Source organism: Haliotis rubra, unplaced genomic scaffold (genome assembly GCF_003918875.1).
Source record: "Haliotis rubra isolate DU_JTF1 unplaced genomic scaffold, ASM391887v1 Scf238, whole genome shotgun sequence".
Classification (NCBI taxonomy): domain Eukaryota; kingdom Metazoa; phylum Mollusca; class Gastropoda; order Lepetellida; family Haliotidae; genus Haliotis; species Haliotis rubra.
The window spans coordinates 361203-431060 of record NW_025766425.1 but is presented as its reverse complement, the minus strand read 5'-3'; the positions used below and the strand labels follow the sequence as shown (position 1 = coordinate 431060).

Here is a 69858-nt window from a genome sequence, read left to right as displayed (position 1 = left end):
TTGAATTTGATATTGATTACGAAAATATGGTTAATCTCAACTATATAAATAAATTAGAAAACATTGAAAAAGAAATGAAACATTAGACAAAGAGAACCAATGGGTAGAAATATTGTGTTAAAATCAGTATTACTACCTAAACTAAACCATTTATTCAGCAGTATACCAAGCCCACCTAAAAATATAATAGAATCTTTTCAAATGAAATGTTTTCAATTTGTTTGGAAATTTAAACCAGATAAAGTCAAGAGAGATACAATGTCATTACAGCCTAAGTATGGTGGCATAAGTGTAGCCATATTAGAAAAAGTAATTGCAGCTCAGAAACTTTGTTGGATCAAAAGACCATCTGTTATTAAGTCCGAATGGGCATGTTTCTTTTATGATCATTTAGTTGAGGTAAAAATAATAGATTTGGCTGATGCTTTCTACATAGAAAACAATGTTGTCCAAAATATCCACAACCAGTTTTGGAAAGAAACTCTGTCATTAGATGCACCATATTTAAACTGTTGTGAAAATATTGAACTATCTGTTACGGATGTAATGAATAAGTCAATTTGGTACAATAATAGCATAACAATTGATAATAAGCCAGTATATTTTTCCCATTGGTATGAAAAAGGTATAACATACATTAACAATTTCTTCAACGATACCGGAAATTGGTTTAATTTCCATGAATTTATTCAAAAATATACTTTGAATAAAGATTTGTTAACATTTCAGTGGTTGAAACAATCTATCGCCCAATGCTTACAAAGAATTAACTTTAGTCAAATGCAAGAGATCTGTCAAAAACCAATATTACCTTATAATATTTCTAAAATCACCAGTACTTCAGGTAGTAGATTATTTTATGAAATTTTGCAAAATTCCAAATTTACAAAACTTAAAAGCTATAGCAAATGGGAGCTTTATTTTAATAAACACATTACTGAAACAGAATGAATAAATTATAGTGTGATGGCAAAAAGATGTACACAAAGCAGTGAATGAAGATGGTTTCAGTTTAAGATTTTACATAATATTCTTAGCACTAATTGTTATTTATATAAGATTGGCTATGTCAAGTCACCAGCATGTTCATTGTGTAACGATCCAGCTGAAACTATAGCACATGTGCTTTGTAATTGTCAATATGCAATAGATATTTGGACAAAATTTACTGAATGGATTGAAGGATACATGGAAAGTAAAATTCATTTAAGTGAAGAACATTTGTTATGTGGATTTAAAGGTAAACATAATAATCCTCTTAATGTGGTGATAATAATAATCAAATATATGTTGTATAAATGTATTAAGAAATCAGTGAAACCCAATTTTATATGGTTTCAACAAGAAGTATTAAAATATTATGAAATTTCTTAATTTATTGCGTTGTCTAACTATAACTATGCAAGTTTTCATTCTTTCTGGTCATCCTTCCATTTACTTTTTCGAAATGCTATAACTGACTGACTGTATATGTACTTTGTATGTATGTGTACTATATATAAGAGGCAATGTATACACTGCCAGGCCGTAGCGCTGATGGTTAGTGATACACTGTTGGGGAGGGCCGTCCCTCTATTATATGGTCTCTGGTCCAGGGTATACATTCCCATAGCGGAGATTTATCGGAACGTATACCCTGGACAGATGGAGTAGGTTCAACAACAATTGAATTTGAAGATAATTTTATGTATTTACATCAACACTATTCACTGTACACTTAAAATACTTTCAATTGGAGAACATAAAGTTGCTGTGATGGAAATTGTAACATAAAAATGGGAAAAAAATAAAAATAAAAAATAAAATAATTTAGAATTCAGAAAAATAGTAAACGGTGTTCATGAAAATCATTCGATGAAAGATGATAGCTTATTTGTATTTTTTATGAAACATCATCCCAATCATTATTGTTATTATTATTATCGTGAATCTGTATTTATGGTTATTATTATTACTATTATCGGTATATTATCATTTCTATATGTTAAAGGGGCGGTGGGGTAGCCTAATGGTTAAAGCGTTGGCTCGTCACGCTGAAGACCCGGGTTCGAATCCCCACATGGGTACAATGTGTGAAGCCCATTTCTGGTGTCCCCCGCCGTGATGTTGCTGGAATATTGCTAAAAGCGGCGTAAAACCAAACTCAGTCAGTCAGTAAGTCAGTCTATATGTTAAATATTTGATGTAGGGTTGCCGGTGGTTGCTTAAAAAAAGTTAAAAGCATTAGCTCAACACACCGAGGATCCGGTTTGATTTCACACCTATAACAGTTTGGTTCGGTTTGTAGTTTTACGCCGCACTCAGCAATATTCCAGCTATATAACGGCAGTCTGTAAATAATCAAGTCGGGACATGACAACCCAGTGATCAACAGCATGAACATCCATTTACGTAATTGGGATACGATGACATGTGGCATATACATCAACGTGTCTGACCACCCGATACCGTTAGTCGCCTCTTACGACAAGCATGGGTTGCTCAAGGCCAATTCTAACCCGGTTCTTCACGGGTCACATCTAAAATAAGATATTGCTAAAAACTACAGGCATACCAAACGTGAATATGTACTAAATATTCATGCATGTCCTTAGAGCTGAGACCGCCTCTGTGGTGTAGTGGTTAGAGCGTCCGGAGAGCGGAAGGTCGCGGATTCGATCCCCGACCTCGTCATACCAAAAACGTTAAAATACGGTACTTGTTGGTCCCCGCCTGGCGCTCGGCATTAATGGGTACATCAAGGACTGGTCGGCTCAGAGTCAGTATAATGTGTCTGAGTGGGGTATTCATGCTTCACTGAGGCATGGTATCTCAGTGAGCTAGCACTATAAAACCAGCTTCAGTCTGGGCTAGTACAAGTAGCCGCACATACACATACGCATGCATGCACGTCGTCTTAAGAGCGAAATATTCTCAAGCACGACGTTAAACCCAATTTCACCTCACCTCACCTCACCTCACCTCACCTCACCTCATCTCACCTCACCTTAGAGTTGACTACAAAGATAATGTTTACAGTAAGTATGCACAATGTAGTTGACCCTACTCCGTAGACTGATGCTCCTACCATCAACCATTGGGTTGCCAACCATTGCCAAGAGCCCGTTATATTAAACTGTGCACCAATATACCATTACTACACAAAATAACAAAACAATATTTCCTTTAAAGAATATCCTTGCTCAACGATACATTCTGTATAGTATGGAATCCCAGAAAAACATGGTGGCGTTGTCGCCCTTACAAATACAAGGAAAAGTGTCAAAATTGACCAACGTGCGACAATGCGACATTCTGGCCATTTGTCGCTATGTCGCATTGTCGCCCTTTGGTTGAATAAAAAAATAATATTATTTAAAGCGAGACAATGCGACATAGCGACAATGTCCCATCTATGATTCCATGGAGACGATTATTCACCGAAACAGTGAATGAGTGAATGAATTTAGTTTTACGCCGCTCTTATCAATTTTCCAAGCATATCAATATGGGGAATCGAACCCGGGTGTTCGTCGTGACGAGCGAACGCATTAACCACTAGGCTACCCTAGCGCTCCCTATTTAAATAGATTCCACTGAGTGCAAGATGCAAAATAGCAGTGACTGAAGGTTTATGCCCGGAGTGGCCCTTCCCACAATGGCTCTGCTGAATGATAATACCGCTATGTTTTTCTTAGGTAAAATGTGTTTTAAAATGTTTAATCGTGTTATTTTACCGCTCATAGATTATGTATATTTTATCCCAAATATTTGATCTATTCTATGCTGTACAGTGTATTTATCTATTCTTTTTATATTTATATATCATTTATGCCATATATCCATCTGAGTAAGTGAGTGAGTTTAGTTTTACGCCGCACTCAGCAATATTCCAGCTATATGGCGGCGGTCTGTAAATAATCGAGTCTGGACCAGACAATTCAGTGATCAACAGCATGAGCATCGATCTGAGCAATTGGGAACCGATGACATGTGTCAACCAAGTCAGCGAACCTGACCACCCGATCCCGTTAGTCGCCTTTTACGACAAGCATAGTCGCCTTTTATGACAAGAATGGGTTGCTGAAGACCTATTCTACCCCGGATCTTCACGGGTCTATATCCATCTGTGTCAATGTAAATGTTATAATGTGTTAATATGATGATATGTTTGCTTGTAAATGAATGTGTTTATATGGCTATGTATTTCTTATTACCTTATATATCTTCATCTCTATCATTTAATGTATACTTTGTTTTATCGTCTCTCATAACCCACTCGGGGTGGCGTTTGTACAGCGTCTTTGACATATTTGTTGTTATTCTTACTGTGTACAAATGGTGGGACGCAAATAAAATATTTTGTATTGTATTGCATTGTAGTTTTCACGCCTTTTTAACAACCCATCCCAGAGTGGCCCCTGAACACTAAAGTGTTCCCGCTCTGGCCTCTCTTAATCCAATCAGCTTAATTACCAACAGTGTTGGACTAATTACGGAGGCGTGATGCTTCGAAAGAGCTCTGAGTACCATGATGAAAAAGAAACACACCAAAGTTAACCAAAGAGTGTTTTACGATACATTTATATTATTCATGTCCATGGCTTTACATATATATATCAATACATCCTCACTTTGAGAGGGGAGCAATACACATTTTCTCACATGAAGATCAGCGTTGACACCAAATGTTCGTGAAACTGTAAGCATGTCGTGTGCAATAATCAACCACATTTGGTGAGTAGTCAGTTGATACTGTCACAGTTTTAAGTCGTTTTCAAAGCAGACTTAGAAAGTGTGCAGATACACTTTCTTGTGCCTGACTGACTGAGTTTGGTTTTACGCCGCTTTTAGCAATATTCCAGCAACATTAAAGCGGGGGACACCAGAAATGGGCTTCACACATTGTGCCCATGTGGGGATTCGAACCCGGGTCTTCGGCGTGACGAGCCAACGCTTTAACCACCAGGCTACCCCACCGCCCCCCACTTTCTTGTGGTTGTGGTCCTGAAGGAGGAAACAATAATTTATGTTGCATTTTCAAGTTTTATCTAATTGTTTGAAATGCATCGAGGTGAAAGCTTAGTCCTCAACAACTTAATGTAAACGAGACGGTTTGAGCACGGTAAGGTAGTTTAGATAAAATCTTACTGATTATAACCTCTGTAAAATCACGTGTAGCTGTAAAGGTGAATTCTGTACTAACAAAGCTACAGGAGATCGACCCTTCCGTTAAATCAGATGTACTGGCATAGTTGGAAGGGGGTTGACCCTTTTGTTAAATCAGATGTATTGGCACAGTTGCAAGGGGGTCTACCCTTCTGTTAAATCAGATGTACTGACACAGTTCCAAGAGGGTCGACCCTTCTGTTAAATCAGATGTACTGGCAAATGGGTCGATTCTTCTGTTAAATCAGATGTGCTGGCATAGTTCCAAGGGGGTCGACCCTTCTGTTAAATCAGATGTATTGGCATAGTTGCAAGGGGTCGACCCTTCTGTTAAATCAGATGACTGGCATAGTTGCAAGGGGGTCGACCCTTCTGTTAAATCAGATGTACTGGCATAGTTGCAAGGGGGTCGACCCTTCTGTTAAATCAGATGTACTGGCATAGTTGTTGAAAAGGGGTCGACCCTTCTGTTAAATCAGATGTACTGGCATAGTTGAAAAGGGGTCGACCCTTCTGTTAAATCAGATGTACTGGCATAGTTGCAAGGGGGTCGACCCTTCTGTTAAATCAGATGTACTGGCATAGTTGAAAAGGGGTCGACCCTTCTGTTAAATCAGATGTACTGACATAGTTGAAAAGGGGTCGACCCTTCTGTTAAATCAGATGTACTGGCATAGTTGCAAGGGGGTCGACCCTTCTGTTAAATCAGATGTACTGGCATAAAAGGGGTCGACCCTTCTGTTAAATCAGATGTACTGACACATAGTTGAAAGGGGTCGACCCTTCTGTTAAATCAGATGTACTGGCATAGTTGAAAAGGGGTCGACCCTTCTGTTAAATCAGATGTACTGGCATAGTTGAAAAGGGTCGACCCTTCTGTTAAATCAGATGTACTGGCATAGTTGAAAAGGGGTCGACCCTTCTGTTAAATCAGATGTACTGACATAGTTGCAAGGGGGTCGACCCTTCTGTTAAATCAGATTTACTGGCATAGTTGCAAGGGGGTCGACCCTTCTGTTAAATCAGGTGTACTGGCATAGTTGCAAGGGGTCGACCATTCTGTTAAATCAGATGACTGGCATAGTTGCAAGGGGTCGACCCTTCTGTTAAATCAGATGACTGGCATAGTTGCAAAGGGTTCGACCCTTCTGTTAAATCAGGTGTACTGGCATAAAAGGGGTCGACCCTTCTGTTAAATCAGATGTACTGGCATAGTTGCAAGGGGTCGACCCTTCTGTTAAATCAGATGACTGGCATAGTTGCAAGGGGGTCGACCCTTCTGTTAAATCAGGTGTACTGACATAGTTGAAAAGGGGTCGACCCTTCTGTTAAATCAGATGTACAGGCATAGTTGCAAGGGGGTCGACCCTTCTGTTTAATCAGGTGTATTGGCACAGTTCCAAGGGGGATCGACCCTTCTGTTAAATCAGATGTACTGACATAGTTCCAAGGGGGTCGACCCTTCTATTTAATCAGATGTATTGGCACAGTTGCAGGGGGTTGGACCCTTCTGTTAAATCAGATGACTGGCATAGTTCCAAAGGGGTCGACCCTTCTGTTAAATCAGATGTACTGGCATAGCTGAAAAGGGGTCGACCCTTCTGTTAAATCAGGTGTACTGGCATAGTTGCAAGGGGGTCGACCATTCTGTTAAATCAGATGACTGGCATAGTTGCAAGGGGGTCGACCCTTCTGTTAAATCAGATGACTGGCATAGTTGCAAGGGGTTCGACCCTTCTGTTAAATCAGGTGTACTGGCATAGTTGCAAGGGGTCGACCCTTCTGTTAAATCAGATGTACTGGCATAGTTGCAAGGGGGTCGACCCTTCTGTTAAATCAGATGACTGGCATAGTTGCAAGGGGGTCGACCCTTCTGTTAAATCAGGTGTACTGACATAGTTGAAAAGGGGTCGACCCTTCTGTTAAATCAGATGTACAGGCATAGTTGCAAGGGGGTCGACCCTTCTGTTTAATCAGGTGTATTGGCACAGTTCCAAGGGGGATCGACCCTTCTGTTAAATCAGATGTACTGACATAGTTCCAAGGGGGTCGACCCTTCTATTTAATCAGATGTATTGGCACAGTTGCAGGGGGTTGGACCCTTCTGTTAAATCAGATGACTGGCATAGTTCCAAGGGGGTCGACCCTTCTGTTAAATCAGATGTACTGGCATAGCTGAAAAGGGGTCGACCCTTCTGTTAAATCAGGTGTATTGGCACAGTTGCAAGGGGGTCGACCCTTCTGTCAAATCAGGTGTACTGGCATAGTTGCAACGATCATTCTGTTAAATCAGGTGTACTGGCATAGTTCAAATTGCAAGGGGGTCGGCCCTTCTGTTAACGTGTAGCTGTAAAGATGAATTAATCTAGTATTTCAAAAAGAAACGAGTTGTAGGTATGTACTTCTCCAGAAATAAACAACAATGCTCCACAAAACAATCCCGGTACTGTGTGTGTTCTAATTCCTACAGATTACAGATTAATCAGCTTCGATTCCCCACATGGGTACAATGTGTGAAGCCCATTTGTGGTGTCACCTTCCGTGATATTGCGGGAATATTGCTGAAAGCGGCGTTAAACTGAACTCTCACTTTGCGGGAAACCAATATACAAGAGGGCCCACTAACAAATCTAGATCCCAATAATTACGACGCCTAAATTATTTACCATCTAAATCCAGCATGGATGTATGTAGTATTGTTTACCCCAAAGTTGGCGAAGATTGCCACAGAGAATAGGAGACAAGGAGAATAGTACCAACCCATAGCTGATATCCACAGTGCTTTTTGTAAACAGGGATTATCATGTCCGTTGATGTAAGTTTAACAAACACGGTAAGATCACCACCGGTTATTGATAACAATAGGATTTGTTCCTGCCAATATTTGATATTAAAGATGTAACTAGCATACAGGAATTATCAATCACCTGTATCTACGTTTCAAACATGCAGTATGACAAAATACGATTACTTCAGGGTTTGGTCGACAAGAAGATTCGTACCTTTTCAAATTAAAGATTGTATACAATGATTTATCAGTTCAAACATACAGTATGACAAGATAAGATTACCACAGGTTTTGATGCACAAGAATTCCGTACCTTCTAACGTCTGATGTCAAAGATGTTACTAGTGTACAAAGATTACCACCTGTATGTACATTTCAAAGAAACAGTATGACAAGTTAAGATTACCACAGGGTTTGGTGGACAAGAAGATTCGTACCTTTTCAAATTAAAGATGTCACTTGTATACAATGATTTATCAGTTCAAACATACAGTATGACAAAGCAAGATCATGACAGGCATTGGTGGACAAGAGGATTCGTACCTTCCAACATCTGATATTAAAGATGTTACTTGTATACAAAGATTATCAATCACCTGTATGTACGTTTCCAACATACAGTATGACAAGGTAAGATTGCCATAGGTTATTGATTACAAGACTGTTCGTACCTTCCAACATCTGATATTAAAGGTGTTACTTTTTATACAAAGATTAGCAGTCACCTGTATGAACGTTTCCGACATACAGTATGACAAGGTTAAGATTACAAGTTATTGCGGACCAGAGGATTCGTACCTTCCAACATCTGATAACAAAGATTATCAATCATATGTTTCCACGTTTCAAACATAGAGTATGACAAGATAAGATCACCACATGTTATTAAGGACAAGACGATTCGTACCTTCCAACATCTGATATTAAATGTGTCACTTGTATACAAAGATGATTTGTCACTGTGTGAACGTTTCCAACATACAGCACGACAAGGTGAGATCACCACGGGTTTTGGTGAACAAGGGGATTCGAACCTTCAAATATCTGACATTAAAGATGTTACTTGCATACAAGAAATATCAATGACCTGTATGTACGTTTCAAACATACAGTATGACAAAGTACGATTAGCACAGGTTTTGGTGGACAAGAATATTCGTACCTTCCAACATCTGATATTAAAGGTGTTACAAAAAAGTAACACAAAGATTATCAATCACCTGTTTGTACGTTTCAAACATATAGTATAAAGGTACAATTACCACACCTTTTTATGGACAAGAGGATTCGTACCTTTCCACATACGTTTCAAACATACAGTATGACAAGGTAAGATTGCCATAGGTTATTGATTACAAGACTGTTCGTACCTTCCAACATCTGATATCAAAGATGTTACTTGTATACAGAGATTATCAATCACCTGAATGTACGTTTCCAACATACAGTATGACAAGGTAAGATTGTCATAGGTTATTGATTACAAGACTGTTCGTACCTTCCAACATCTGATATCAAAGATGTTACTTGTATACAGAGATTATCAATCACCTGAATGTACGTTTCCAACATACAGTATGACAAGGTAAGATTGTCATAGGCTATTGATTAGAAGACTGTTCGTACCTTCCAACGTCTGATATTAAAGGTGTTACTTTTTATACAAAGATTTTCAGTCACCTGTATGAGCGTTTCCAACATACAGTATGACAAGGTAAGATTGTCATAGGTTATTGATTACAGGACTGTTCGTACCTTCCAACATCTGATATCAAAGATGTTACTTGTATACAGAGATTATCAATCACCTGAATGTACGTTTCCAACATACAGTATGACAAGGTAAGATTGTCATAGGTTATTGATTACAAGACTGTTCGTACCTTCCAACATCTGATATCAAAGATGTTACTTGTATACAGAGATTATCAATCACCTGAATGTACGTTTCAACATACAGTATGACAAGGTAAGATTGTCATAGGCTATTGATTAGAAGACTGTTCGTACCTTCCAACGTCTGATATTAAAGGTGTTACTTTTATACAAAGATTTTCAGTCACCTGTATGAGCGTTTCCAACATACAGTATGACAAGGTAAGATTGTCATAGGTTATTGATTACAGGACTGTTCGTACCTTCCAACATCTGATATCAAAGATGTTACTTGTATACAGAGATTATCAATCACCTGAATGTATGTTTCCAACATACAGTATGACAAGGTAAGATTGTCATAGGCTATTGATTAGAAGACTGTTCGTACCTTCCAACGTCTGATATTAAAGGTGTTACTTTTTATACAAAGATTTTCAGTCACCTGTATGAGCGTTTCCAACATACAGTATGACAAGGTAAGATTGTCATAGGCTATTGATTAGAAGACTGTTCGTACCTTCCAACGTCTGATATTAAAGGTGTTACTTTTTATACAAAGATTTTCAGTCACCTGTATGAGCGTTTCAAACATACAACTTGGCAAGGTGAGATCAACCAGGGAAGTTTAGCCAAGGGATCTCTACCTTTCCACATCTGGTATCAGTAATGTTATTTGCATACCGAGATTCTCATATCAATCGAACGTTTCACCCCAACATCATGACACGGTAACACAATCACAGAGTTACGGGCCACAGCGGGCCACATCTGACAATGAATGTGCCATGAAAGTTATCATACTAATCTGAACTACATTTCTCACTCACAGTTCTTGACGCTAATGATGACATCCTTCCACCAATACGCCACATCGTTTAGAGCTTCTCACTTTTAAGCAAATATGAAAATTTAACGTACGCTCGCTTACCCTGGAGTGAAATCAATATTTTGTTTTATTTGATACGGATCAAATTACGTCTGACCTTTTGTCTACAGGAAGCAACGCCATCTACATCGCAGTGTTGGTTTCACGTCAACGTTGAGCAATTATCGCAAAACGTGTACCTTATTTTACAACGTCTTGTATCTTACGTGGGTATGAGTGCACGTGAAGTTTATATTCTAACATACGCATAAACACACATTAAAACCCTAATCGTAAGATCACGATATTATTTTAGGCATATGTGTAGGTTTTATTGATTTTAGGAAGCCATGTCAGAATGAATGACTCATTATGTAATTAATAATTTAGAGGCAGAAATTTCATGTTTCAGTTGAGAATTTTAAAGTTAGACATATATAGATGTAGGTTTAGTGCTAAACAGTGAAAGGTGGATTTCCGATTGGATCCGAGTCCTTCCGGCCCGGAGCCTTGTTACAGAAAGCGAATGTATTCTACGAAGCTCATTAATAAATGATATTGTATGAGATGCGCGATAGTTATAAGGCTGAAATAGCTTCGTGGAATGACCGGGTAGTTCTTGTCAGCTAGTTTGTGGTTTTGGAATCCCTACTTAATGAATATTGAAGTAGGGTCGTTTGCCTTCTAACTGCCGCTGAACTAGTTTTAGCATTGAAAACAATAATTATATTAGCCCTAATTTTTTTAACGGAGGAAAATATAATACTCTATACCTCAAGCATTCTTCTATATTTTATTTTATTTCGCTCACCGGTTCAAAACAACCGCAGAGAGATAGTTAAACTGTGTATAGAATAGACTCCTCCAACTTTCCAATAGTTGTGCACGATGTTTAGGCTGAGGATCGTTAGTGTAACCGCCGAGGACTAGACTTGGGTGCTTGAGGGGAATTTAGAAGTTGGATGGTAATAATAATAATAATAAATGTGAACTTATAATGCGCCTTTTCCATGCACAAGGCCCATGCTCAAAGCGCTAAGAAAATGGGTGGATAATATACATATCTACAATGAGGAACTAGTAGTTAGTCATAATGCAGTGAAAACAGATGAGTCTTGAGAAGTCGTTTGAAGGAATTAAAGTCAACTGCTGATTTAATGGTAATAGGGAGAGAGTTCCAGAGTAGAGGGGGCAGAGAAGTCAAAGGATTTCCTTCCAAAAGTTTGCAGTTTGAACCGAGGCACAGAGAGTAGGTTCAGATTCTGAGAACGGTGCTGTCTTTCTGGAGTGTATGGGGTAAGAAGTTCTTTCAAGTATTCTGGGCCTTTGCCATTGAGGCATTTGTAGACAAAACACAATATTTTAAAGTCAATTCTTGATTTAACAAGCAGCCAGTGCAGGTTTTTCCTGACAGGTGTTATGTGGGAGCGCTTTGAAGTTCTGCTTATGATTCGGGAGGCTGTATTGTGGACATTTTGCAATTTTGATAGCAGCTTCTGAGAAATACCAAAAAAGAGGAAATCCTCCAGTTAGCATGGTAACAAAACAACGTATGGTATTGATACAAATTCTTTATTATTTCTGGGCTACTTCTTGCCCCTTCATCAGGTGAGTTATGATTTACAAGGAAAATATATAGTGCGTACAGGAGGCCTGTGAGATGGAATAAAGATTGAGATTTACAGACATCAAGGATATAAAGTTTTATGGTTTGACTGATATGTACAGAGTTCAAAGAGATTAAGTGGTATGTTTATATTTTAAATTAGTAAGTACAGAGTGTTTATACAACGAAAAGGATATACATTGATAGGAAGCAACTTATGAAAACAGGGATAGGAAGACACACATCAAAGCATGTACAATGATTAGAAGCAGCGTGGTGCAACACTGACTGACTGACTGAGTTTGGTTTTACGCCGCTTTTAGCAATATTCCAGCTACATCACGGCGGGGGAACACAAGAAATGGGCTTCAAACATTGTACCCATGTGGGGATTCGAACCCGGATCTTCGGCGTGACGAGCCAACGCTTTAACCACTAGGCTACCCCACCGCCCCTGATGCAACACTAGACTTGGTGCACAACTTTTGGCGTCTTGGAGTCTACTCGACCTAAATTCAAGACTCTTCATTCAGATTGGTGGATATTTGCGTCTTGAAAGTGCTGCAACTCCAGTGGCATGTAAACGTGCGAGAGGCACGGGCATTTAACATGTTTCATCTATTGTGTACGTTCGTTGAGCAGTCACATTCAGGAAGCACATTCAGAAGGTATGTCAAGCGACAACGTTGATGAATTACTTCTTACCCGCATACAATTCTTTCAAGATGCTGATATATTATTTAATGAAACGGACATATATTATGAGTTTCAAGAAATAGTAGATTCAGACTAGGCAAAGATCGACTTTGTTATTAATGCGATTCTGACATTTGGAAAAAACAAACCCAGGCACTGATTCCTTTGGTGAAGATCTTGTGCGTGCTTCCAACAAGCTTGAAACGAAATTTCAAACCACACAAATTTTTCACGTTTTGGAAAACCTCTGACAGACCAGGAACTTATGTATTTACAATGTGTCCAAAACTATGCTAAAAAAGCCTCTGAGGACAGCTCGATTTTTCATTAATGGTACAAGGAAAGAAAGAGCATAGATTTAAATTTTAGGCAAACTCTTCTGAGGTTCAGTGATGAGGATTTATGTAAACAATTGGTATTGTATGAGAGAGAAGTGAAGAACCAGAAAGGGGTTAACTACCATAGAAATACTATTAATGAAAATGATGTCAATTCAATATTTGGGACGTAGGGGTAGCCTTGTGTTTGAAGCGTTCGCTCTTCAGGCCGAAACCCGGAGTCGATTCCAGACATGAGTACAATATGTGAAGGCCATTTCTGGTGTCCCCTGCTGATGTTGCTGGAATATTGCTAAAAGCGGCGTAAAACTAAACTCACTCACTCACAGCGCACACCGCGTCGTAAATAAAACCTAAAGCTGGAAATGGAGAGTCATCGCCCTTGAAATGAAATCACCCATTCAAGCGGCAATTAATGTATTAATTATATCTTTATCTAATTACAGGATATCAGAAAATGAATTACTAACTCCATTAAGGCATGAATTATATCTCAATCTGATACCATTAATTCAATTTAAAGTATAAGGAAGTATTTTCAAGATAACATTAACAATATGCTTTACCTTATCCTTTATTCATGTCCTTTATGCATGACATTGTCCTTGTATCATGAATTTTAATGCAGATATCTATAAGGTATAACAATCTCTATTCGATATATCTTTCCTATCAAGGCCCGTGAAGGTCCGGGTTAGAATTGATCTTCAGTAACCCATGCTTGTCGTAAGAGGCGACTAACGCGATCGGATGGTCAGGATCGCTGGCTTGGTTGCCACATGTCATTGGTTTCTAATTGCGCAGATCGATGCTCGTGCTGTTGATCACTGGACTGTCTGGTCCAGACTCGATTATTTACAGACCGCCGCCATACAGCAGGAATATTGCAGAGTGCGGTGTGAAACTAAACTCACTCACTCACTCACTTTTTCCTATCAAATGTTATTCTGCTGTCGAAATCGGCAATAAATCTAACGCGGATCTGATGTGTAGAGTCACAAAAAAGCTAAAAAACCTCAATACACAAAAACAAAAACATGCATACCAGCAACAAACCAAATACAGATGCAGAAAACTTAACAGAACAATGCATTCCACCAAACAATATGGCAAAAGAGTTGACTCCAATTTCCTTCAGTCAACATTCCCTTTGTATTGCAGGTCGGTGGGGTAGCCTAGTGGTTAAAGCGTTCGCTCGTCACGCCGAAAACCGGGGTTCGATTCCCCACATGGGCACAATGTGTGAAGTCCATTTCTGGTGTCCCCCGCCGTGATATTGCTGGAATATTGCTAAAAGCGGCGTAAACCTAAACTCACTCACTCACTCACTTTGTATTGCACGAAACTATCTTGTTCCCAATGTGATTCGTTCCAGAATTCCTTGAAGAGGTATTCAGAAGTCAGATGTTCTTCGCAGGACTTTCAAGGTGTCCTGAGAAACATGTTTAGAGAAACAGATCATACGACTCGAAGCAATCACTGCAACAGACATACTAGAACATCAAACGTGATTAGCAATGACCGATAAGCAATAATAACGGTCACAGTTCAAACCCCAGTGAAGATCCGGGTTAGAACTGTTTTTCAACAACCTATGCTTGTCGCAAGTAGGGCTGGTCTGTCTAGATGACTTGGTTGTTGCATGTCATCATATCACATTTGTGAAGATCGGTGCTCATGTTGTCAGTCACTGGATTACCTGGTTATCTGGTGTATGTCCAATTGTTTACAGACCGCCTTCATTTAGCTTGAATGCTGCTGAATGCGAAGAGGAACAAAAACAAGAGTCATCAGAAGATGACATATCCCCCCCGGCCCCCACATCTTTGAAAGAACAAATCATCTGACAGTTACTTAAAGTCCAGCTGGATTTTAGACAAAGTGCAAATCGTTCCATGGAAATCATGGAAAAAATAAATGACAAATATCTGCAAAAAGCAAAAGGCACCACTTCAAGATCTGCCTCACATATCTGCCAAGTTTTATTGAAAGATATTAAGAAGTTTTTGAGTTGTGCTCCGGAAACGAAACCTACCCCGCCCTTTTGAGACCAAGTCTGAATCGTTTCCATGGAAACCGGGAAATATAAAAATGACAAAAATCTGCAAATAGCAAAAGGCACCACTTAAGGTTCTGTTTGATATATCTACCAAGTTTTGTTGAAAAATATTAAACGGTTCTTGAGTTATGCTCCGGAAACGAAGCCCACCCCTCACTTTTGGAACTAAGTCCGAATCGTTTCCATGGAAACCGAGAAAAATTAAAATGCCCAAAATCTGCAAATAGCAAAAGGCACCACTTAAGGTTCTGTTTGATATATCTACCAAGTTTTGTGGAAAAATATTGAACGGTTCTTGAGTTATGCTCCGGAAACGAAGCCCACCCCTCATTTTTGGGACTAAGTCTGAATCGTTTCCATGAAAACCGAGAAAAATAAAAATGCCCAAAATCTGCAAATAGCAAAGACACCACTTAAGGTTCTGTTTGATATATCTACCAAGTCTTGTTGAAAAATATTGAACCGTTCTTGAGTTATGCTCCGGAAACGAAGCCCACCCTTCTTTAAAACTAAGTCCAAAACGTTTCCATGGAAACCGAGAAAATTAAAAATGACAATAATCTGTAAATAGCAAAAGGCACCAACTTAGGTTATTTTTGACATATCTACCAATTTTTGTTGAAAAATATCGAACGGTCTTTGAGTTATGCTCCGGAAACAAAATGATTACGGACGGACAGACGGACGAGGTGACAATATATCCCACCGCATTACATGCCGGTGGGATAAAAACAAAAAGAATAAGACAAAAACAGAAAGAAAAACCTCATCTTGACAAGTGAAGTGTCATATTTGGTAACCTCTGAAAATCTTCAGTTCAAATCTGGAAGGTCTTCGGGGCCTTGAACGGTCAATTTGTGCAAGTTAGCTTTCTTTTCAAGATGTTATATAAAATGGCTGTCCACAAAATTACTATCTGTAATTGTTTTTGCGTATTTAAATGCAATGTTGTTGATCACAATGAGTAATCATGAGTGAAAAGTGGTTGATCACAATGAGTAATCATGAGTGAAAAGTGGTTGGTCATAATGTGTATTGTTGAGGCAATGTGGAGAGTGGTTGGTCATAATGTGTATTGTTGAGGCAATGTGGAGAGTGGTTGGTCATAATGTGTATTGTTGAGGCAATGTGGAGAGTGGTTGGTCATAATGTGTATTGTTGAGGCAATGTGGAGAGTGGTTGGTCATAATGTGTATTGTTGATGTGGAAGTGGTTGGTCAATGTGTTGACGACAATGTGAAAGAGTGGTTGGTCATAATGTAGTTGGCAATGTGGAGAGTGGTTGGTCATAATGTGTATTGTTGAGGCAATGTGGAGAGTGGTTGGTCATAATGTGCATTGTTGAGGCAATGTGGGAGTGGTTGGTCATAAGTGTAATGTTGAGGCAATGTGGAGAGTGGTTAATTGTTGACGCAATGTGAAAATTGTTGTCATAAGGCAATGTGAAAAGTGGTTGGAGAGTGGTTGGTCATAATGTGTATTGTTGAGGCAATGTGGAGAGTGGTTGGTCATAATGTGCGTTGAGGCAATGTGGAGAAGTGGTTGGCATAATGTGTAATGTTGAGGCAATGTGGAGAGTGGTTGGTCATAATGTGTATTGTTGACGCAATGTGAAAAGTGGTTGGTCATAATGTGTATTGTTGAGGCAATGTGGAAAAGTGGTTGGTCATAATGTGTATTGTTGAGGGGCAATGTGGTGGAAGTGGTTGGTCATAGTGGTTCGGGTCATAAGTGGTTGTGTATTGTTGAGGCAATGTGGAGAGTGGTTGGTCATAATGTGTAATGTTGAGGCAATGTGGAGAGTGGTTGGTCATAATGTGTAATGTTGAGGCAATGTGGAGAGTGGTTGGTCATAATATGTATTGTTGACGCAATGTGAAAAGTGGTTGGTCATAATATGTATTGTTGACGCAATGTGGAGAGTGGTTGGTCATAATGTGTATTGTTGAGGCAATGTGGAGAGTGGTTGGTCATAATATGTATTGTTGACGCAATGTGGAGAGTGGTTTGTCACAATGTGTAATGCTGTTGTAAGGTTGGAAAAGTTTGTCACTGTGTAATGTCAATAAAAAAGGAAAATATTTTTTTGTAATGTGAGAATCAGTAGATTACAATGATTTCAATGTGTCATGTTTATGTGCCATTCCAATATGGAAACTGTTTGATCAAAATGTGTAATGTTGTAAAGCAAGAATTGGTCGATAACAGTTTGATCACCTTAGTTGATCACAAAGCCTAAAGGTGTTATTAAATGAAAATTGTTGATGTGTTGTGAGAAGTGGTTAATGATAATGTATAATGTTCTCACTTCATGAACTGGTTGGACGTAATGTTGTTTAAGACGAGTTGTTAAAATGGCTGTTTAAAGTGTAAATTTGTGAATATGCGAACTGGTTCATCAGAACCTGTAATTACTTAGCAACATGACATTACAGTATGTGATCTTGCAATTATTGATTTACCAATGTCACATTAGAAATGTTTTATTACAATATGAAACTTGGTCAATGTGCAATCTTGTTGATATTGTATAACCTAACCACGGCCGTTGAGATCAAAGGTCATCCTCTATCTCCTACTGGTCAGTTTGGCCATGACAATATTTTACAGGCTAACTAAGATGGTGATTAAAATATAATTCGCTAATGCAAGATGGCTAACATTACATCCATCCCTGAAATTTTCACTCAAAACAACAGATAGAATTTGAAATTAGGATCTAGTCTTTGTTTTAAACAAAATCAATAAATGCGTATTCATGACACTGGATCCTATGGTGTCCTATAATTGCCATCGCGTGGCGCGTAAAAAAAGAACTACGTCGTGGGCGACGTCGCCCACGACGTCGCATAAAAAAGACGACGTCGACCACGACGTCGTGCAGAAATACACAAGAATGATCTACGACAAAAATACAAAATCGACGTCGTCCACGACGTCGATGGCGACGTCGCCCACGACGTCGAGGCCGACGTCGCCTACGACGTCGCGGGCGACGTCGTGTTTAGAATTGGTTATATTGGAAAATCGGGGAATAACCTTTTTGTGATGCAGTTGTACTGTTATTGATCTCTAATCACTGATTTCATGTTCAACATTACTACTTATTTAAAGTAAACTAATCGAGGGGTTAGTGCCAGAACACCTTAAGTAAACAATTCTGTCAAATTTAGTTGATGTTTGATGTTGGTAAAACGGTGTTGTTTTAAGGTATCAATACACTGGTTTTCTACAAAATGTAAAATGTCTCCACTCAGGAAACGAAATATGACTTTTGTACCAGCGGGTTGACATGTGAACCAGCAGGTTTAGTGAGTGAGTTTAGTTCACTCAGTTCATTAGTAGTGAGTTATTCAATTTCTTACATAAACTTGCAAGCTATAAGAATGTTGGAATTGATAGTTTTCATCATCATTTCCACAAATTCAGTTATGGAAAATGCACAATGGGTTTCTTTATACTTCTCGTGGTGGAACATACATATATGTAAATGGTTATATGTTTATTGTGAACAAGAAGAAAAGGGGAAAATGGATCTCGTGGAGATGCATTCAGAACGACTGCATATCAGTCTTAACAGTGAACGACGTAACTTCCCAAATACCTGGAGACCACAACCACGGACCTGTACACAGCGAAGTCAAAGTGAATCTTTTCGACTGTACCAAAAACACTGACGGCCCCCGCACAAATAACAACCTCCGGGGTTGCAATTGGCATGGCCGTCTCAAGAAGGTTGTGATAAAACAACATCCCAACCTATTCGAGATGGCCAAGTTCTTGGAAGATGAACAAGGACTGAACGAGGCAAAGATGCTTCAGTACAATGCCGGCTAAAGACTGTCCCCCAAAAGAAGTACAGAGATTTGGAGGAACGACGAGATACCTTGAAGTTCAGACTTGCAAATAACCACCTGACATTGATGGAGTGCCTGGACAATGACAGACAGACACACACACACACAGACATACAGACAGAAACACACACAGACACAGACAGACAGACAGGTTTTATTAAGTAGTTAAGGCCCAGTGGCCCCAGAGTACAATTGAAGTTGCTCAGTTACAACTATTGGTCACGTGACATGAAATTATGGTTTTACATGTGATTTACGGATGGACATCAAATGTTTTATGAAAATGGCAAAAGATTTAATAACATCAGCATTATTAGAATTAAATACATTGAATATCGTTTGTGGAGCATCATTAGTGCATTTTAAATACTTCTTTCGACAGGCAGAGAAAGTCTTACAGACTAATAATAAGTGACGTTCGTCTTCAGTTTTACCAGAAGAACAATAAGAACCTGATAAATCTTCCAATGTATTATTATCTTTTCTAAAACGTTGTATTTTTAAGGCATGTTGAAAGATTGTAAATTTAAAAAAAGATTCTTAAAAGGGACTAAGAACACTGATATATTTTGCAGGTCCGAAATCGATTTACATTGTGAAAACTGGATGAATTGACTGATGTGTACCAATTCTGAATATATATATATATATCTTTTTTTCGTTGTTTAAATGTTGACAAAACATTTTTATATCACCAACATCTTGCTTAAACCAAACATATATATATATATATATATATATTCAGAATTGGTACACATCAGTCAATTCATCCAGTTTATATATATATATATATATATATATATATATATATATATATATATATATATATATATATATATATATATATATATATATATATCTTTTTCGTTGTTTAAATGTTGACAAAACATTTTTATATCGCCAACATCTTGCTTAAACCAAACATAAGAAAACTCGCTTGAAAATAACATATTTCTCACATCTGAATACTTTCCACATTTATCCAGTGATAACAATATTTGATAGCTTTGATGGGGGTAGCGATAATCAGGCATTCTTATAAGTTTAATCCAGTATCTAATAACTCTCATTTGACTCTCAATATACATGTTATAGTGTCCTGTTTCGCCAAGTATGGCTTTATTGGAAGCAAATGTACCTACTGTAAGAAATCTTTTAAAATAGGATGCAAAATAATTTGCTCCCCATATTATATGGGAAATTATGACATGATTAGATACGTTAAAAGAAATATATTAAATCACAACATTTTGAAATATGTTATAAAGGATCAAAGAAAGTATACATTTACACACACAATTATTTTTATGTGTTTCATTGTATTCTAAACAGTAAACAACACCAGCCCAAATCCGATAGCCAGCGCGTATGCATATGCCTAAATTTGTTAGTACACATGAAAGGCAAAATGGTATTATATCTACCTAAATACTTCTTTATAGAGTCATAAAGCGTAGAATTTTAAGCAAACACGTTGCTCGAAGTGAAGCCTTCTTTTCTATATATTCTCAACAAACACACTGTGTCACAAGCGTTCGGTCCGGCTTGGCTCGTGTCGTGAAAAGCACCTAACCTTAAAGGTGTATCTTTAATTGTGCTTAAATCCATAGATTAGTATTATATCTACCTACATATCACATTGAAATGTTACAAAATGCCACATGTAAAGGTAACTGGTCCGTTAAAGTGAAGCCCCTTGTCTGCCCACCCTCAAAATAGCCGCAATCAAAGTGTTCAGTGTGTTCGGTGACTTGGCGGGCTGTCAAAAGCAACTTAAACCTCACACATGTATCTTGAAATGTGTTTAAATCCATAGATCAGTATTATATCTACCTAAATGCCACATTGTGATGTTACAAAGAAAACTGGGTATATAAAGCGGTATTTAGATAGATATAACTACAATTCATTGGATGTAAAACAGAATCTAGGATTCATCTGTGAGACTTCAAGATACATGTGTGAGGTTTAAGTTGCTTTTGACAGCCCGCCAAGCCAAATGGGGCCAACAGAGACTTATCACTTTTTGATTGAGGCTATGTTGAAAAAGGAGAGTAAGTGAGTTTAGTTTAACGCCGCACTCAGCAATATTCCAGCTATATGGCGGCGGTCTGTAAATAATCGAGTCTGAACCAGACAATCCAGTGATCAACAGCATGAACATCGATCTGCGCATTTCTGAACCGATGACATATGTCAACCAAGTCAGCGAGCCTGACCACCCGCGCTCCCCGTTAGTCGCCTCTTACGACAAGCATGGGTTACTGAAGGCACTTTCTAATCTGGACCTTCACGGGTGAAAATGGAGAAAAGGACTGGAAAAGTGATATATAGGTAGATATAATACTAATCTGTGAATTAAACGCAATTCAAGATACATGTGTGAGGTTTAAGGTTGCTTTTGACGGCCCGAGGTATGCCGGACCGAACAATAGTGGCGGTGATTATGTTTAGAGTGTGGGGAAGAGATCGTTTCATTTGCAGATGGGCATGCCTTACATACAATGAACAGTGATCTTGTAGGGTGGTATTTGATTGGATAAAGGTGTAAAAACACTTTCGGGTCGACAGAAATGTTTACTGGGAGTGACTGAAGCATTTTTTGCGTTTTAAATCCTGTTTCGTTTAACGATTCTTCTTTTAGACGTAACCTTGGTCAGCCACGTTCAGAGGCCGATAACCACTCGATATAGTCAGACGTCGCCCGCGACGTCGCCCACGACGTCGCTCACGACGTCGACCATGACGTCGCCCACGACGTCGCTCACGACGTCGCCCGATATTTTTGTAGCCAAAATATATTTTACAAAGCGACGTCGCGCAAGACGTCGTCTTTTTTATGCGACGTCGTGGGCGACGTCGCCCACGACGTAGTTCTTTTTTTACGCGCCACGCGATGGCAATTATAGGACACCATAGGATCCTCAGGTCAATTGTTTGCATGGCACGAGTACTGGTACGACGTATCAGGCAACAAACTTTCTTTAGTGTAGGATAGAACATTCCTAGCCTTTCTGCGAACACCTGGTGTCTTTTTTTCATTTCCGCTGGTCTACTGGTGTGAGTGAGAGAGCGAGTCTGGTTTTGCGCCGTTTTTAGCAATATTCCAGCGATATCACGGCGGGGGACACCAGAAATTGGCTTCACACACTGTACCCTAGTCTGTCATACAGACCCTGAAGCAAATATATCCAAGAAAGCCCACACAAGTCTACAAAATGTGGCAAGTCTAGATTTCCTCAGCTTCTGAAAATGAAGAAAGTCTCAGGGCTCCTTTTCATTATATTTTATATTTTTTTACTATGAACTTTTTTCAGTAAAATATGTTCATTTCAGAGACTAGTTGTTAGTCTAACTGTACCCATGTGGCGAATCGAATCCGGGTCTTAGGCCTGACGCGCGAACGCTTTGACCCCTGGCTTCCCCACCCGCCCTTCTAATGGTGTGACTTTCACTGCTATGCTGTATTTTCGGGATAATCAAGACAGGCTGTTCTCTGACACTGACGAGTAGTGTATTTTGACCACACTACTCCCCTAACCATACTACTAACAAACACACAAAAACAACATAAAATGAACAAACTGTAATCTTCCTGTTTATTCATTACATAGATTTATGGCACAAATACATTAACACAAAAATATCACAAGCAATACATTCATTATGACCAGAAAGAATACTGTTCATATACATCTCAAAAGAAGTTAAAGAGCAGCCATTGTATTAGATGACTACTTCTAATTGTTTTTGGCTGGTGGGGATTGCAACACACAGCCTCCTAATTTGGGGAGCTCGTCATCTTGTTTTGAGAAGTATAGACTACTGGTTGGTGAGCTATATATCAACTTTCTAGATCTGTCCAACATCTCGAGATACGACAGAATTGTCAATTCAGTACTGCTACAAACTGGTGACAAACTATCTCCACCAGGCCTAGTTTCCCTTGATGACCACCTGTCAACATTCAGGACCTGGGACTTCTGTTGGACATATAAGAGGCTTTCAAAGACTGTGCTCTTTTCTTTAAAAGGAGATTCTTTTTGGAATCCACAAATACGTTTTTACAGAACATCCAGCATTTTCAGGAAGAATATATTTTGGAAAACAATGGTTGTCCTCACCTGAAGAGTCCATAACTTCACCTAATGCTTCAGTTTAGCTTCAACCATTATCTTCACTATTTGATTGGGATTCATATACACATTCCTTCCCTATTCTGACTTGTCCTAGATGGTCCTCTGTTTTCCAGTTTCACTTACTTGCCTTTTAGTGTTTCCCCAAGGCATTTTTTAGCAGAAGCCTGCCCTATATATTTGCTCCCTGCCCTTTCCATTTGGTGCCTTGCCCTTCTTTTTAATACAATAATTGATATTAACACTTGGTGGTTTTTAGTTTCTATTTCATGTTGAAGTTACGTGAAATAACTGTCCTTTGAGTCTTTAAGAATTATATGCATGGATAACTGAACGTAATACTTGGAAATCTCTCATTGCATGCCCCTGTATAAAATAGAGTGTCCCTTTTGAAATGCTGTCGCCCTTTTTGGATCCTGGGGGAAACACTAGCTTTCCATGTAGTTGTGACAGTTATCATCCTCGATAATCTCCGGGTATACCTTACGATCTCCACTAGTGGACATTTTATCGGAACGTATACCCTGGAGATTATCTTCCACTTGATCTTTTGTCAGACTGCCCAATGCACCAGGGTGAATCCAATCCTTCTACTCAATATTCGGCAAGTAGTATGAAGGTGGGATTTGATGAGGTAAAGTATTGGGATATTACACAACAATGGTTTCTATACATATAATATCCTACAGGATGGAAAATACCATTTGGAAAAATATTTTTTGGATATTCTCTAAAAACATCAAAAGCCTGAGTATAACTGTACAACGACCACTGCCAGAGACTGCATAAAAGCATGTCCTGAAAAAAATGTGCATTATGTGCTTTTTTGAGTGAGATTGTGATCTGGGTTTAATATCATTTAACAGTATTCTGGTTACATCGTGGCATGTAAGCTTAATATGCGAGGAAACCCCGCATCCCTATCCCCACTCCCAAAAAACCCAGATGTGGTTGGTTTCTCAGGAAATAATCTAAACATCAGATAAGATGCACATTTCTCAGAGAAGCATTTATGCCTATTTGGTGTCACAGTCACAAAGTGTCAAGAAAAAATATTACTCTCATGTTCGCTATTTCAAATGTATCTAGGCAACATAAGTAAATACTACAAAAACTTTGAGGTTCCTCTCTTTTTATGTTTGACATGTAACATTTGACACGGTCAAATACTAGTACATATGTACATACTTGAATCTGTAGGACATTGTTGGTACGTGTTGCTAACATCCATATGATTACATTACAACATGTAGGTCTGGACACAAGGATTTCTTGTGATCCCTGTAACAATCCTATCACATATTACTCATCTATACCACAAGATAAAGCATGGACCTTTTGGTACAGTTTCTATAGACAAGCTCAAAAGTTTAATCTAAATTTCTTAAGTTTAGGGGAAGGGAAGTTAATGACCTTGCAAGTTTTTCACCCAGTAAAACAACTTATCTTATTTTTACATAAACATTTTACATACACTTATTTTTTTATAATAGATGCCATTCCTGAAATGAGATTGTTATCGAAAGAAACCGTGAATCTTTCAGTGCTAATTTGTCATTCCTTGTCTAAACATTCCAGATTTTTGTTCATGTTATCATTATAAGTGCATATCATCATCATCATGATTTTATTGAAACATATGTAACAGTACTAAAATATTTCTGTCATTCCTTATGACAGTATGTTTTTGATTATCACTTGGAATAACCTTTTCAGAAATACGTTTTAAAGGATGAGGGGTCAGTCTACGCCTCAGAACTTGAGGAATTCAGTTTTTTATCCAAATGTTCCTTAAATGACACAGATGGATCTGAAATAATGTACAACATTTTTGGATTATCAAAAACTAAACAAAATATAAATATACTTACTTACATATAAATATAAAAGTGCAACTACAGATGAACAGAGTAGATAACTAGAGATAAATATACTGGTATTTTAACATTTCCAAGCTGTCAACTTGCCTGCAAAATCCTTTAGCCACATGGATCCTGAGATTTTCATTCACAAGATGACTGTCTGATCAGAAGATCCTAGTCTGTATTTATATATGCAGCAATTACAAACTTTGGTTATCAAAGAGTTTTTAGGAAACTGCAAGATAACAGGTCACAGTTTTGCCAATAATATTTTGAATTTCAAAGGAATTCCCACTTTTATTAAGTAAACTGAAATGAAAATCTTACAATTCACCCATCTGCACTCTTGTCTTGTACAACATTCCCGAGTACATTAACATAAAATGTACTAAAAGACATCACCTAAAACATTAAATTTCTGGCACAGTAAAAAAACAGTATTTCTCAGTAACTAAACTATTTTCAAATAAATGCTGAATTGGTCTTGCAGATTTCATGTTTTAAAACAGGAATCTTTATGCTCAGATATGATGACCAATATGTTTAGTAATTGCACAAACACTTATAGGAAACAATGATTTATGAAACTGTAGAATATCATAGAGAAAATTCGTTTTAATATCAGCACAAGGGTTGTCATGTGTGACTCTCATATTTTGATAGTTACGGTTTTTGGTCACAGGACATCAGATGTGTTCAGGTATTAGGTGTTCACTACTTTGATGAAACACATGTGCGTGGCAATGTTCACAACAACCAAGGATTTAGTCAGACGTTATGTTCGCGACCACCTGGTGTCATTACTGATTTTCAGTCATCCACTCATATAACATTCACAGCTATTTTTCCTTGTATGCCAAATGGAATTTCACCTGTGAATTGGCAAGACGAGGTATTCTTTTGCACTGATAATCTGGTGTATATTTATTTATTTATTTATTTATACTTCATGTTCTGCTTAGTTTACATATCATTGATGACAAAAAATATATAAAATATTAAAAAATAATTTCAGAATGACAGGTCCTTTTTTAACATTAACAGCAAAGACAGCTTTGATTACAAAAATGACAATGAAATGTCACAGTCAGACATAAAATATCATTATGGAACAAAACCACGTTAAGACTTGTTATTTTTCATCACTTCCAAAATTCAGGGATGAGAATGAAGTTTTGAGAAAAAGTCTGAAAACTAGCCAGGTCCAGGGCGGTGCCCGGAGGGGGACACGAAGCTCCTGGTATTTAGGCATTTTAGACCTTTAAAACTGGCTAAGAAATGACAATATCATGAACACAGTAACCCCATTCCCCCTTAAAATTTCTCAACGGATTTAGGCGATTCACAAAAATTACCCTTGGCCTTATGAAATTCACGGAAATGTTTTCTCTTCAGCATGGTATCCTGATCAACAATGAACATTTTGATGTTATCTAACTACACAACGTTACATCATCCACTACAATCCACTAGGTGACTTAAAATAGCTGTTCCTTATAGCTTTATGACAGCACCCACTGGGTTCTTTTTGTTTCATGCTCAGCAGCTTCTGAGAGTTGTTGTGATCTCAAACTTACTTCAATGTCCACTACAGACACGAGTCTGTCAGGAGACAAGTCTCCATATGTAGTGATAACTTGTTATTTCTTTCGTCAATCCAACTTGTGTCATGAATGTTAAGATAGCTTGACCTTCAGTCGAGTCTTGAATCTGTTATCCTCCTTTGATAAAACGATTCAAGATGGACACCAGCTTCCTTATCATCTGTTATAAGATTCATGGGAAGATTATGTCAGCTGTATGATGGCGGTGTGTTGAAATTGAGTCTGGACAAGACAATGTAGTAATTGATATTGTCAGTATAATCTATTCAGCCGGGCAGCCAACATACCGTCAGATACAACACAGTTTCATGTTCAATTTTGTCACATGATTCAATCTGCAAGGTTGCCGGGCACCAATTTAACTTGGAATCTCATATTAACATGATTTTGGGAGGATAAAGACTGACTGACTGAGTTTGGTTTTACGCCGCTTTTAGCAATATTCCAGCAACATCCGACAGGGGATACCAGAAATGGGCTTCACACATTGTACCCATGTGGGGATTCGAACCCGGGTCTTCGGCGTGACGAGCCAACGCTTAAACCACTAGACTACCCCACCACCTCTGGGAGGATACAGAATCATCATTGGTTGTTGGCAGAGAATTTGACGTTCGGCTTTACTTAATGACTTGAATAAAAATTATCAGTATATTAATCAACATTGTGATCATGACTTGAGGTGGAATATAAAGGCCTTTAGGTCCTTCATGCAATCATAGTAACGCTGCCATTATCTGATGCTTAACACCCAACTCTGCTACGTTCAAACCATATGACAGCGTTAGAGTTTGAACTAGACAATCCATTGACATGGGCATTGATCACTGACTGACTGAGTTTGCTTTTACGCCACATTTAGCAATATTCCAGCAACATCACGACGGGGGACACCAGAAATGGGCTTCACACATTGTGCCCATGTGGGGATTCGAACCCGGGTCTTCAGCGTGACGAGCCAACGCTTTAACCATTAGGTTACCCCACCGGCCCAGGCATTGATCAATGCAAATTGGATACTAAGTTGACCTCCTGATCCCATAAGTTGTTTCGTGTGACTTGCATTGGTATCTGAAGACCAATTCTACTGAGGATTTTCATGGATGGCTACCAGTGACGGTGTTACTGATCCCAACAGATAAATTGATTATACACCTATGTCTACGAATATCATATTTTGTTTGAAAGAACATTATCATCTTCAGTAGCGTCAACACACAAGACAACCAAAACAGCTTATCCAGCTGAAAATAACATGTTCTGATCCTTATAATCTGTAATCAAATCCCAGGAATGTCCCTCATATTCTCATCATTAATTTAATGCCAACCTACAAAATTTTATGCAATAGTGATATACAAATAATATACATATCATCCACATTTCTTACTGCTTCTTGGTCAAAATCATGAACCAAATGATGATTGAACCAAAATATGATCCAGTACACAATCCGAACATTGTAAATCTGAGACTATTCCCCGTCTGCAAACATGCATCTTCATTCCAGTCTCAACACACAAACTATATACATCTACCAGTCTCACATCCCACTCTCAAACAAAAAATAATATCAAACTCCCTTTCGTCAAATCCTTTCATAGAACAGCATGTAAGCCTCCGAACCCAGCACCTGTTCCCTGGATGCCCTCTGGACATTTGCGTCGGATGTATATAACCATTTATCACTGCTTTTACCCGCCTGTCCGCACAAAGGGCTGCGTCTATATGTGACAAAATGTCCGGACAACTCGTCCCCGAGATGCGCGACAACGCTAGAGAGTCTGTAGGTGAATTCTGTCTGTTTGGGTAGGTCGGGTCCGTTGTGGTTGACGTCTCCGTGGGTGTTGGGTAAACTTAATGGACACGGTGGTTGCAGGAACAGCCCGTTCTTTGTCGTGTGGCTGTCGTAGTTGAGAGCACGTAACAAATTTACGGGAGCTGATTGCGAAACGAAACGTCCATTATTGCTACCAAACCTGAAAAAAACGAGAACTTTTATAGCCTAGTACATAAGCAATCAATTGTTTGTCAAGCTATGTTTTCACAAATCTGTTTTAGTAATACTTTCTAAACAACGAAAAGAGACAGTCTGTGTGATTTTTCCAGCTGTGTGATGAATAGGTTAGGTTTTTGTTTGTTTGTTGTTTAACGCCACACTCAGCAATATTCCAACTATATGGTGGCGGTCTGTAAATAATGAAGTCTGCACCAGACAATCCAGTGATCAACATCATGAGCATCGATCTAAGCATTTGGGGTGTGATGACATGTGTCAATCAAGTCAGGCAAGCTGTTTCCTCACTGTGAAATTTTAGCTTATTTCCCTGATTTCACAGTTAAGGCTGAAAGGGGTATATGTGTGATGCGAGCCACACCTTTGATATTTGTCTATGACTGTCCCTGACCCTGGCATTGCCGTATGGTTGGAGGGTTTGCTTATCACACCTAACAGCTTGATTCGATTCTCCTGGTATGGACAATGTGTCAATCCCATTTCTGGTGTCCTACTCCGTTATAATGATGGAATATTACAAAGAGATTTTTTGAGTGGCATTCTAGAAGTTGGTGGTATAGAGATGACAAAACTTTATGGGCGATCAACTTCTTAATTTTGACAATAGTGACATTTCGGTATAGATTCTTATACCGTATGCTTGAACTGACTGACTGACTGAGTTTGGTCTTACACCGCTTTTAGCAATATTCCAGCAACATCACGGCGGGGGACATCAGAAAAGGGCTTCACACATAGTACCCATGTGGCGATTTGAACCGGGGTTTTCGGCGTGACGAGCCAACGCCTTAACCACTAGGCTACCCCACCACCCCTTGATGCTTGAAAATGGTATAAGAATCTATAGCGAAACATCGCCTTTGTCAAAATAGAGAAGTTGATCATCCATAAAGTTTTGTCATCTCCATCACTATTATTATTATTATTATAGGATATTTATATAGCGCACATATCCAGGCAACTAGTGCATGCTAAGAGAGGCATAAAACAATACTCATGCACTCCTGATGGCATCAGGCAAGGCAATAACAGTACATCTGGTACCATCTGTTAAAGTCTACACAATGCCACCAGTTATCAACCCACCACCTCCCTCTCCCATGGCAGATGCTTTACCCACAGAGGCGGTCACCACAGAATATCTGACAATGTAAATACCTGAGGAGGTCTAGTGTTGCATCCTTTCCCCCGAAAAGGCCATTCTTATTGTCACTGTCCTTCCTCTTGCCCTTCATGTAGACGTAGCTGTCCATGTGAAGAACTTCGGGGAAGGAGATGAAGTCGTAGCGCTTGACGGGGATGCTGTTGTTGAGCCACTGTGTGCGCTGGATGTGAATGCACAGACACTGAGGCACCTGAAACATCGGGAATAAATATGAAGGCTGTGGTTGTGAGTGAGTGAGTGAGTGAGTGAGCAATATCACGGCGGGGGACACCAGAAATGGGCTTAACACATTGTACCCATGTGGGGAATCAAACCCGTTTCTTCGGCGTAACGCACGAACGCCTTAACCACGAGGCTACCCCACCGCCCCACTGTGATTGTGAGTGAGTCTAGTTTTACGCCACTTCAAGAAACATTCCAGCAGTATCATGGTGGGGCACAGAAGAAATGGGCTTCACACATGTGCAGAACTGAACCTGGGTCTTCGGCCTTAAGCACTAGGCTACCCTGCCATCCCATATCAAATCATGTGAGGTTCAATAGGTTAAGTTCACCCCCTACCTAGAACTTTTATAGTGGTCCTTTTAGACACTGTAAATTTGTGGTGTGTGGGTGTATTTAGTTTTACACCGCTTCAGGGGTGGAAATAACTTTAAAATTGCTAGTGTACTCCGGTACAGTGGCACATGTAAAATAACTTGCCCTGATAATTTTTCCACTATACTGGCCGTTTTCTTGTTGATTTTTTAAATAAATAACATAATTAACATTGGAAAGTCAACTGGACACTGGTACAGTATGATATACAAATTTGCTTGCCCGACAGAAAAAGACATTGGAATCGGGCGTCGGGCAATGGGTTATTTCCACCTCTGCGCTTTAAACATTATTCCAGCAATATCACAGCGGGGGACACCAGAAATGGGCTTCGCACATTGTACCCGTGTGGGGAATCGAACGCCGGTAATCGCTGTGATGAGCGAACGCTTTAACCACTAGGCTACCCCATCGCTCCTGTAAATTTGGGACTGTATATTAAGTCCTGTATTAGCAAAGATCCAGATTAGTCAAAGTCTGTTTTTGTCAGGATTTTCATACCAGCAGAGAGCAAACTGGAAAAAGAGCTTTTCTTTACCAAACTAAGGAATCATGGAAAGTCCATAATTTCCCATGCACACAGGTATATGGTCATGACTTTACTTAGAATATTACTGACTGACTGAGTTTGGTTTTAAGCCGCTTTTAGCAATATTCCAGCAACATCACGGCGGGGGACACCAGAAATGGGCTTCACACATTGTACCCATGTGGGGACTCGAACCCGGGTCTTCGGCGTGACGAGCCAACGCTTTAACCACTAGGCTACCCCACCGCCCACTTAAAATATTAAGTTAAAACTATGGTCATTACTAAAACAGATGTCTAAACAGGAATTTAAATAATCCCATAAGACCTGGTGCCAAACGACCTCTGAGAAATTGAAATAACATCTCATAGTTTACTGACGTTTGATAAATGAACAAATTCATGAAAATATCTGAGGTTTTCTATTCCCCATACTCCAAGTTGCTGCGGGAACAAAACCATGAAAGTTATATCAAATACTACCACATCTTTACCTTTCCTATAGTTAACTTCTTCTTAAAACACGATTTCGGTGACATTGAAGGATCTTTGGTGCCGGCTATCTTGGCACATCCAGGACACTGAACGTCCTTGACCATCTCGGGGCAGATGTAATGGTGGAGGAGCATGTCCAGACTGAGAGGGCCCTGGAAGACAAACAGGCATGACAAACGGGCATGACACACATGACAACCTTCATAGTACCTGCAGCAGGATTTGTACGTGAGGTGAGGGGAAATTGGGTTTAACGACGTGCTTGAGAATATTTCGCTCATATGACGACGTGCATGCGTGTGTATGTGTATGTGCGGCTGCTTGTACTAGCCCAGACTTAAGCTGGTTTTATAGTGCTAGCCAACTGAGATACCATGCCGCAGTGAAGCATGAATACCCCACTCAGATTCATTATACTGACTCCGAGCCAACCAGTCCTTGATGTACCCATTAATGCCGAGCGCCAGGAAGGGACCAACAAATTTAACGTCTTTTGGTATGACGCCGGGTCGGGACCGAACCCGCGACCTTCCGCTCTCCGGGCGGACGCTCTAACCACTACACCACGGAGGAGGTCCAGGATTTGTAATACATTCAAATATTTTATATATGTGAAACAAGGTGAAACCGTGAATCTGGTCTTACACTGCCCACAACCATACCCCAGTTATATGCAGGTTAAACATGTTACAACCCTATTAAATATACCTATACTATTGCCCCTTATCCCAACTTAATTCCCCAAAATAATGTTATCCTGCACTAGTGGATTTGTCTAAAGGTAGTGTTTATGTATGTAGATTTACTCCTCTATACTGAATACACCCTGTAGTAAAGTCTCTTTGTAAAAACAAGGTCCTTACTTCAAAGGATTAACCGCCAGTACATTGATTGATTGCTCATTATTGGCTAACTAAATTACTTTTTTAAAGAATGGCGGACATCATGCAATTAGTTGCCAGGTGTGCTATCTTGAGTGACCAATGGGACTATACACCAATATGAAAAACCTGAAACGATAGATCACTTTTTCGCATATTAGACAGTTAAAAGACACATGACATGGAACAGGATTCTTTGTCAGCTGCAGATGAATGGCATCTCATTCCTTTATGTGAATATTGATGGATACATTCACCGAACAAGGTAATAGCCTGATATTGTTGCTAAAACTTTAGTCTGTTTTAATTTTAATATTTGCATTTTGTTATTATTTATTTCTTATGACATTCAAAAGAATCATTTTTGTTGTTGTGAAGTGTAATGAGACAGACAACATACACTAGGTCGCACTCAGAACTCAGTGTGTGTGAAATATGATACACGCTTGGCAATCTATAAAATGTCTAGATATTACAATCATGTTATAAATTCACTAAGTATAAGCAGATCGTGTGCATTTTATTAAGTTTACAAAAATGCATACAAATATGATAATAAACTATATAGGATTATAAGACAAAATATAAAGATGTATATTGAGTTAACGCTTTAACCATTATTTCAGTCCTAACAGACGTTTTTTTACCACTGGCAGATGGTTAAATTTAAAATGTTTTCATTTGTTATCAAAATAATGCCATTTAATACAACATTCAGATTGACTGGTAGAGACCGAAGCTCACTACTCTCCCCAAGACTCCCCATGTACTTAGTTAGCCTTACTTTCAAAACAATGCTATTATATCAGGCTTCTCACCAAATTCAAGGTCAAACTATTTCTTAAATCAAATTCTACATCCATTTACGTTAACATTTTTAATAAGTCAATATTACTATGAAATTAACATTTTACATCAAAATCAGCATTTTTATCAAAGTGTATATTTTTCTATAAGAAACCAAATTATTCATCAAAGTCTACATAATTTTACAACAAAATCAACATAAAGATTATCAAGTAAAAAAGATTTCATCTTTGTTGATCAGTCTATACTTATACTATCAGTTGCGCATGAGGGTGGCGCAGCAGAGGTAACGAACCAGTCATGAATTCTGGGATATCATCCAGGTACTCACTGGACAAAAACAATAACAAAAGCAACAACCAGTCCACAGAAATTGCTCTGGATCAGTGGCCCTTTAAATATGTTACAACTCTGGCAGAACCAGTGAGCATTGGAATGGTACTGACAACCACTTATACATCAGGGTGAATCAGGAAACAACACCATTGCAAGCCAGGACTTGAATAAGGGAAGCAACTCTGGATAGCATATTGCACCACCTTAGACAACAGCCAAATCTATCCAACGTTAAGAGAAAGGCAGCAAGTTTATGAAATGTATATCTGTCGTACCCGCTAAGATAGAGTGAGTGAGGAGTGAGTGGGTGGGTGGGTTTTGGGTGGGTTTTGGGTGAGTGAGTGAGTGGCGAGTGGGTTTAGTTTCACACTACTTTTAGCAATATTCCAGCAATGTCATGGCAGGGTAAAAAAAAAAAAAGGACTTCACACATTGTACCCACGTGGGGAATCGAACCCGGTTCTCTGATGTGTCGAGCGAATGCTTTAACCTATAGGCTACCCCACTGCCCAATGAAGTCAAATGAACCACTAAATTTAGTTTGTTGTAACCTTAGTTCTTTATACACATTTTGACTAAATCATACAGCAAATGACACGAACAAATAGACAGTTTGCTACATCAGTTTGTTAGAAACATAATTTACTGAATATTTCTAACCCATAGCTCAGGGGCATCTTGAGACCATGTTTCTGGAAATGACTAAAGAGAAACACTTGAGTTTCCAACTAAACTCACCCAGAAGTTGGCTGGTATGCTGAGAGACAGGCTGTTGAAGAGGTCATACTTGACAGGGCACCGATGGCCACAGTCTCGGCACTGTAACTGGCTGGCCAGGAGGCCTCGGAAGGGATGTTCCATTTCCCGGTGAGGGAGGACAGGTAGGAGACCCTGGCTACGGGTCATTGCAAGTCCCTTAGGTTGGTATTTATTGCAAGGGTTCTGAAAAACACATTTTGAAAACACAGTTAGGAAATACCATGTCCACGATGAGTACAAGTGAATAGTGAGTGAGTGAGTGAGTGGGGTTTTACGCCACTTTTAGCAATATTCCAGCAATATCACAGCGGGGGACACCAGAAATGGGCCTCACACAATGTACTCATGTGGGGAATCGAACCCGGGTCTTCGGCGTGACGAGCGAACGCTTTAACCACTTGGCTACCCCACTGCCCTGAGTACAAGTGAATAAGTCAATGAATACATTGTATTTTCAACACACAAACTCACCTGAATATCAAAGGGAGACATTAGACACACTGACCTGAATATCAAAGAGAGACATTAGACAAACTGACCAGCACATTTGAGAAACTTCACACCAACTGACCTGAATATCAAATAGAGACAAACACACACAGAGTGACCTGATCATCAAAGAGAGATACAACATAGCTACTGACCTGAATAGCCTGTATGTCAAAGAGAGACACGACCCTGGGATACTGGGATGTCTCTTCATCCAGTGTCTCTGTCAACACCTGGAACAGCTCGTGGGCGTCCTGATAAAGAAAATTATGACGTAAAATGCATTGCATAAGTGAGATCGGATAGGTTATGTAAATAGGTTGTGGCATGATGACCAGAAAGCCATGAACTTGCTGTATTTACATACAGAGTAAGCATTGCATTTATGGAGATTGTAACTATGGTTTAATTTGGCTTCGAGACATTCAAGAGTTGGACGTATATTTGCTAGTTTTTCTGGAATATATATATTCCTTTGTTATGATAAATATCAAGTTCAGAATATCACTACGTTTTTCATGAAAGCCCAGGAGGATTGTTTTCGGATCCATGTTTATAATAGTGGCTGTTTTGTTTAAATATTATAGTTATACTTGATACCTCAGGAAGCTCAGAACTCTTCAACTAAAGGCTGCCTACACAACTAGAGAGAATTACTTGCCTGTTCCTCTGGAGATATAACCCATCTTCTGAGCCGCAGAGCTGAAATTACCTCCCCTGGACTGTATGGATCAGTGCCATCCAGTGTGTTGTCATTGACAACTGGGAAAGAAAAAGTACATAGAATGCATGTAAAACATGATTTTGGCTTCAAAAACAGATACATGATATTTGGAGGTGCATCAAATTTTTATGGTGAGATGTTCACCCATAAGCTTCCATATGTTTAAAGGACATGATAATTTTATGTCATAATGACGTATTATAGTTAATTATGTAACAAGAATAAGAACATCCTGGATTCTCCAGTGTATCATATCTCCATTTTATTACGATATATAATTATTCTATTGTATATACTGTCCCTTCAAGACTGCAACAATCAAAATATCACCAGAATTTTCCTTACTTTTCATCTCAAATACTAGTAGCAATTCGTATAGCATAATAGTCCAGGCAAAGTTCTTGTGGCCATTTTTGATATTTTTGAATGAATTATTAAGCAAATCATGTTACAACATATATTAAGTGAATCCTTGCTGCCAAAAAACCCAGTTTCAAAACTTGAATCATTCAAATGTGTCTTTTGAGAGCAGATATATTATGAAGTATTTATATTTGGCGGCCATATTTGATTTAGGCAATTTTAACATATTTCCCACGCTGGGGTTCCTTAGGACTTGTGGTATGGTCTTCTAGGGACCTCATAGAAATGCACTGTTGTGAAAACATTTCTGTCACAATTTGTTCCAAGTTGAGTGCTAAATTGACCTTGAATGCCTGGACTATAAGGCCTGTCCTCACTGTCTAAATTGGTTGGTTTGTTTCTTACACCCGTACTCAGCAATGTTCCAGCTACATGGCGGTGGGTTTGTAAATAATCAGGTGAGGTGAGGTGAGGTGAGGTGAGGTGAAATTGGGTTTAACGTCGTGGTTTGAGAATATTTCGCTCATATGATGACGTGCATGCGTGTGTATGCGTATGTGCGGCTGCTTGTACTAGCCCAGATTTAAGCTGGTTTTATAGTGCTAGCCCACTGAGATACCATGCCGCAGTGAAGCATGAATACCCCACTCAGACACATTATACTGACTCAAGCCGACCAGTCCTTGTTGTACCCATTAATGCCGAGCGCCAGGCAGGGACCAACAAGTACCATATTTTATCGTCAATTGGTATGACGCGGTCGGGGATCGAACCCACGACCTTCCGCCCTCCGGGCGGACGCTCTAACCACTACACCACGGAGGGGGTACAATTGGGATATGATGCACTGTCTAAATACCATGAATACTCAAGGGAAAGAGCGTTTGTTTGCTTGTTGTTTAATTCCACAATCCAGTGATCAACAGTATGAGCATCGATAAACGCAACTGGGATACAACGACGGGGGAAAGAAAATCAGGAAAATAGAAATATTTACAACAGTCTATTGATAGATTTAAATGTATGTCCATGTGTGGCTATGACCATGAATGTACATCTATGCTGTTTGTTGGCTTGTTATTGAAATATTTAAATACACACTCTGCAACATTCCTGCTATATGATTGCAGTCTTTAGATAATCAAGTCAGGAGCAGACAATCCAGTGACTGACAACATGAATCAAGTGAGTGAGTGAGTTGGGTTTTATGCCGCTTTTAGCAATATTACAGCAACATCACAGTGGGGGACACCAGAAATAGGCTTCACACATTGAACCCATGTGGGGAATCAAACCAGGTCTTCGGCGTGATGAACATGAATCAAGGGTATGTACCGTATATGACCGTCTATAAGCCGAATTTTGAGGACCAAAAAGCAGTCTGTAGAAGGGGGTCGCCTTATCCATGGGTTACGCTTTAGTCAAACTTTTTCCAGGGGTAAGAAAACAACATCGTATCATCAAGCAAGGAACAAACAACAGAAGACTACTTTGTCAATAGAGACGTCAAATTTGCAACTAAACATCACTAGACAAGATTATTTACCTTTTAAGTTATAAGTTGTTTTGCTGGGCATTGTATTATTTGCAGGGAATAAGATTACAGTGTGTATCTGAGCCGGAAATAGCACTAAACATACCATTTTGACACTGATTTTAAGGGTCAAGTTTGGGGGTCGTCTTATCCATGGGGTTGTCTTATAGACGGTCATATACGGTATTAGAATAAAACTGGAATTTAACACACAGGATAATCAGGATGGTATGAGAATATTGTAGATCAGTAAATTTCAATACATCAGACTAACAATTTGAAAAGCAACGATGTACCATTTAAGACTTTCAATATTGATCCAGCAAGTAAATCTAGGACACTGCCAGCTTCGAATTCCTGGACAGGAAGTTGTGTAGCCAGCAAAGGACTGTGGGACATGCCGCCCAGGACTGAAGAACGGCATTCAGGAAGCAGGTATTGCCAAGATTCTCAAGACCTCGACAGTGGTCTGAAACAGAATGTGTGAGAGTTCAGTAGGACTCCACGGTATTACCGGTATATCGCCATACGCTTTTCAAACGGTACGTATTGCTAATTATTTTATGAGAACCCCTATATTCGGCAAAGAATACATTTGAAATTTTTTGCGATTATCTTTATGGTTTAAATTAAAATTTACACATACTTTCATTTCAAAACAAATGTTTTCCTTCATTATTCAAGGGCAAACGGCATCCTGGAATAATATAAATGGTATAACAAGCATTGTCACTAAGGTGACATAATCCCCCACCGCAAATTATCAAATCAAACTTATAAAGTAATGAAAGTTTAAGATGAAGTTAAATGTCAACAAAAACATGACCAGTCAACCTCTCTTGATATCTTGCTGTTTAGTTGTTCAAACACACACATATTTTCAACACTGACTTTGACCTTGACATGAATGTCATAGTGTATGAAATATGCAAAACTAGTACTAAAGAAATTGCTTATTGAAAACATTCAAGGGAGGTCTTGAAAGTCTATGAAGAAAATCCAGAGACCCGCTCTTAAAATATCTTGCTGACAATTCATGTTAACATCCTGTAATCTTCAAAGTGTCGCCGCGGACCCTAAAAAATTATGTGAAGGTCACCAAAATTGACTGGGCCCTGGGCCTTCCCTAGATGAAGCTTGGTGACAAATATGAAGAAAATCCACTCAATTTTTTGATATCTTGATGACTATCTTAACATGCAATTTAACATTCTGAAATCTTCAAAGTGTCTCTGTGACCTTGAAAATTAAGTGAAGGTCACCCTGGATGAAGCTTGGTGTCAAATAAGAAGAAACTCCAGTGAATGGCTCTTGAGGTATCACGCTGACAAGCATAACATGTAGGTTAGTATGCTGAAATCTTCAAAGTGTCTCTGTGACCTTGAAAATTAAGTGAAGGTCACCAAAATTGAATGGGCCCTGCGCCTTCCCTAGATAAAGCTTGGTACTGTTAAATATGAAGAAAATCCAGTGAATGGTTCTTGAGATAGCTTAACGGAGGTAAAACGTTAAAGTCCCCTTTGTGACCTTGAAATGAAGGTCAAGGTCACCAAACCTGACTCGCACCTTCCTTTTTACTGTGATGAACCTAGGTACCAAATATGAAAAGAATCCAGTCAACTGTTCTTAAGATATTCCAATTCGTGACGCACGGATGTAAACGGACAGACGGATGCAGCCTATTAATATAACCCCCTGCTTCAAGGGGATAAAATGAAACTAGAATCCATGACTATGCAACCTTATTATGCGATAGCTATTATGAGAACCATAACATATATAGAGAATACTATACGAGGTCGTTACATCACGTTTAATTATAACGAACGAGTGTCCTTCCTATGGTATCTGACCGGTTTAAAAAACGAGGTCGGATAACATAGGAAGGTCACGAAGTTCGTGATAATTCGTATGTAATGAGACCGAAAGTGTGGTATTTTATTTATTACCCACGTCTTACATGCATTAAATTGACCAAATAGCCTATTTTGTTATATATTTATGGCTTCAAACTGAAACCGGGTTCGTGAAGAGGTTGCGGAAGAGTTTTGTACTGTAGTACAATATTTGCATGACGCCACACTGTAATGACGCCACTGCCTTGGTAACCGACGCCACGATGCATGTGAGTTGTCATCACCTCGTACAGCCTCCTACAGTAAACTACTCCGTAGCACCCGTTTCTTGGTTTGCAGTTGCTTGATTCGCTAACATCACTGGTGGAAACATTGCGCTTTGTTTTTGACGGATATAATGTCTCAGTTCGACTCACAATTAAACAGCTGCACGGCAACATTCGCAATGTTTACATTCCCACAATGCATTTGAGTTGTAGAATGAATGAATTCACGTATTTGTTATAAATGAAAAATAGTTATGTCAGAATGTGACCTAATTGAGAGGTCATTGGTTATCCAATCAAACTGTTAGAATCTCAGGTCAAGTCGTTCACGACACAGGTCAACGTATGACGCACGAGATTAGTATGCAACTACCCATACGCTGACCACGTGGGTAATAAATTGCAATATGTATCGCAATATGGGTACCTGTTTTTGCAATACTTTATTTGCCAATACACAGTCCTAAAGTTCAGTCTACTTTCATCAGCATTTCAGTTACCAGAAAATCATGGACCCTTGTCTTAATTATGTCTAGTGGGAGAAATTCTGATTTGATCAAGCTCTGAGATATCTTCCATTTCTTTGCATTGCATAAATTTGCATCCAGTACACAATAAAATGTAGAGAGTGGATACAGAAAAACAAAAATACCATGTCCTGAGATATCCACAAAAATATCAACATGTACAGAGCACTAAAAGTGGGTGTTCTGTTATTTCAGAGACCATATACTGATATGGTCTCTGGTTATTTCAACATTCAATCATGACCTTGTCCACATTCATTCCAAGCACTACCAAAGGACTCTGAATTAAGCAATCTATTCGTTGGTTTCACCATTACTTTTCAACTCTAATACTACCTGCATGCGCAGAGCGTATTCTAGAAAAATATCCACTGGCATGCTTCCGGTTTGGTACGTATGTTTATCGATAGTGTAAACACTCCAAAGAAAACAAAATATCAAAACAAATATATAGTTTTATGTCAAATACAAAAATCAACTGATCCCAAATTGATTTATGAAACAGAGGCCGGGATTAGTTAAATAAATAGCTTCATTTATGTTAACAAGCTCTTGTATAAAGACATCTCACCACCACCGTCCTTCCCGCACATCCCCTTCTCACAACTAAACAAACACATCTCTGATGGAATTGCAACCAAAATAGGACATCAATTATTGAAAAGCAGAGGCAAATGGAAGTATGTACTCAGCTATGAACAGTTGTCACAACGTAAATAATTTTCATAACAGCTTTTATTTAGCGTGCATTTTTTACACTATCGATAAACATACGACCAAACTGGAATCATGTCAGTGGATATTTTTCACACGCTCTGCGCATACGCACAGCGAGTTGAACAGTAATGTGAAACCAACGAATTACTGCAGTTAATTACAATATGAAAGGTGGCCTATATCCTTCGCTACTGTGAAACTTCCTGCACTTATCTTCAATTGCTTATCTTGATATCCTTTTCTGGGGCAATGAGATAATAATAAGCAAGCTGCATTAAAAACTGACTTCTCACAGTTGTGATTTAATTATCGCCATCATTATTTTTCCATTACAAGTTGCATTCAAACACAAATTAAACAAGACTCGCGTCTACTTCCGTAAAGTTACTTGTCCATGAACAATGTCAACGAGTAACAAAACCAAGGTATGTGGCCTATAATCACGTGGAACAGATGTTCTAGTTACCAACCTAATATACACGAGATTATATTCCTGACGCAACGAGACACTCAATGTGTACTGAAGGTACATGTGTATAGCAAATAGATGTCAAGGGCAGGATTGGTCCTGAGGATTGTAATTGTATGGGCATTGAAATTAACTGTTTTAATCGAATATTCACCACTGACACATGAAGATAATAACAGTGACACCACATCGTCAATGTGATCATAATGTCATCAATCGACAAACAAACCATGTTTCTGTATATGTTACACTGTAGTGTAGGTACAATAATGCCAATTTACAGGTCGTATTTTCAAGAAAATTCACCTTTTCTCTTGGGTTTCTTTCTCTCGCCTGGACCCCAGAAAACGTAAACACTTGCTAAAACTGCGGCAGCCGCTCCACCTACTATTGCAAGTTGTTTAGAAAACATAACACAGTCCAAAGTAAAGATTTACGCCTCACACACGGCAAAATTGAAACGTAAACAACAATCACCCATCACACCATCGTTCCACCATGTTGGACTAGTCCAATATGAGGTGAGCTAGGCTGTTCAGTATTACATCATACCTTGTTAATCTTAAAAAAAATATGTGTCTTTTCACGAAACCTTATAATTTACTACGAATTCTATTCTCCTGCTGTAATGTACAAATTGCATTAACTCTTTTCAGTAACACAATATATAAACTATTTAACCATTTGACCCCTATTCCGTGTTCGTAGTAGTAACTTCCACTTCCAGGAAGTGCTTGTTATAAATATTGCCGTTAGAGGGCGTTGTTTACAGTATGGCTGTCAAAAATGACAACCGAAGAAGCTACACTCTGTCCTAAGGTAAATCGTGGTCATGTCGATGTGTTTTTTAAGTAAACTTTGATCCACAGATGTTAAGTTAATGTCAGCCGGGATGTTAAACCATGAATTAGTTAGGCAGCCACATTCCGAAGACTACAAACGAGGAATTTAAACCTAAAACTAAAGCCAAGGCAACTGTCAAAATCTACCGTTCAGTATTTTCACAAATTTTTAGAAATAAATGTCAATGATATTGCTAAATTGACAAAATATATAGAGGTAACGCATAAGTATAACTGAAGATAACATTAATGCCTATTGTCTATTATCTACCCTTTTACGACGGTACAGGCTAATATGATTTCTAAGCATTTTATATGCTGACCTAACATTATCAAGGTTAGTAAGGAATATTTTAAGATATTTTGCTTTCGTTTACATAAATTCTAACAATCATTTAGGAACATGAAAAGAAACAGATTGCAGATAACTGTTTGGTTCAAATAAGACAGTTATACAGTATTTGACATATGTAAAGAGGTCTGTATAATGTGTGTGCTTTTTGAAAATTCTATTTTTAATATCTTTAAGTGTAAGATCCCAGTAACCAATATTAACATACCCAAGGATGCCTGGACTTTCCTCAGTATCAAACACATGCTGTACAACCCACAGTCAGTGTTGGAAATTGACATGACTTCCCCCATCGCCCCACCCGTGAAGATCCAGGTTTGACTTGATCTTCAGTAACCCATGCTTGTCGTAAGAGGCGGTTGGTCAGACTCGCTGACTTGGTTGACATATGTCATTGTATCCCAGTTGCTAGATTGATGGTCATGCTGTTGATCACTGGATTGTCTGGTCCATACTTGATTATTTACAGACCGCTGCCATATAGCTGGAATACTGCTGAGTGCGGCGTAAAACTAAACTCTTTCACTCACTCTCGTGAAATGTAACTATGAAATGACTGTGAAATGTCACTAACAAATTGCCTGCCTTTAAATTTGATGCTATGTCTTTTTCTGCTTTTAAATCACAATGTAATGAATATAAGTTTTTGAAATAAAACTCATTCCGAGTATGTACTTACAATGTTTATTAATGCAAACTTGTTCTCGTCACTATATGGCTGGAATAATGCCGATGTGACGAAAACCCCAACTCAACAACCATCAACAACAACATTCACTCACTCCTCCATCGCCCCAAGCGTAAGTCATTATGTTTAATCAATTAACGTTGAAATGTGCTAAGGTTCCACTTACTTGATATGTGTATTTTGTGTCACACAAGATATTATGAGCTGATATAAGTATCGTGATTTGCTGTGTTAATAATCCAGTTTTCCTTATACAGACAACAGCCATATCAGACGATTATGATGTCAACTGGCATGATAAACTTGGAACTGGGATAAATGGACCTGTGAGGTGAGAAAGCATGGTATATTCAAACAAGGGAGTTGTACTTGGCTATGGTTAAATCACATTAAAAAACCTGAATGTAGGTGTATTCCATGGTAAACAATCCTCTCAGTTATCTCATAATGTTATTAGTCTCAATGTAATATTTCAAGATAACTTCTTGATTACACCAGGCCTGTTTCCCCTCATATGTATAGTCCGTTTGGCTCAAAGGCGGACCGATGAATTGCAATCTAACTCGAAAACTTATAAACATAAAATAAACATAAAATACTCAATGAAACCAGAGACCATATAATATGGTCTCTGATGAAACACTGATCATAATGAAAACGTCAGACCAACTCTGAGAGGTTTTTGCAGAATTTATGCCCTAAAAATAAAAAAGTTGTTTAACAAACTATCATTATGATATCGACACAGTTCACTATTTGTTACGAGGGGAGAGTGCAGAGAAAGCGACAGCCGGGTGTGCGAGAAAGGATGGAGACGGCACAGCACCGGTTAATGAATCAATAACTTGGTCGGCACTTGTGCACGTGCTTCTCTAACACCTGGCTGTCCCTTTCTCTGCACTCCTCCTCGTGAATAAATAGTGAACTGTGTCAATATTTTAATGATAGTTTGTTAAACAACTTTTTTAATTTTAGGACATAAATTCTGCAAACAAATCACAGAGTTAGTCTGATATTTTGATTATGATCAGCGTTTCATTGAGTATTATATGTTTATTAGTTTTTGAGTTAGATTGCAATTCATCGGTCCGATTTTGAGCCAAAGGCACTATAGTTATGCTGAATGTTGTGTGGTATCAATGTGGCATAGAAAGTGAAAAATCATAAAACAAGAGATGATCACCACACCACCAGGCCATTGTATTAAAAAACTAGTGGATATTCTACTTCAGAAATGATCCTCTGTATCCATTGCTAGCCAATGAGAACTTGCTTATGTTTGCTTGGTTTTAATTTGATTAGTCACTGATTATGCATCGTTGTGTTTGAAGCTGGAGACAATTCTTCATGCTGTTTACCACTGGTTTCCCTGAGCCAGATTGGTGACTATCTACAGATGGAATACAGCTGAGAACATTCATTCACTGTATTTGTTCAGCGGAATATTTATTGTGGATTTTGTGCTGATTCACAGGTCTTGTAGGCACAAAGTATCTGGTGTGAAATATGCCCTGAAGAGTATCTTGGACTCATCGAAAGCCCGTCGTGAAGTTCACATCCACTCGTTGTGTAGAAGTCATCCCAACATCGTCGGTTTGCAGGATGTTTATGCAAACAACGTCCGCTTTTCTGGGGATGATGAGTCCAAATAAGTCAGTCCAGAGGCGGATCGAGAGGTATTAAAATTCGGCGTATGCGTAGTAAGTCGTGGTCGCGTATCACCCTTCTCCCGGAAAAAAGATTCCCAGCGAAGCATTTCCCCCTAACCTTTGGAGTTCATTATTATGTGTATCCCCCTATTCTCCAAAATCCTGGATCCACCCCTGATGTCAATTGCCTTTAAGCGTCGAAAGACATTGGTGTTACTGGTGACAAGAGCATTGCCAAAGAGCAAACATCACGCGACCCGCCGAAGTCCGCATGAATGAATGATGAGTTTAACAAAGGTTTTCATTGATATCACTTTTTGTGTGTCTTTTGGCAATTTCTTTCAAATATGATACTGGTAGTCAGTGAATGGTACCTAGTAGGATGAAATGGTATTATAACTGTAAATCCTCTGGGGCCTCATAAGCCAGCTTTGGGAGCTTAGAATGAAATCAAGTATGCTCTGATCGATTGACCTGGGTAATAATACACATGGTACTCTGAGCATGCTTGTATAAATGGATTAGGTGCTTTGCAAATAGCCATTATGTGCTGTTGTTGCACTTCTTCTTCTTCTTCTTCTTCTCCCTGTGAAGGTCCGGCTTAAAACAGGTTAAAATTAACCTTCAGTAACCCATGCTTGTTGTAAGAGGCGACTAACGCGATAGGGTGGTCAAGCTCGCTGGCTTGGTTGACACATGTCATCAGTTCCAAATTGTGCATATCGATGCTCATGATGTTGATCACTGGATTGTCTTGTCCAGACTCGATTATTTACAGATTGCCGCCATATAGCTGGAATATTGCAGAGTGCGGTGTAAAACTAAACTCACTTACTCACTCTTCTTCTTCTCCTGTTTCTTCTTCTGTTCTTCTCCAATTCTTCTCCTCCCTCTTTTACTTCTTCATCTTCTTCTTCTCCTTCTTCTCCTTTGTACCCTGATTGTATAAAGTTGTTGCATTTGAAGAATTTAATACGCATACATTAAACTGGTTATCATACATCATAGGGACTATCCTAATATGTTTGACAGGTATTTTTCAGGGCTTGCACCTGATGGATATACCTGTCAGCAACATGCACAATACCTTTAAAAATCATTCTAAACCCTGCACATAATTAGAGTGTGTCACTAAATCATATTCATGAATGTAGTAATGCAGACCTTGTCACTCTTCTGTAGCAACCATGACAAAGACAGCTTTGATTCCCTTCATGATTTCTTTCATTGTCAAATGTCAGGAATATTGCTAAATCAGCATAAAGACACACTAGTCTAACAGTCTGTTCAGTTTATGCTACTTTGATCAATAATGCTGTGCATACAGAAGATCATTAGGCCCAGTTGAATATTTACATTAATTAATGGTTATTTGATGATTTCTCTCACTGTTACCTTGATTTCTGGGATTTATGACGCAAGTGACTGCAACTGTACAGTACAAATCTGCAATAGCAGTGTGAACAGTCAATGACAGCAAGCCCTTTCCTTTCAGACCCTGGGGCGATGGGGTAGCCTAGTGGTTAAAGCATTCGCTCATCATGCCGAAGACCCGGCTACGATTCCCCATATGGGTATAATTTGTGAAGCCCATTTCTGGTGTCCCCACTAGAAATATTGCTGGAATATTGTTAAAAGTGGTGTTAAACTAAACTCACTAACTCACTCACTTTCAGACCCCAGTTGCTGCTGGTGCTGGAGCTAATGGATGGAGGGGGAGCTGTTCGATCGCATCATAGAGGAACAGTGCCTCACGGAGCGAGAATGTGCTGGCTATCTCAAACAGGTAGTTACTGTCACAAAGCCATTATTCTGTTGCTAGTGATTGCCTGATTAAACTGGTATGACATGAAGACAATTTGGGGAGCTTTACAGATTTTTGTCTCCCAAATTTGGTAGATAAAATAGTTTTTGTTTTTCATTTCCAATTTCCAAAATGTTAAGTAGGTAGAAAAAACCCAAAGAGGTTCTATAAATTTCTGTGTTTCAACCAAGTTTTTAAAATATTTATTGCAACAGTGATTCTTTTATATACTATTTGACTATTTTCTGGTCTGCTGACTAATATTCTTAATGGATACTTTCTGCTTATTTGTAAATGTTGTCTCATCCTTAAAGTGAGAAACTCAAACAGGAATACATGTTTCCAGTAGATTTTGTTTTAATTTTGAAGGCAGTAGCAACTCAGCTAGCATACATTGACAACATTTTTGGATACAGATGTCATCTTATGATGATTGTGTTATTGACAATTTAATAAATGTTCAAAAAACAAAATAGAAGTTTCCATGTGTCCATGTATTTTTTTCAGATAGCCGAGGCTGTCCATCACTGCCATAGCCTGAATATAGCACATAGAGACTTGAAACCAGAAAATCTACTTCTAAGTAATACCACAAAGGTTTGTGTATTTCATATCATTCATTCAGTGAAATACATTATCATTGACTATGTATCGCTGGGGACCTCCAGGGTAATAAATTCGACTTATCGATGTACTATACTCATAGGTATGCATGTACGGCTTGGGGCAATGATGATCCAGTCCTAATTCCTCCGCCCTAAGCATTTTATTATCTCAGGATTTCCATATAAAGCTAAGTTGGGCACCTTATCAATCACAGTCTCATTTTCTCTACTCAGTGATTTCTGTAAAATCACTAAACTTGCCTTTTTGAACTCATTGATGCAATGGCTCTGAAGAAGTAGAAGGAGTTCTTTCATATAGTTCAGTTTGCTTCACATCAATCAACTTCATTACTGATTTCGAAAAATTATGTATACAAGATTGCTGTTGTTTCGTCTCATGGGACCAAATTTCCTTCTCGAGTCATGTCGTGTGTATTTATGAGATCTGATTGGCTAACTGGAAATCAAATGAGACAAGGGATAATAAAATCATCGGGGACCGAAGTTATTGGATGCATGCATAATATAGTGGACACTGTTATCTGACATCATACCCTGGATTTGACTGTACATTATCACTTGACTCTGCAGCCTGAGAAAGTTGGGTGTCATTTGATTCACTGCTTGTTTATCTTTTGGACAGTTTGAGTTGAACTTATGTATCTACAAGATGCTTGATAACAAGAAGTAGCATCATAAACATTATATTGACTCAGAAAAGTTTAAATGAAAATATAAACACTTGCCATTTCAATCCCTTGATGTATGTTCATGGAGCTTGTACTTACGGCTAAGAACATTTTGGTAAAATTTGACCAACCAAAAATATAATAAGGGGTATTTGTGATGAATCCAGGTTAAATTCTCATTATACCTGCATTATTTGAAACTGTGAGCATGAAAACATGGTCATAAAACTCTGCTATAGAATAGGTCTCAGTGTCACTGGAATTATCTCCCTTTGACCATTTCCTTTCTGAGCTGACATGAAGTGTGTTTGGAAGCCTGGATCCATTCCTGTCCTCAGTAACTTTATTGATTGGAGATTGCTTATAACATCAACCACTGGATTGTCTGGTCCAGACTCAGTCTATTACATGCTTGCGGTGATATATGTGGAATACTGCGAAGTGCAGTATGAAACATTATTGCTAAAATACATGGAATTATGAAACGGCCCTCCTATTATCAGAAATTTGCGGGCCGCTGCAGATGATATTGGACCGCTCAACCTTAACGACGAGCCACTATCAGTTCTGTTGTCAAGTGTCGTCATATTGGGTGCGTCGGTTCATTCGACATTAATTGGCTTTCGACTGGCAGATATTCTGGGTCAAACAAGTCAAAGCAACCCGAATTCCGCTTTAAATAGCAGTAATACTGGATTTCTTGCTGGTGCTAACCTTAACAATTGCACTATTAACTTTGTTGTTGGACCAAAACCAAACACTGACATGGTTTGGCATGTTGCAAAAGGCCAAGGTCGAATATCGTCACTTTCTGTTGTGACGTCACTTGAATTGTTCGATGACGTAATTGCATTCGGGCAGTCAACTCCGTCAGAAGTTGGTTTTGAGTAAACTTACAGTCAAATTCCTTCATTGTTTCCTTTTTCTTTTCAACACAAATTCCATGTGTTTTAGCAATTCGTACGGTAATGCTATTTGTAAGGGCATTATCATTTGCAGAAGCCCTCGGTCTTTTTCAACTGCCCTCCTTCGTCGGGCAGTTAATGGAAGACCTCAAGCTTCTGCAAATGATAATGCCCTTAAAAATAGCATTACCCTTATCATATATGAGCATTGCATTTATGCATTTGTGTCTCGTTATAGGAAGCCACTGTGAAGCTCTCCGACTTTGGTTTTGCCAAGTTTGATGATGGTGACCTGAAAACACCCCACTTCACACCCTACTATGTTGCTCCTCAGGTGAGAATCTCTTTGATCTGAACCGTCTCAGTGTAGGTCTGGGACGGGTACTCGGGTACCCGAATCCAGGTCGGGTACAGCTGGAATCGAGTCCTATTTCTAGGAATCGAGTACCCGGAAAAGGGGAGAACTCTGTAATTGCAAGGGCAGATAATAACTTGTCCTTTTCATTATTGACGTAACACACATTTGCATCATTTGTATTGTCCGATTAATGGAGGTTATTATGAACGACAGTAAAATATATGAGCATGAGCAGTGAGGAGTCAAGTTGCAGTACAAGCGGTTACGAAAAGTCCTGTGTTTTAACGAGGAATAGTGTTACTCTCTATATTTGTTAAATTGGCGTAAATTAAATAGCCCAAGTTCAGTTTCAGGGTATTATTGCCATCAGTTCAAGTTTTCTATAAAAAGCTCTGTCAACTCGTGATTGAATATTCAGAATGTTGACAGAAGCGCTTTATTCCTTACATTTCCGGGTACTCGATTCCGATTCGGGTAAGTACATGCTGGTACTCGATTCCATTATTTCCTACCCGTCCCAGCCCTATCTCAGTGAAATATACAGCTCAGAGGTTTGTGATAGACACTTGCATTATGTCAGTAGTGAGGATATGGAGTAGGCTAAGTATAACAGGAATAGTAAGGTATGCGAGGTTTCAAACCTCTATGCTGTTAAAATAGCAATTGTATGGTTTTTAGATTAAGCTTAGATTGTCAGTGGACTCACTTAGAAATGATATTGTTTAACCTAACTTATGTGTAGCAGGTGATTAATGTACATTTGAACAACTACCCACAAGACGAACGAATGAAAGAACGGACGGACGAATGAAAAATTAACGAAGATTTATGTATCATGTGAAACCCAACCAAAACATTACTGTCCTGAAATTTAAGAGTTCAGGTCATGCTTTAGATGAATTATCTCCCTTTGTCCATATTCTACATTGCAATTGGTTATGATCAGATTTGACTGAAATGACGTTCACACAACTTCACAGAGTTCAAAGATGGACTAAAGATGTTCTTTCAGTGGCCACATGTATATTCCAAAAGACATGCCTTAACAAGCTACCAGTTTACAACTTATCAAGCAATGTTATTTGTGATTACAAGCTGGTTTCCACCAGCTGTACCTAATGTGAATGATTATATAAGAGTAAATCCTTACTATAGTCTGTTTGGCTCAAAAGTGGACCGATGAATTGCAATCTAACTCAAAAACTAATAAACATAAAATACTTCTAAGATGCCTAGCGGTTAGAACAATCGAAAAAAAAATACATTATCAGACAATAAAGGTATAGTTTTTGATGGCGTAACAATTGAATGGCGTTATCCGTCACTCGCCATTCTAGTGTGCCCCTAAATGTCGAACCATTTTACATTACGTCACAATGTAGCGGCGTCCGCGATGCATGTCAGTTGTCATCGCCTCGTCACGACCTCCTACAGTAAACTACACCGTTGCATCCAGTTTCTTGGTTTGCTGTTGCTTCCGCGCAGCTAACATCACTGGTGGAAACATTACGTTTATGTTTTCACGGCGGTTAAAATGTGTCATTTAGACTCACAAGTTTTCAGCGACCGCGGTAGCGTTAAGTAATGTTTACATTCCCACAATGCAATTGTGGAATGTAAACGACTACTCAACTTCCTCTGGATGTACTGATCTAAACTTACGCTGGTAGTAGAAATGCAGCGTTCATATTGCCCCATATGGTTTACGTTAATGACAGATGTAATTAAAATAATTCAGAGAAGATATTTAATCGAGCGTAAACCGTCATCAAACTGTTATCATTTGTTTTCTGGTAGCGTTAGATCTTAGCGTAGGGGGCAGACACATCAATAGAACAGCGGCCAGTTAGCCCTGTCGCGAGGATTCTTAATTTAGGTCACCGACACCGTCGTTTGTTTTCTGCCTTAAATTAATCGTAATTATCTTTAGAAAGTATTAAATTTGGCATCTTAGAAAGAAATACAGTTAAGCCCTACCACCATGTATAGTGTAATAAAACACACTTTAAGCCCTGAACTATTATAGCTTTTGTGATTGTTATGTCACATATTGATACAGCTTTGTGAAATGTATACATCTGTGCATAAAATAAGCACCACCCTGTATTTTTACCAATTAATTTTGTCTGAAATGAAATTGTAAACACTTTCCCAAAAATAGCATTTATAATTTGATAGAGCAAGCATTTAACATTTCAAATATGAAAACATCATTGAAATTACCATGTACTTTAATTAGGATAATTACCTATATTTAAAACAGCTGTTTTTCTGTCCTAAAACAAGTTACCTTATTTTGAAAAGTGAAAGTAATAATTGATTGTTGTGTGGCCTATAAATTTGTTATTTATTGTGAATGGATGAAAGTTTGTAAACTAAGATTGAGGAAAATTAACAGTCAAAACTAAAAAAAAGGAAAATTTTAAAATGCAGTAAAAGTTGCTTTACAAACAAAACAAACAGATTTTAGCTGTAATTATCAGTATCTGACAAGGAGAAGTGTTTATTCATTACAAAAAACTCAAAATCATAAAAGATTTATTCCAAAATCTTATTAATGTGGCCTTTTTTCAGTTTTTGTCAATTAGCAATCTGAATTGTTGGAAAAAGGTCTGAATCTTTGATATTCAGCTTGTTCCTGGTTATGCCTAATTAAACTTTAAAGCTTACTTGATGTGTTAATGTCATCTTGGTATATAACAGAGTTGTTATTTTTAGTCAAAACTTAATTTAATCATGTAGTTTGAGCAGGAGAGGAATAGTTATTTTGGGTAAAAATTCAGTCCCATCACATTTTCATCAACATATTCTTTCATAAATAATAGAAAAAGTTATGGTATTTGTAAAACTGTCAGTGGATAAAGCTTCTTTAACTGCAGGTTGATTAAATTGATGGCTATACCCTAACTTTTTTGTAGCATCACATCTTATTTTCAAAATAGGGTAGTGCTTGATTAATGCAGGGGTGTATATTTTATGACACTTGGGTGATTGTGAACATCTTGTAGTTTTTCCTCTTCAGTCAAATCACTGTGTGTTTGTTTGTTGCTGTCTGGAGGTGTGATATGTTGACCCTGTGCATCCCACTAAGTGACTTCTCTGTCCCCGACCTCTCTCCTCCTCTGGGGCGGTGGGGTAGCCTAATGGTTAAAGAGTTCGCTCTTCACGCTGAAGCTCCCGGTTCAATTTCCCACGTTGGTACAATGTGTGAAGCCCATTTCTGGTGTCCTCCACTGTGATATTGCTTGAATCTTTTTAAAAGTGGCATTAAACCATACTCACTCACTCACTCACTCACTCACTCACTCACTCACTCACTCACTCTCATTCACTCACTCACTCACTCACTCCACCCATCCACCCACCCACTCACTCACTCACTCACTCACTCACTCACTCACTCACTCACTCACTCACTCACTCACTCCACCTACTCACTCACTCACTCACTCCACACACTCACCCACTCCTTCCCTCCCTCCCTAACGCTCACCCACTTACCGGATGTTGTTTACCCCCCAGAGCTGTGACATGTGGAGTATGGGCGTGATCCTGTACATCATGTTGTGTGGCTACCCTCCCTTCTACTCCGAGACACCAAGTCGCTCCATCACTACTGAGATGAAAAGGAAAATCCTTAATGGTGATTACGAGTTTCCCGAACAAGACTGGGAGAGGATATCAGAGTCAGCTAAGGACGTCATCCGTGGGTGAGGAGTTTAAAAGGGTGTACAATTGCAAATACATTTATCTCCAGAGGAAAAGAGATTCATTATGCTTCATGGATATCATTATTGAAAATCAGAACTTCAAGGCTTTGGTAGAAAGCATATCTCATTTTAAGGAGATAAAACCAACTTGCACCTGGTGCAATCTTAGGTAATAACCTTGCTGCACCAGCAGGTTGCACCTGGTGCAATCTTAGGCAATAACCTTGCTGCACCAGCAGGTTGCACCTGGTGCAATCTTAGGCAATAACCTTGCTGCACCAGCAGGTTGCACCTGGTGCAATCTTAGGCAATAACCTTGCTGCACCAGCAGGTTGCACCTGGTGCAATCTTAGGCAATAACCTTGCTGCACCAGCAGGTTGCACCTGGTGCAATCTTAGGTAATAACCTTGCTGCACCAGCAGGTTGCATCTGGTGCAATCTTAGGTAATAACCTTGCTGCACCAGCAGGTTGCACCTGGTGCTCAGTATAAAATTACAGTCATCCCTCGCAATAACGCTCTTTGCGATACAATGCAGGGGTGGAAATAACCCATTGCCCGACGCACGAGTCCAGTGTTTTTTTCTGTCGGGCAAGCAAATTTGTATATCACCGGTATCCAGATGACTTTCCAATATGAGTTATGCTGTTTATTTAAAAAATCAACAAGAAAACGGACGGTATAGTGGAAAAATTATCAGAGCAAGTGATTTTACATGTGCCACTGTACCGGAGTACACTAGCAATCTTAAAGTTATTTCCACCCCTGCCATGGTTTTGGTTAAAACGTGGGGCAATCTGTGGCTCCCATAAGCGATCACACATCTTCACATCATCTGAAATAGCCTATCAACAAATCAGCATTTGTCAGATGCTTTATAAACATTCAGGGTGTTACTGAAGGAATAAAACTTTACAAGAAAGAGTGAGAAAACTCTAGGATAAGATGCTTGATGGGCATTTAGAAGCTGGAAGGTAACATAACAATGTATGGTATGGATTTACAACTTCTTAATATTTCCAACACGACATTTCTGGGCTACTTCTTGCCCCTTCATCAGGTGAATGACAGGTATATTTCGCTTGTATCATATTCTGTCATTCACCTGATGAAGGGGCAAGAAGTAGCCGCGAGACATTGCGTTGTAAAAATTAAAGAAGTTGTAAATCCATACCATACATTGTTATGTAACTGTAGGATACCTTACCTTGCTTGTACACATGCATTGAGGGTGAAACTGTCTGCTAAATTTCAGTCTTCTCCATGTGGATCCCTCTCAGCGTATGACAATCTCAGATCTCCTACATCACCCCTGGTTGCATGATGCCTCCGACAACAAACTACACTCTCCGGCAGTTATTGCCAGCAAGGTTTGTCACTGTTACAATTTAACTACCATTGGAGGGGGGATGTCACAAGTCACAAAGTGGTCTCCATGCTACATTTAGTTAGACGTAAGTCCATTTGAAGGACGAAACTGAAAGCTGACATAGTGCTAAGATCGTTTTCTTGAACGAGCTGAAGAATTATTAAGTTTTCTTTCAACATATACCCCTAGTAGGAAGTGGTGTAACCTAGTGGTTCAAGTGTCCGCTCGTCATGCCGAAGATGAGGTGAGGTGAAATTGGGTTTAACGTCGAGCTTGAGAATATTTCGCTCATATGACGACGTGCATGCGTGTGTATGTGTATGTGCGGCTGCTTGTACTAGCCCAGACTTAAGCTGGTTTTATAGTGCTAGCCCACTGAGATACCACGCCGCAGTGAAGCATGAATACCCCACTCAGACACATTATACTGACTCCGAGCCGACCAGTCCTTGTTGTACCCATTAAAGCCGAGCGCCAGGCAGGGACCAACAAGTACCATATTTAACGTCTTTTGGTATGACGTGGCCGGGGATCGAACCCGCGACCTTCCGCTCTCCGGGCAGACGCTCTAACCACTACACCACGGAGGTGGTCTCGTCACGCTGAAGACCCGGGTTCAAGTCGTCACATTGGTACAATGTGTGAGGCCCATATTTTGTGTCCCCCGCCGTGATATTGCTTGAATATTGATAAATGCTGCGTAAAACCATACTCACTCACTCACTACACCCCTAGTTGAAGTTCTAAGTATATAGTGTCATGTCTGGCTTGCGTGTTGTTTTCAGATTAACACTCTATGCTGAAATATTTGAGCTTGTAACATCAGCCTGTAAATTATCAAATCTGAACCAAACAAACCAGGGATTAATATCATGAGCAACACAAAAACTTCAGGATATGGTAACTCAACATATTTTGGCAATGATGACAGTTCTGTTTTTGATCCACAGGAAAGTTTCGAAGATGTTAAGATTGCCCATGCAGAACATCTGACCAAGATGAGGATGTCCGAGAACCAGCTGACGTTGAAACCCCTCGTTCAGGCAGACAATCCTATCATCAGGAAGCGAAAGAGAAGGTAGTGGATTTTCATAAATGTGTATGTTTAGTAAAACGAAATGAAGAGTAAACTTTGACACTTTGTGAGAAAGGACCTCTTTAGTTCAGGGGGCGATGAGGTAGCTTGGTGGTTAATGCGTTTGCTTGTCAGGCCAAAGACCTGGGTTCAATTCCCGACATGTGTTCATTGTGGGAAGCTCCCTGCCATGATATTGCTGGAATATTGCTGAAAAAGCGGTGTAAAACAAAACGCGCTCACTCCTCTTTAGTTCAGTGCCCCATTCAGCATTGGTATTTTAGCGCTGAATTGATTGTAATTCCTATACTTTAACATAGGTTTACAATCATTGTACTGCTAATACTGCTTTGAGGAAAGGCCCTAAAAACCTTCTACCAAGGATGGGGGCGGTGGGGTAGCCTAATGGTTAAAGCGTTGGCTCGTCATGCTGAAGACCCGGGTTCGAATCCCCACAAGGGTACAATGTGTGAAGCCCATTTCAGGTGTCCCCCCGCCGTGATGTTGCTGGAATATTGCTAAAAGCGGCGTAAACCCAAACTCAGTCAGTCAGCCTACCAAGGATGATCTTGTATGGTATCTTGTTCGGCTGACACAAAACAGCATTAATCTGAACTTGTATGGTCGGCCACACACAGAAACGCATGGAAGTGCACATGTGTGCATGCACACACACATACATGCACGTCACTCTGAATTTGCAATAATCTTGAAGTTCAACCATATTTCACCTCAACTCACACTTTATCAAACTTTAAACTCTGACCAAATTAATGAAACATTTTTCAGGATAAATATTTTTAGATATCTTAGTATAGAATCTTCAGACACTGTCCGGTGAAATTGTATTGTTGAAACTCTCATCATGATCATGTCTATTATGTAGCTTATTGAAACAATTTGTCACCAGGATAACTTCAGGGACCGATGTTGAGATGGAGGAGGAAAGTCAAGGGAAGCGACTCTCAATAGACAACACTGGCAACAGTGTCAGGTGAGTGGACCAACATCATCACGCTTCGACATCACGTTGATTAAGCTCTTCTTTCTTAAATATTGTAAAGACCTAATTTTAAGGAAATTGTTTCTGAAAGAAGAAATAATAAGATGTTCTGAGTGGTGTGCTAACTGTGAAATTTCCAATTTACCATTTTTAGTTGCATATTTTTAATGATTTTGCATGAAAATGAATACTAATCATACCCAGTCCTCCCTCCACATCTCTCTCTCTCTCTCTCGCTCTCTCACTCTCTCTCTCTCTCTCTCTCTCTCGCTCTCTCTCTCTCTCTCTCTCTCTCTCTCTCTCTCTCCTCCCTCCCTCCCTCCCTCCCTCCCTCCCTCTCTCTCCGGGTTCCATTCCCCACATGGGTACTATGTGTGGCACCCATGTCTGGTGTCCCCGGCCATGATATTGCTGGAATATTGCTAAAGGCGTCATAAAACCAAACTCACTCACTTGAACTGACTCTCTCAGTTGTCCTCTCACTTTGTTGCTCTCACTTTCTCTATCCCTGTGTGAAAATTTCAAATTTTTTTCACTAATTTTCTTCAATTTGTGTATATTCCAGATAACACCTTGTTGACAGGCCAACTAGAGTCTTTTAGAAGCTAAAAAAGGCAGCAAGTTTAGAGACAAATCCTAATGCATACTTAGCCCACTTCAAACAATGGGAAACTTAGCCTCCGGATCAAGACAAGGCCCCTACCTGTCTGTGGTCCTTCTATGTTGTGACATGCATGACTCAGGGTCGCCATACAGTATCTGATTGTTGTGTCCACCTGACAAATTTGTCTGCGTGATTCCAGCTAAGGAGAGGTCCCGAAGATCTGTCTGCAGCAAACCATGAATGTCATGGCAATTGAGAGGATTGGTTTGTCATTTGACTTCTTTGATTCATGTCTTAATCGGATAGAGCATTGCTGATTAAGTTAGTCAGTGGGTTGTGTGACTCAATTATTTACATACTGCTTTGATATAGGCATAATTTGTTGACTGCGTGTCATATCATAATACTGGTTCATTGTTCATCAATCACTGGAAGGGGTAGTCTAGTGGTTAAAGCGTTGGCTCGTCACGCCGAAGACCCGGGTTCGAATCCCCACATGGGTACAATGAGTGAAGCCCATTTCTGGTGTCCCCCGCCGTGATATTGCTGGAATATTGCTAAAAGCGGCGTAAAACCAAACTCAGTCAGTCAGTCAGTCAATCACTGGATTGTATGGTCCACTGGATTGACAGGCTGCAACATTTAACAGCAAACAAAGTAATGATGATATGCTTATCTCAAACTTTTCACTCATCACGCCGAAGACCCGGGTTCGATTTCCCACATGGGTACAATGTGTGAAGCCCATTTCTGGTGTTCCCTGCCATGATATTGCTGGAATATTGCTAAAAGTGGCGTAAAACAAAACTCACTCACTCACTCATAAATATGCCGGTACTTAAGTCATGAAAGATAGTACTTACAAAATTTGCTCCATGTTTGTGTGAAATTTGCATGCTGGTTAATTTCGCTTTGTTGTGATAGATATTTGTCAATCCTATATAGCGGTTATCTGATGATGTTCTTAACAGGCAGTTAGCCCTGTAGTTGTTAGGTAAAGTTACTGCAAAACATCGATGGAGAATCAAAACATAAATCAAAACTAAGATTGCATGTCACACAGTTAGGTTAAGCTTGTGATGGATCGATATGTTTTAAAATGTTCAACAGCCTTATCAGTACTGAGTATAGAGAGAATTTTGTTTTGTCGATCAAAGAGAGAGATTTCAGCAACTTGAGATTTAGATTCATGTGAAAAGTTGTTTCAGTGAATTGAAGATTAAACCTGTGTTTTTTTAGGGTGTTACCTCTAGGAATTATAGTCCATTGTCTGTTTAAGAAACAGAATGCAAATATTTTTTTTGGTTTTTTTTTGTTTATGGATATTTGGCCCAAATAATTCCATTTCTAAATATTTCTTTTAAGCTCCTTAAAGTATTAAATGGGTAGGGAAATAAACAAGTTCAGAGCTACTGCCATTTCATTATACAATGAGATCTGTCAATAATCGACATTTTGAATACATGCAGTAAGTATGACAGAAACCTATGATCATGGGCTGGAATCCCATATTTGCCTGATGTTGAGTTTGTCAGAACCATACCTGCGCTTGTTGGTTTCATACCCGTGATGATCAGTGTTAGAATAGATCTTCAGCAACCCATGCTTGTCACAAGAGGCGACTAATGGGATCAGGTGGCCAGGCTTGCTGACTTGGTTAACACATGTCATCGGTTCCAAATTGCGGAAATCCATGATCATGGAGGCAGTGGAGTAGCCTAGTGGTTAAAGCGTTCGCTTGTCACGCTGAAGACCCGGGTTCGATTCCCCACATGGGTACAATGTGTGAAGCCCATTTCTGGTCTCCCCCGCCGTGATATTGCTGGAATATTGCTAAAAGCGGCGTAAAACCATACTCACTCACTCACTCCATGATCATGGAGTTGATCATTTGATTGTCTGATCCAGACTTGATTTTTTACTGACTGTCGCCATGTAAATGGAATATCGCTGAGTGCAGCGTTAAACAACAAACTTAAAGGTCACATGCAACGTAAAACACAACTTTGCTGATTCAAATACCTTTCGGTATGGACTTACCGAAACAAATCGTCAAAAATGCAAATTCAACTTATAAAGTTGAAAAATAACGCGATGAAAAAAAACGCGCGAAGTCGGAGTTCAAACGTTTCACTAATTTTCCCCCGACTTTTCTGGGGAAAACGGGTTTCAACAGCTGGGCTGCGCTCATAGCACGTGCGCAGTGAAATAGGTTCGTGCAGCTTGGAAGCGGGTTGTCCGGTGAAGGCTTTGGTGTGAGCTATTTTTCTAATGTTTTGTTGATATCTCACAGGCGCGAGCTTTTTATATGTTATGACAGTAAATAAACTGTTTATATAATTTCACCACACGTTCTTCTTACCGAGTCACTTTCTCAGTTCGATACTTAAAGCAATGTCATTATTTAGCGTTGACAGAATTTCTAACTGTGATATAGATATGTCGTTGTCACAGACAAAACTCAGTGTCTTGTTTTATTGACACCTGTGTGTCTGCCTGCCTGTCTGCTAATGACAATATTCAACACACAGCTGCTATCACTGACCACGTGCAATTTGAACTTAACACCAATCAGGCTATACACCATAAACAAAATGCATTGATTTATGGACCGAGTTCGGTCTCTGTCACATTATGTAATTACACAGACAGGCAGGTGTGATACTTGTACACATGACATGTTATGATGTCTGTTGATTCCCAAATGTTATACACAAAAAATGAGCATGTATTTACAAAACCCAGCATCTCTATATATACACACACAATGAACCGTGAGGGCATCTGCAAATGAACCAGCCGTTACACTTGAGTGCACACCCACCCGCTCTGACTGGGTTCGGTATCCCGGCTGCTTCGTTTCTTGGGAAGTAAACCAAAGTACACAATATTGCACTTTTGATTTGCGATTGTACGCTTATAATTTTGTTTATATGTTTTTTCATAACCAGCAATGTTTATTATATGTCATGAATAAGTGATAATTGTGTTTTAATTATGTTTGATTTTTTGGTTGCATGTGACCTTTAACAAACTCATGGATCTCGCTTTTGTGGTAAACAACAATGACCTCCATCGCTTCCGATTTACCTCTCAGACAATCAGGCACACCTTGATGGTGTTGAAAGTGGCATTGAACAAAACATGCTTTGTACGATTGTAGTGTAATTTAACATGTTGTTAGACAACTGAATATTTTCCTAATATATGTCTGCTTGCATTTGTTCATGAGACATCAGGCAAAACCTTGGACATGCTGTTAATGTCTTTGATTACCAAACTGAAAATGAAATGATTTTTGTATATGTTTTATGAAGGTTGTAGAATCATGATCGATTTGTTATACAGAGACAAAATGGACATAATATACTGAGTGTTTGGTATCAGTCAAACTCTTTAGATTGTCTGTTGTGTTGTGCACAATCTCAGGTTAATGGCACGTGAAGATGTATTGCTAATACTGTAATCGTAGTTAATTTCGCGTGGGATTAATTTTCGCGCTTTTAGTGCAAAAATATTGTGCGTCAATAATCATATCAGGCGAAATATTCATGTTCAAGTCATGGCAAATACTCAAGTAGGGATAAGATACAATTTATAAACAACAAACACTACTTTATGATTTCTATGTTTAATTATCGTAAGTACTATAGTATACACTGTTCCTGAATTTGTTGTCAGTTGATCTCGCATATGGGACAGGTGTTGTCATGTTGACACAAGTATAATCCCACCTCTCTCTGTGATTGTTTTAGTAACACAATTCAATTGTGGCGGCTAGCTTTGATCATTGCATGTCTATCGGTTGTGATACCATCACTCAGGTGTTTGAAATGCGTGAAAAAACAATTACGCTCACAGGTCTTATGTGAACTTTCTGCGGAAATTGCACCCCGTGAAAATATATACGATTACAGTACTTAGTATTCATAGAGTGTATTCAGTGTGAACAAGATTCCCATTGTATGTGTGTACTGTGATGCTGTCTTATGGGATGACAGCTTTCAAAGTTGGCAGGTTATCATATACTGCATACAGTTCCTCTTAGCATTTTCTGAACTTGGAGATGGGGTAGCCTAGTTGTTAAAGCATTGGCTCATCATGCCGGAGGCTAGGGTTCGATTCCCCATAGGTACAATGTGTGAAGCCCATTTCTGGTGTCCCTCGCCATTCATTGGTGGAATATTGCTAGAAGACTCATAAAACTTAAACTCACTCACACACTCTGAACCTAGACTTGCCATACTGACCAGACTCCAGAGGTGAAATTACGTTTAACGTTGTGCTTGAGAATACAAACGTTTTTCGCTCATATGACGACATGCATGCCTGTGTATGTGTATGTGCGGCTGCTTGTACTAGCCCAGACTTAAGCTGGTTTTATAGTGCTAGCTCACTGAGATACCATGCCGCAGTTAAGCATGAATACCCCACTCAGACACATTATACTGACTCCCGAGCCGACCAGTACTTGTTGTACCCATTAATGCCGAGCACCAGGTAGGGACCAACAAGTACCATATGTTAACGTCTTTTGGTATGACGCGGTCGGGGATCAAACCCGCGACCTTCCGCTCTCCTGGCGGACGCTCTTACCACTACACCACGGAGGCTGTCACCAGACTCCAGACGATTGTGTAGGACATCTTTGGAAGCAACCCCTATTAAGACTGAACACTTGGATTGCATTTTCTATTATTAGATTGTGTATGTAAAACAGTAGCATAGAAGAGTATATATTTACCAAGTTGCTTTATTGAAAAGTATTAGTTTCACAGAGGATTTTACCTTGGCGTGTATGGTTTTATAGGGGTCAGTCTTTGTTAATATTCTAATCTGGTAGCATAAGTAGCATGGAAATAGGGAAGTTGGCTTGATGAGAATATGAATATTTTTTTAACAAATGCATTTACAACAGTGATACAAGCAATTTTATTCTCAAAAATTTGATTTGGCATATATGCAGGATTTCTGCATCAGGAAAAAGTTAGATTTGTGTCTTGTTTAGGTGTGTTAGAAAGTCAGGTGGTATGTATATATACATGTAGATTTTCACTGTCGATGTGATTTATGTCAACCAGTGTCATAGTTCTCTCAGATTATGTTAGGGTACAGGTGGTCAGTGGTCTAAGGTGAACCAACTTGCTATGCAGTGTATGAATCTACTTACTTTAGCTTTTCCTTGACTCATATACTGAACAGGATGGGTCGTGGAGCTTCTCCGTGACTCAGATACTGAACAGGAGGGGTGGTGGAGCTTCTCCTTGACTGAGATACTGAACAGGACGGGTGGTGGAAGGTCTCCTTGACTCAGATTCTGAAAAGGAGGCGTGGTGAAGCTTCTCCATGACTCAGATACTGAAGAGGAGGGGTGGTGGAGCTTCTCCTTGACTCAGATACTGAACAGGACGGGTGGTGGAACGTCTCCTTGACTCAGATTCTGAAAAGGAGGGTGGGGGGATGGAGCTTATCCGTGACTCAGATACTGAACAGGAGGGGTGGTGGAGCTTCTCCTTGACTCAGTTGACACCCCATTAATTTTAAGAACCAATATTATGTATTGAAGATCATATAATATGAATAATAGATGGAATGCTATGAGATGTTTTTCTTTATACAGATCTTATCAGAAGATCAGTCCTACTTTGTGACATATTTATTTATCGTCGCACATTTTTCTGCAGTTATTTAGCACCTTTATGAAAATATGCAAAATAAAATGCATTTTTTATCTGACCATTTTTGACTGCAAAGAATTGGCTATATTGCCTTGCATTGATTTGTTATGCATAATATGATATAATTTACAATATATAATATTTTAATTGGGTTTTGAGTTTAGTTATTTTGTCTTGTGTAACTTTGTTATGTTCTGTGTTTTCTGTTTAATGAACTTAATGTTATCTTTATTGTAGTATCTGTGATAGAGCAGGTAGTGATAGCATTTTCATTCAAAGATGGAGAAATACTGTGCATGATTTAGTACCAGCAACTTTTCAAGAGGAATATTTGTGTATCTGTTGTAGAAAGTATATGACTGCAAAATACACATCTACAGACTTTGCTTTATTGTCTTTGTCATTCATCACTGGATATTCTGAGAAGTTGGTTCCAACCACCAGTTGTCAGTCTTCTCTTTTTGAGGATTGGCTACATAGGTGAATCCCAATGGTGTAAAACAGTACAAGGCACAGCAGTTGAGTTGGGATTCAGGGCTGATATACATCAACTGTTTGAGAGGCATTCTAGAAGTTGTAAGTAATAGGAATGACAAGTCTTTATGGATGATCAACGTCTTTATTGTACAATAGCGACATTTCAGTATAGATAGATATACCGTTTTTTAGCATGAGGTGGTGAATGGATACAGCAGCATATATATATAGGGTACATGAGGGCTAACAAAAGCAATGGGTGATAAGCAAGATGATTAACAATGAAAACAAGCATAATTATAATGAGACAATCAGAGACAAGATAAAGAATATAGTTATCCACACACTCACTGGTAATCCATGTCATGTTTTTATCATGCCTTGGCTTGTCTCATGCATAGTGAGTGAGTGAGTGAGTTAATATTTAACATCACATCGGCAATATTTCAGCCATATCGTGACGAGTCTCATGCATAAGGGGTGGTGGGTTACCCCACTGGTTAAGGGTCTGCTCGTCATGCTGAAGACCCAGGTTCGATTCCCCACATGGGTACAATATGTGAAGCCCATTTCTGGTGTCCCTCACCATGACATTGCTGGAATATTGCTAAAAGACTCATAAAACTAAACCTCACTCACTCACTCTGAAGCTCGACTTGCCATACTGACCAGATATTGCTGGAATATTGCTAAAAGCGGCGAGAAACCATATACACTCACTCACTCATGCATAATTATGCCTGTTGATCATCCACAAAAACTTGTCATTCCTGAAATACATCCCAGCGACCTGTGCTGATCATTTCAATCTCAGAGACAAAGTTGACAGCATTGGTTACTGCTCTCAGTATTAACCACTGGATTGTAAGGTCAAGACAGACTGCTGTGACACAGCTGCCATAATACTGAGAGTTGCAGTAAACAGTCAATAAAATGGACACAGTGCTAAGGTTTAATGACTTGATGTCATGTTATCTGGTGCTTGAGACATTTCTCAGATACCAGTCACTGGTTTGTCTGCTTTATGTACTGGGCATCCTTATGGTACTCTTTAACCCTGCCGTGCGAAATGCTTAAAACCAGTGGTGTGACGATTCATCGATACGCATCGGGTCCTAGTCAAAATGGCCACACGTCAAAATGGCCACAAAACATCCAAGTCAAAATGGCCACAAAAAAAGTCAAAATGTCCACAAACCGCTGGTCAAAAATGGCCACACCAAAAAGTCAAAATGGCCATAGAAAAAGTTAAAATGGCCACACATTATTTTTTATATTTTTTTAATACTCATAACATTTTCCCATGTTGCATTATGTGATATCAAGGTGTAAAAATGACAAAAGAAGTTATACCCGACAAAACTTGATGTTTATTACACATCAACAAATCATATTTTCAACAAATAACAAGACGGATAAATGTAGGTTTTTTTCTTCATGTACATGCAGTTTTGTATTTGTTATATTTATATTTGTTAATATAATAATACTTCTGATAGTCGAAAATTCTCTCTAGATAGATTATCCGTTTATGTCCTCACTTGCCAAATATATAATTGTTGAATATTAATTTATATATTAAGAAGCATAATTTTGATGATTTTCTGGTTATAAGTTTAGCCCCCAAACATACCATTCTGCTTTTAATAACATTTACAAGTGGGAATCTACCAAACTCGCCATATACCTTAAAGTTAGGTGTACCTTTCCTGAGTGATACTAAATATTTTAGAAAGCAACATTTTCAAAGCAAGAAGTATTTTCAAAACCCCAGACCTCACATGAAGATGACCTGAAAAGTATAAGAATAATTACAATAAACACAGAGATTAACAATTAATTGATCAATTACGGCTTAATTAGTTAACGAGGCACTTCTGGATTCACAGCTTAATTAAGGTTACACAATGTATGTAATCACATGTTGATTAGTAGTTATCGAACCAGTTAAAGGATAAGTGGTCATTTTTTTAATACCTATGCATCTTACCTTCATCTTCACTTGTGACTCCTGAAGTTTACCAGACTCTATGGGATGGGAGGTTAGGTCCATTCTCCCCATTTCTTCTTGTTCACAATAAACATATAACCATTTACATGTATGTATCTTCCTCTACGAGAAGTAGGAAGAAATTTATTGTGCATTTGCCATAACTGAAGTTGTGGAAATGATGATGAAATCTGTCAGTTCCAACATTATTATAGCATGCAAGTTTATGTAAGAAATTGAATAACTCACTACAAATGAATTGAGTGAACTAAACTCACTCACTAACCCGCTGGTTCACATGTCAACCCGCTTGAACATGTTATCAAAACACTACCCAATGATCAAAGGGTTTTGAAATAACATCTGAAAGTATTAATTAAGTAAACATTGCGAGAGTATTTAAACAGCTCAATGTATTACATAAGAAAACATCTCAAAGTACAGGACAAAAAAAAATCTCAAAATTAAATAAGTAACAATCTCAAAGTATCAATTAAGAAAGCATTTCAAGAACAATACTCATTAATATGAAAAATAATAATGTATGGCCATTTTGACTTTTTCTTTGGCCATTTTGACCTTTTGGTATTGACTTTTTGGTATGGTCATTTTGACTAGGGGTTGTGGCCATTTTGACTTTTTGTGTGGCCATTTTGACTTGGGTCAGTGTGGCCATTTTGTCGTGTGGCCATTTTGACCTGTTCCCTACGCATCGATACATCAATCCATGGGCCGCAGATACAGTGAATCGATAGACAGTTTTACGTAGTCGTATATCCCGATACGATACTTCAAATGGGCCACAATACATCAATGTTTAACTTTGAATATTGCCGAATCGCGATGTCTGTCACGAAAAAAGACTCCCTTTTGTTTGATGATTAAAATATATGCTTACTTGTTTTCCCTTCATAAGTAAACGTTTTCTCGGAAATTCTTGCGTCAAGAACTGCGTCAGACACAGCGCTCGCACGTTATTAACATTCACAAAGTCCGTGTATAAACATAATTATCTCCTTTCAGAATGAGCATTGAAACACGCTGGCAGAATTTGATGAAATACTTTAAAATGTTTTTTAAGGTATTTTTTTTGTTGGTGTTAGAATTAAAGATATTAGTATCGTGATACGTATAGTATCGCCACCCTTATATCGGGATTCGTATCGTATCGCAGCTTCAGTGCACGATACTTTGGCAATATTTCGTCGTGACTAACATTTTAGTATCGTGGTGTATCGTTTCGCAGGTTGTATGCCATACCAGCACTTATTAAAGCACACTAAAGATACCACCATCCGAGCATCACTTAATCCATGATATGAGGAACACACGTTTACAACCATCTGCAGCTTCTACTCTCCAAACACTTAGCAGAGACTTTCAACATTCAGGTGCGGACTCATATAAGCAAGTGTATTATTATCTTCTGACTTCTTAAAACGCCAGTCACCTACCTCAGTGACGAGCCTCTTCAGCCGATATAGTCTGGAATCCTGATTTATTGACCCACGGGAAGCCAGAACTTATATGAATAGTTTCACAAATTTTCCTCACCTGTCATCGATGTCGTAAATGCAAGCCCTCGTTCTACTCACACGACTTATCAACTGAATTCATGTCCATATCAAAGACTAAAGGGCCATTCTGAGAGGTACTTAAGGGCTTTGTGGCCAACGTTAGTGTCATGTCCATGAGAAGAAGAACTTTCTGCAGCAAAATGTACGAAGGACGTTTGTGCAGAGGACGTTTTTCACATCTATCTCGCTCAGTATTGGGATCAGTGTGAACTGGAAAGAACCCAAAGAAAAGTAATAAGTGTGGGGACAATAAAATCGTAAAATTCGTTCAAATACACCCGCTTATGTATTTTTCAAATTGTATTACCATGATTAACTGACCAAAAGGATATTATACATTGTACTGGAATGTCTTTTTGTATTGTCTTTTATACGGCTTCATGATTTTTCTTTGGGTCGACCCGTGAGGATCCGGGTTAAAATTGATCTTCAGTACCCCTTACCTATCGTAAGAGGCGGCTAACGTGATCGGGTTGTCAAGGCTCGCTGACTTGGTTGACACATGTCGTCGTATCCCCATTGCGTAGATCGATGCTCATGCTGTTGATCACTGGATTGTTTGAACCCGACTCGATTATTTACAGATCGCCGCCATATACCTGGACTATTGCTGGGTGCGGCGTAAAACTAAACTGACTCACTCACTTTGGGTTAGATTAATGTATTCTGTGTGCACTGATGCACTGAATGGTAATGCTATTATATGAACTTGTGTTGTTGAAATCTTGTACTTTAATATGGTAAAAATGTCAACTGTTTGCAAAGGCTACGCTGGCTATTAAGAAAATTATACCATCCCTGCCATTAACATTGATATTAGTATCAAATTTTGACAGAAAATATTCAAAATATACAAGCTCTGCACATAGGTTGTGTGGAATGTGAATATGTCATCTGCCTCCGTGGGGTATCTCTCAGTATATTAGCAGATATCTGACGTATTTCTACTCAGGTCACGCGAGACATAACATCATAATTATTTATTTATTTCCAACCCACTCCATGTCCCCGGTGGCTTCTGACGTAGTTTTTTTCTTTCCTGCTTTTCTTTCATTTCAGGAGGTTCGATATCAGCTTCGACATTGTCTGTTGTCGGTCGTCTGTTGTCTGTCTGTGAATACCTTCTTCAAACTGTACTTTGAATCACCACTTTGAATTTCAATTGTACTTTGAAAGATAGGATGGTGAAAAATATTTATCTGTTAACATAACACCCGGTCCTGGGCCCCGTTCCTCAAAGCGATCGTAGCGCTACGACAGTCGTAACTCCCATACTTTAACATAGACTTACGACTGTCGTAGCGCTACGATCGCTTTGAGGAACGGGGCCCTGCACGACTTTTAACGTAATTAAGTGCTTCTTTCTGTGTACACAGTGGGAGGATGAAGTTTCTTCCTTAACATTCATGTGTATTCCAGTTAGATGTTTGTTTCCAGTCAACATATAATAATCATATGAAGGATAGGAGCGGTTGGGTCACGCAAAGGACAACGGTTTATATCCCCTAATATGCACCTGACTAATCAATCTCTAATAACGACAGTCCGTAGCTATAATTCTTTAAAACCCTATTCACCCACTCGTTAAAAGGGGATACGTGCACTTTAATGACAGCCTAGCAAATCCGGTCAATCACAAAATTCTGTTTTCGTCTTTTTTGCTCTCTGCAGAACCAATTAGTTAATAAATAAACGATATTTATGGGTGTCAATTTCCCTATGTGTGTCACGTCCAACTGTCATTCAAAGACCCAATTAGTTAATTACAAGTTATAATAACCCAGGGACATATACATTATATATTATCGATTTTATACATTAACCAGTGCATATTGTTTGAATGGTGTGGTCGAGGTGGAATATTTGGCTATGCTCTATTATTTCGTGATTCTAATGATACGCTACCAAGATTAATGCTCAGAATAACCTCCTCATTACATAGCATAACAGTTTCTCACGAACGTTCTAGTCAACGCATGTGACACAATATTGCTAATAATATCTCACCATTGGCAATATATGGAATAATTACTGGCATCCTGTCACAGCGTTTCCTTTGGTATTTCCTAATCAACTCAAATGACGACACAAGGTTCAGAGTTCAAACTATTCCACTTCAAACCAGTATGTTTAAATCACCAAACCGTTTAACACCCGACAATTGCTCCCTTATCGCCGTGTGAGCAATTGACGTCACTCTATCATGCCATTTACGATGAAATAATAATTTTACAAATAGCAAATCTTTTCATCAGAAGTTCCCCGAAGACTCGGGATGAAGCCTGAATTTTCTCATAATTGCTATTGGCAACTGGCTTCATGCGGCTGCTTCTTGCAGAGAATGACGGCAAACTATTCTGCAAACATCTGAAGGTGGCAAAATAGGAAAGAGTGTCTGCGTTCTTACGGGTCAGTTCCAGAAGTAAAGAAAACAAAGTTCACACGACAAGAATGCATTGCCTTCAGAACAGACTAGACTGATTTATCAATAGGTGAGTGAGGACAACAGGCCGTCACATCGACAATAACACCCTCGGACAAGAACACTTGACATTGAAATAAATGCCCCAGGACAAAAAGCCCTCAATGGGTAGGACAGTAAAGGTCCTAGAATGAAAGAGATGTAAAACTAGAATACCATCTAAAACTTTTAACTATAGGGGACAACACAATATAAAATATTCTCACATCGCTAATAATATAATATAATATCATATAGGGTCCATGTCACTTGGGTGCCTGTAACAACATGGCAGCAGTGGGATTTATATCATCCCTTCAGCCGCTTGCGAAAGTCATATGTTATCATGTCAGACATGCTAAATTTACACCAGCTGGTGAATTTATCCTTCCGTTGAAGGTTTTGGGACTTTTTAGTCCAGGAGGACAATAATTTTAGGGGTGTTTTGTCCGAGGGTGTTACAGCCACTTCTCAGTTACTAATCTAAACTACCAATAGTAAATTTATCAAGAGGCTAAACATGTATGTTACGATTACGAACAGCACAACTCATTTTATAATTTCGGTCCAAAGGTTCGATAGAAGCCTCTTTAAAATGTATGTGGGAATTATACATAGTCCCATAGTCCAATTGACACTGCCGTGATGATTCATG

At 39.0% G+C, this 69858-nt stretch overlaps 2 protein-coding genes across 3 annotated transcripts; one reads left to right on the top strand and one right to left on the bottom strand.

Annotated features, from left to right (window-relative positions):
• Window positions 1-27911: 27911 nt before the first annotated feature.
• On the bottom strand, window positions 27912-41890 carry LOC124278482 (ubiquitin carboxyl-terminal hydrolase 30-like). 2 transcript variants are annotated; one of them, XM_046714186.1, is made up of 8 exons: window positions 41674-41890; window positions 37874-38001; window positions 35573-35719; window positions 35067-35165; window positions 34402-34605; window positions 31639-31791; window positions 30013-30209; window positions 27912-28816 (listed from the first exon to the last, which is right to left on the bottom strand). In XM_046714186.1, exons 1-8 carry the CDS (start codon window positions 41777-41779, stop codon window positions 28426-28428), a joined length of 1425 nt encoding a protein of 474 aa, XP_046570142.1. In that variant the 5' UTR covers window positions 41780-41890; the 3' UTR covers window positions 27912-28425. The 2 variants fall into 2 exon arrangements, with proteins under 2 accessions (XP_046570142.1, XP_046570141.1); XM_046714185.1 differs by having other exon boundaries at window positions 35573-35673; window positions 37829-38001; window positions 41674-41883.
• Window positions 41891-42127: 237 nt separating this feature from the next.
• LOC124278474 (MAP kinase-activated protein kinase 5-like) lies at window positions 42128-57447 on the top strand. The gene is given in 12 exon segments (XM_046714175.1): window positions 42128-42186; window positions 43507-43580; window positions 44724-44891; window positions 46575-46611; window positions 46613-46684; window positions 47210-47299; window positions 49140-49235; window positions 52782-52969; window positions 54225-54339; window positions 55289-55416; window positions 56324-56407; window positions 56982-57447. Coding segments are annotated over 12 exon segments (1089 nt in total). The 5' UTR covers window positions 42128-42153; the 3' UTR covers window positions 56986-57447.
• Window positions 57448-69858: the final 12411 nt, after the last annotated feature.

Bases quoted from the DNA above. Each gene is read 5' to 3' on its own strand.
- LOC124278482 (XM_046714186.1), bottom strand. From the start codon at position 41,779: ATGTTTTCTAAACAACTTGCAATAGTAGGTGGAGCGGCTGCCGCAGTT. The intron at 38,002-41,673 runs GTGAATTTTCTT...ATTCTGTTTCAG, and splicing joins AAAGAAACCCAAGAGAAAAG to ACCACTGTCGAGGTCTTGAG. The intron at 35,166-35,572 runs GCAAGTAATTCT...TTTCTTTATCAG, and splicing joins TTATATCTCCAGAGGAACAG to GACGCCCACGAGCTGTTCCA.